Below are 72,089 nucleotides of genomic sequence, written 5' to 3'. Positions count from 1 at the left end.
ATATCGGAGATTGTTGTCCAGTATTGATATAAGGGCTTTTTAGGCTGTAGTTGGAGAGGCATATGCCGGAATGGAACTTTCGAATGTAGAAAGTGGACTAGAGGCGTTGTTCCCCATTGAGGCTTAGTCTTGAATCCATTGAGGAAAAGTGAAGCTTATTTGTCCTTTGGTTTTTCGAATGTTGAGACGATGGCCATTAATTAGTGTCTTAAACGTTTTGTACTCACTCCTAAACAGGCACTTCAAGTAATGCTATTATATATAATACTTTGAAACTTTTATAATGAAACTCTTTATTTCTAAACTGCCTCTAGTGAAAACGGCTTAGTAATAAAAACACTTACGAAGAAGAAAACTCAAATACAAAGTCTATGAAACGTAAGAAAGGACAGAAAGACTCAATCGTTACACTTCTTGTTTTGACGGTTTATGTCACAATATTCTTTTCATTTTTTATTGGGGGTGAGATAGCAAGTCACATTCGTTAAGTTACTAAGTTAGTAATATACACATCCAGTCAGTATTTGAACCAAGGTTCACAAAAGTATCCCAGTAAAGTCAGAATAATCCTCCGTCGGCAAGCAGACGTACCTGAAGGCCTCTCAAATTTACTTGCCATAAACTGATAAGAGTTGGGACTGAAACGCTAGACATGTCACGATATTCCTAATGTACTTATCATCTAATTTGATGAATTATATATTACTTTCCTAAAAACAACTGCACCAAATGAAGTAATTTACACTAGACAACTTAAAATCCACGTTATAGACCAGGAAAAACACGTGTCAAGATTCCATATGCTTGAAAAATCTAGTAGCAGTCAACTCCTCCTTGGATCTTTACAAAAACAAGTTAAAATAGTCAAGTTAATAACATCTGACCCTCCAAATTTTAATAAACGAAGCAACAGAAGCATCTTCTTGTCTTTAATAGACCTTCTCCCTTCTTTGTAATTTTGGACACACTCTTCTGGCTCTGTCTCTCTGTTCTTTTATTGGTACAGTGTTTCAATTTTCCAATGGAGTAATGGACCATCCGAAACATATACCTTATTTGATATTTTGGTAAAATATTAATGACAATATAAATTATTATCTTTCTCCTTATATAGCTTAATCCTTGTGTCACTTTCTGAAAATTCCAAAGCTCCCACTTGTTTTGAGACGACAAGAACCATGGAGAGGCTCTTCAAGCTCTAGTTCTGCACCTCTTCCCCCACCCATATGATAGACTTTCCACTTTGAGCTCAATTCTTATTCTTTTCCTAATTTGGAATTTTTTAAATTGTATTCTGGGACAAATTATTGTTGGGTTTTCAGCTTAGAACTTGTATGAAGCCAGAAAACAGAGACAACATTGAAAGAGAATGATTTTATGGTTTGGTGAAGCTTAAGCTTGGCAGAGAGAAGTGCTTGTAAGTCTCTCTCTCTCTCTCTCTCTCTCTGTTGAATTTCCAGCTAATTGTTGATTTCTAGTAGAAACTATGCTTACTTTTTCAAGTTTCTTATGAGTCATGAGTCTACAAGTTCTTTTATTTTGTGAATTTAGATAGAACCTAGTAGCCAGAATGCTGAACTGTTATATTTTACTTTAATTTCCATTTCAATCCTGGTATGTGTTCAGTTTTCAATATTGTTGCTTATATAAATTCTGCTTGCTCAAAATTTTTTAATGGTGTGAACAGTGATTTTCATTTCTCCAAAAAGTAATCACAATTCTGAGAGTCTGCGCGTTATACAATTTTGACACATTCAAAGTTTCATATCTTGGCCAAAAAATAAAAAATGAAAAGAAAGTTTCATATGGGCATTGGATTTGTTTATTTTATTGAAAAAAAAAAAACTTGGAAAAAAATGTTGTTTATTTTCTTCAGTTTAGGTTTTAAAGGAAATTAGTCACATGTTAGACCTGCATTTTGGCACCTAAGAAGGGGTAGAGTCTTTAGTCTTTACAGCTTCTTCCCCAACTAACCAACTGGAAGCCATCTTTCTTTCACACGTTCACATGATTCCTGGTGAATGGTACTATTGAGATCTTCCTTTGATCTTGTGGATTTGAGCTCATTATGGGTCATACTCACTTTGATATTTTTGATGACCCCCCATATTTACATTTTTACATTACATATAGATTGATCACAACCTCATGTTAAGTCCAATTCTTTGGTATCATTCAGTTCCAGATCATTTCTGTTTGTTGAAGACAAAGCGATAGATAGATATTCATAGAAGGTTCATGCAATGGGTTATGGAAACTCAAGATCTGTAAGGTGAATCCCCTTTCTGAATTCTCATTTGATTTCAAAGTAATTGTCTTTCTCATGATATCATAGTTTATGTTACCATAACTGCTTCTGAAAATTTTTCATTCAAACTATGAAATTTTAGATTTCAAGATGATGTTGAATTAGCAAAGCTACCTTCAGTCAATGGAGTTGGTGATGTTAAGTTCAAGTACAAGATTGATGGGACTCAAGTAATTGATAAGGAGCTGCCTGGAAAGTCTGGGAAATCTTTAAAAGCTAAAGTACTGTCCAGAGTCTTTTCTGAGGACTATGAGAGTGAGAAGAAGAAGATATTACTCATATTAGATCCTCGAGGACCAACAATTCGCCGATGGAACAAGATTTTCCTAGTAACCTGTTTGATTTCTTTGTTCGTAGACCCTTTATTCTTTTACTTGCCAGAGGTCGGAGACCAAGTCTGTATTGATATTGGAATACCACTTGAAGTTGCTCTTACCATTCTTCGATCAGTGGCCGATGTTTTTTACTTAATTCAGATTTATATTAGATTTCATAAAGCTTATATTGCACCTTCCTCTCGAGTATTTGGGAGAGGAGAGCTTGTTATAGACTCTTCAAAGATCGCATTTAAGTACCTCCGGTTTGGTTTCTGGATTGACCTCATTGCTGCCCTGCCCCTTCCTCAGGTATGTTACTTAAGTCTTGTTCTAGTTCTAGTATTTGGCCTATTGAGATGAAGCTGTTTGCAGTGAACTTAGTAGTCCTTATTTTTCATCTGCTTTTCAGGTACTAATTTGGATTGTAATCCCCAACCTTAATGGTTCAACAATGACAAACACCAAAAACGTACTTCGGTTCATCATAATCTTTCAGTACATACCAAGGCTCTTTCTTATATTTCCGCTATCGTCACAAATTGTTAAGGCCACTGGTATTGTGACAGAGACAGCATGGGCAGGGGCTGCATATAACCTGATGTTATACATGTTGGCAAGTCATGTAAGTAAATAGTAATTTTTTTCTTTTAATTTTTATTTCAACTTAACCATCTAATATGTAATACAAACTGTAAACTCATACATCTAGCTCATTTTCATGTTTTCTTTACAAAAGGTTTTAGGGGCTTGTTGGTACCTTCTTTCAATTGAGCGGCAAGAAGCATGCTGGAGACAAGTTTGTGAGGAAGACAATAAAAATTGTGATTATGGTTATTTAGATTGCAAAATGGTGCAAGACCGCCAAAGGATCTCCTGGTTCCAGTCAAGTAATGTCACACACCGATGTGATCCAGAAGAAAACTCTTATGAATTTGGTATATACGGTGATGCGGTAACATATGGTGTTACGACCTCATCATTCTTCAACAAGTACTTTTACTGTCTTTGGTGGGGTCTAAGAAACCTCAGGTAATTAATTTCTACAAATCTCGATCTGTTTATGGTTTGCAGTTCCACATATTGTAAATGAAAACTTAAGGTGGCAATCCTCTGTTCATTGCAGATTTTGACATTTTTATTTTTCAAATCTTCTGCTCCCATGGTTTAGCCTTACCAAAATTGTTTTTCACATGACAATCATTGCCTTACCAATATTAAACCAGATAAACATAAAGATTCTGATTTGATTTTCTTTGATTGTCTCTATGAGAAGGAAGGAAAATAAAATGTTCTGATCTCTCATTCCATGTCCCTCATTGAAATATCATTTGCTTTGCTCATGTTTTCTAAATAAATGTGTACAGTTCCTTGGGGCAGAATCTTTCGACCAGCACTTATGTCGGAGAAATAATCTTTGCCATTATTATTGCGACTCTTGGACTAGTTCTCTTTGCTTTGCTGATCGGTAATATGCAAGTAAGTCCACAAGTAATCTCAATACTTGAAACTGGTTTGACACTTTAACATCCACCTGAAATCTGAGCATCTAGTAGTCTAGAGAAGATTACATGAGAAAAACATCTGATGGCATAAGTTATTAGGTACATGCTAATTAGGGGTTTGTTTTATGCTTCACATGATAACCAAGTATCCGAGTCCTGCCTGCAACTGTTCTACTTTTATATAAATAGTAAAAATTCTGATCACACATTATAATGGCAGACCTACCTTCAATCTACAACTGTCCGACTAGAAGAGTGGAGGATCAAGAGAACTGATACAGAGCAATGGATGCGTCACAGGCAGCTGCCTCCAGAATTAAGACTGTCTGTAAGGAAGTATGATCAGTATAAGTGGCTGGCTACTCGAGGAGTCGATGAAGAAAGTCTTCTTAAAGGCCTACCTTTGGATCTTCGAAGAGACATCAAACGCCACCTTTGCCTTGACCTTGTTCGTCGGGTAAGTTAACGTTAGCTGTGTTGTAAGCACTAATGCACTATATATGTTGATCAATAACCAATCCAAAAGATATATCTCAGAAAGGATGAACCGGGGATAATCTGTAACTACAATTAAATTATGTTGACTACCTTATGATGCTCTAAACTTTTGGCTTGATTTATTGAATTTTATCTTTCATTAAATGATCAGGTCCCTATGTTTGATCAAATGGACGAAAGAATGCTAGATGCAATATGTGACAGGCTTAAACCTGCTTTGGGTACTGAAGGCACATTTCTAGTGCGCGAAGGTGATCCTGTCAATGAAATGCTCTTCATAGTTCGAGGCCACCTTGATTCTTACACCACCAATGGTGGCCGGACAGGATTTTTCAACTCATGCCATCTTGGCCCTGGTGACTTCTGTGGAGAAGAACTATTGACGTGGGCCTTAGACCCTCGTCCGAGTGTCATTCTCCCATCTTCAACGCGCACAGTCAAAGCGCTTTCTGAAGTAGAAGCATTTGCTCTAGTAGCAGAGGACTTGAAATTTGTTGCATCACAGTTTAGGAGACTTCATAGCAAGCAACTTAGGCACAAGTTCCGGTTCTATTCACACCAGTGGCGGTTATGGTCTGCATGTTTCATACAGGCTGCTTGGCGTCGGTATAAGAAGCGCAGGGAAGCAGCAGAGCTCAAGGCTAAAGAAAACCAAACGGCCGCAGCACCTGCGCAACCCCCACCCATCTCAGGCTTGGCTACTTATGCAGCAGCGCTTGCTGCAAGTACTAGGAGGGGTGCCAAGAAGCATCCTGGGCCAGACTCTGGGGTTGTAAGTTCACTACAGAAGCCAGCAGAGCCTGATTTCTCTGTTGATGATGAGGAATGAATGGAGAACTGATACAAGTTGGAGATAGAATATATATATTATATAGTATAGTCCTGCTTATGTTTTCTATATTGATATTGTTAATGGAAGGCTAAAACAACAAAGTCTTGTCTAGAACACCATATCAGCACACAAAAAACAAGAGCAGAAGCGCCGGCCCGGAAAGCTTATGTTGTAAATATTTTTCTTTCTCTTAGGATACAATCAGGAATGCCTTAATGTAATTGTTTGATTATTCGTTTGTAACATTAGAGAGTGATAAAAATGCATGACTGCTTGTCACACTTTGAAGACCATTTTAGCAGGACAGTGTAGCTGAGGCCAGCTATAAGCATCGATCTGAGCCAATATATACACAAGTACTAAGCTGTAGGTTCGACATCATTATTTGAACAATGTAATACTGATGTTTTGAGGATTGAGCTGGTATTGGGCCTAACTCTCCGACTCTTAACTCGAACCCTAGGCGAGAGCCCTCGATTCTCAACTCTTAAACGAAAAATTTTCCAGTATCATTACAGGAAAAAGTCTGTCGATATGGAACGAAATCGAAGAAGGATACTATAGAATTCTACTTTGTTCCTTTTGGTTGTTGATATTCAAATTCCCGACTTTGAAATTGATTCGCTTAGAAGAGTGGAGTACGACTGCAGTATCCGGTTAACATACATCAAAGATCAAACAAAGCAAAAATCATGCATGGTTGTGACTTGTGAGGAATGCAATGCTTCAGGGCTTATGGTAAGCTGGCTTTGGGCCCAACTACTGTTTTGCTTTGATGACCATAAGCCATATAGCTTTTGCCTTCTGGGCCTTTATTCACTTTTGAGTTTTTAAAACAATTTTTTGCCCAAAAAGTCGGAGATGTTTTCCATCCGACCATCTTGGATGAACCGTTTCCATCCGACCATCTTGGATGAACCAGGTGGATTTAAAGGAAAAAAAAAATTGACTGACTCGGTTAAAAAGTCACACCAAATGTGCTCATGAGTCTAAGACAACAGTCACTACAAAAAAGATTAAAGTTACTACAAAGATGATTGACATTTTATAAACTGCAAAATAGACTGGTAAAGAAAAATTGGATTGTCATTATAGTTACCAGTCCTGTACCAGTGGATGCATGTGCTATTGTTGTTCATTTTGTTGTACCAACTTCTTCAATTTTTTATTTATTTATGTTTTTTGGTTTTTCGTTTTACCATAATAACATTTTTGGATGATTTATTATGAATTTTTATTTTTTATTCTGAAGGACATTTATAGAGAAACTCATATTTTAGTGAAGTTTAAAGCTTTTGACACCAAAACTCTTTAATTTCTTGTTTTAGAGTAACAAACTCTTCCATAAACATCTTTAGTGACACATGCATAGCATGAATTTTAAATGACTCGTGACAGTCGCTTTCTTCCATGTAAAGAGATGAAAATCTTTTTCAACCTGCAAATTCTTAAGTCTGCGTACCGAAAGCAAACTAACACCATTTTTTCTTTATGTTCCAATGAATTTGAAGTCTAATTAATTATGGATAGTTATATAAGCATGTTTGACTTGACTAAACATCAGGTTTTCAATTATCCAGGATCAAAGTGCGGCAGAAAAGTTTAACAAGAATATGTACTAATACCATTAACCATGTATAAAGTTTAAGGGGAAAAAAACTCATGATGTCGATTGGAAAACATTATTGCTTTTAAGAGTTCTAGAGGGCATTTGTACCGATACATATGAATGCGTAAAAATTCAGTCCAAAAACTGTGGACTTGTCAAAGTGATTTAAGACAAACAGAATAAAGTTATCAATAATTTCATACACTTCTGTAGCCATAACATTTGACTAACCACTCCTAATAGTATGTCAACTGCAAAATCCGTTTTGCAAGGACAAGTTTTACCAATAATTTTTGTCAATTAACTTGTGCTAGAAGCTATGAGTCCGTATACCCAAGCAAGTGATCACATGGAAGTGTGGCCCATTCAAGCCATATTAGTTTTTTATTTTATTTATTTTATTTTTGTAAGAAAATAAGTATATTCAACGACTATAAAAGATTAATATCATAGTACATTACATACTCAAAGTCTAAAGTCTAAACTCCTAAAACAGCTAAACTATCTTATGAGAGAAAAATCTCTAGCAAATAATACTCATTAAAATTTAGTTACGCACTTTATTGAAGTGACTAAACTAAAAATTAAAAACTAGTACTTAAATGTTTCATCACTCAACAAAATCATTTAAGATACACTCACATAAAGTGCACAATTTTGGTACACATCGAGTCATCGACACTAGAGAATGAAATTGAGCACAACACATGAACCGTTGCCTTGCCTTTTGAGATGGAATTGGGTAGCTTAAATTAGCCAAATGAACAATATCCCAAATCCGGCACATCCGACTTGGAAAACAGACAGCAAGACTCAAGATCCTAAGATAGACCGGTTCTTCTAGACCGAAACATTACTAGCACCGCCAACGCCGACCTGGAAGCCATTTATGAACTCTGAAGAATCCCTATGCCACGGAAAAGGATAATCACCACCCGTGATCCTACCATTAGCTACCTTAGATTCATCAATTGAAAGCAACTAAGTCTTGATGACCACCAGGGAATGCATGCGCAAAGGGGTTGTGGATCCATGCACGATGGAGAGACAACGCCATGGATAAACAATGACTGATGTCACCCTTAACATCAGCACTCAATGTGCGATCCTTCAAAGAATCCATGTTGATAGTTAGATGGTGGTACTCGTTGATTGCAATCGACACAAAAATGCCAAAATTGCAATCGCCATAAAAGAACTTGACACCATTCGACATCGCAAAAATTAAGAGCATTGGCGACTGAAGTTTTGGAGATCAAGCAAAGCGCGCTTTAATCATTTCTTCTCCCTAACACTACAAGAAAAATAGTCTACGACAACATCATATCTACAACATGCTATAAATGCTCGTTGTCACTTCTAATCTTCTACAACATGCGCAGAAAGAGCATTGTATTAAATTATTTACCACTACATGCGTCATTTGCATGTTGTTAATTTAGTTATCGACAACTCACTTTGTACGTTGTTGTCTGCAAGTTGTCAATTAATGTATCAACAAGCAGGAGTGCACGTTGTTAAATATTTTTAAAACAACAACGTGCAGTGAACGTTGTCGAAACTTTGAGATAAAAGAAAAAAAATAGCAGACAATTGTGCATTTGTGCTCAACTGTCAAGGCCCTTAAAAAAAAAAAATTGACGAAAAACAAAAGGACCCGTTGACTGAAGTCAGTAAAAACACATCTCAATCTTTCTCGAAAAAAAAAAAAAAAAGGTGATGATCCATCAGAGACCCAAAACATATAAAATCCTGGGCTTGAAGAATTGAGCTCTGGAGCTCTCAACTCTCAAACCCTAAACCACCCGAAACGATCGCTTCCCTCTGTCGTCACTCTCAATTGCATCGACGACTTCTCTATGGAGCAAGACTGCTTATCCGGCGTCGCCGCCGTCGAGCACGTCCCGCTCAGCCGACGGTAGGGTCGAGTTTGCCTTTGGTTGTGCTCCTCCAATCCCTCAGTACCTCCCACGCGCCGCCCAGCGTCGGCTACGTCCTTACCAGTTCATCCTCTGCCTCGGCTCCGTCGACCGCGCCACCGACTCCACTCTAGTTGCCGACCTCGGTTGTCAATCTTTGACGCATTTCGACGGCCAAATTTCCGGTGTTACGGCTACGAAGGTACTTCTTTCTTTCTTCATATTAGCTGTTCTACTGTTTCGCACCTTCAATTTCATCATCATATTGTTTAGATTGAAAATTGTTTGAAGAACTCAGGTTTTAGTCTCGCAGATGCAAAATACTGCTATTCATTTGCTTGTTCATGTTTGCTTGTTCTTCCTGATTTGGCATTTTGTCGAACACTTGGCGTGCATTGAAAATAAAGATGATTCATGCTAGATAGTGAATTTTATGTAAAAATTCGATTAAAGGATGTGAGTATGAGACATTGCAGACTTAAAATGGATGTTCATGTGGACAATTGATTCTTGTAATGCATGTATAGCTTAGCGTAGAATTTCGACTACATATGTGTGTGTTTGTATTTGCTGCTGTTGTCAATTAATCATTGAATTTCCACGTGTTGGTAACTTAATTCGGCTAGAGTAGGTTAGGTTTTGTGAGGTTTCGGGTTATTTAGTACTTTTTACTTCCAATGGTTACCAAGTAATTTAGCAATTTGCCATCTGTGCTGTATTGAACTATTGTGTTTGGTTTCTGAAGCTTGTAGTTTGTTCTTTGTTTTCTGATAGGTGGTTTTGGTACGAGAGGATTTCTTTGCGAGGACGTTGACATTGAACAGGCCTCGGCAACTGAATGCCCTTAACTTTGAAATGGTATTGCCCAGTGACACCCATTACTGTACTACTGTACTTTCTTGAACCAATCTCTGGGTTATGGAAATTACAGTTTTTTGTTGCTTTGGTTCTTTTTGTGTCCGTTTTTATAGTTTTTATATTGTGTTCTTTTATACTTGGCTTCACATTATAACTTTCTTGAACTGTATCTATTATCTTGTTCTTGAAGTCTCTGCGTCACCTCCCTAGATGGAGCTCGGAAACTGTATCCACTAATGTCAATTGGGTTGTTGTGGGTCATTCCAGAGTCGTGACTACAGATTTAAGCTACTTTGTGATATCATAAGGCACAACGTTTCAAGTCTCTGTACACAGTGGCAGTGCCAGAATGCCATTGACAATTGCACATAAAATTGCTAGCTTGGAGTCTCTACAAGAGATCCTTATGAGGCATTATACTCGCAACTTCGTCATGAGATGTTTAAGGTACATATTAGAACTTATCTGTTAGGCTTTCTTGAGTGAGTGAGTAAAACTTATCTGCTAGGCAACTACTTCATGAGATGTACAGCATCTCACTCCAAATGTGTAATCAAATAAGTCATTGAGGTATGTAAATGGTATATCAGTTTGTGGATTAGTCTATTAGATGCAAATGTTTATTTAATTGTTTTCAATATATCGATTTCAAGGGACTCAGAGGTCTTCTTCAACCACCGATCAATGGAGTTGAGAATCATGGTCTTCCTGTTGTGCTCTAAGGTAATTTATTGCTGGGCTGCAGTAATAATAAACTAATTATCTTTGTTTCCTTTTAAATGTCACTCCACAGGTTAATCGATTTAATAACCTAAAACCCACAGATGATTGGTGTTAGTTTCCTGACTGTTGGACAATGCTTTCATGTTTTCAGTATCTATCGCGCAGGCGTAGCTTTAGATATTACAGGTTTCGTTGGCCAAACCAGCTGCTAGGATTCTTGAAGTTGCTGGAAAAACTGCACAGAGCATTAGAACCCGATAGGATCTATTGAACTTCCTCGTAATTTCTGATATTTGTAGTCATAACAATGCTTGTTTTGTCAATTACCAATGATCCACAAAGGATGCAGTACTTTGTCTTGCATTTTTTGTAAGGAATATATGTATGTCTTGCATTTTTTGTAAGGAATATATGTATTAGACAATATGGTACTCTTAATGAAATGTATATTTTTCTTTTACATGGTTAGTCTACTAATATTGGCATGGGAATGTGCTCAGTAATGGTGAATGTTTACAGAATTATCGAGAAAGGTAAAGGAAAGAACCCAGCAAATTGGGTGCAATAGTATATATTGAAACATTATAACAACGTATTCAGTAATATGACAACATACCATGTATGCTGTCGAAAACTAAAGACAACATGCTGAGAGTGTTGTTAAAACTTACAACATGTGCTTAAAACGTTGTCGAAAGTTTATGACAACGTGTAGAGCTCATTGTTGAATAATTACAACAACGTGCTTTGCCTCTTTTTGACAACGTGCAAAGCGCGATGTTAAGGACTTGTGGACTTTTAATGACTCTGGCATCTACAACATGCGCCAAACGTTGTCAAAAGTGATTGACAACGTGAATTGCAAGTTGTTAAACATGTTTTTTCTTGTAGTGTAATTTATCTGCCACATCATAAAGCAATGGACATAAAGAAAAAAGAAAAAGAAAAAGAAAGCTAACAACTGAATAAGATTGATTCATATTTATGAATACAGGATTATGATAAATTTAGAAATGTAGAATGACAAGTAATAGTGAGGAAGAGAACACAAAATTTTGATATTCTTTTAATTATTTGGATAGGTTGCAGTCTCTTCTCCTCTCTCATCACTTAGCTGTGAACCGTCCGATCGATTGAAATCGGACGGTGATTGAGCAAAAATTCCATGGTCAGTAGCTGACCATTGGAACGGGATCGTAGTCACTAGTTTATGTATTGGTATAAGAGACAGTATATCATGGAGGTCATGACATAAGTAGGTTTAGGTTCTTCATACTTGGAAGGATGGTAAACAAATTGATGAATTGAGGCGTAAATTAAGCTAAAAAGGGGGACAACATCAGTGATAGGGTCCCAATACCGACTTGGCCCTAATCCCATATTCCTCTAAAAACATCTCAAACTCTTTTCGAGGAACATTTTATGGGTACATTGTCCCAGTCAGATCACAAATCATGAGAACCTAGTCATGATCGAAAACCAATGTACCTGCTTTGACCATTCGCCTAGCGCTTGGATTCTTAAGGCAACAATGTAGGTGTTGCTTCGCGTCAAAGTACTCGTCCTAAACGCCTAAACCATGTTTAACACGTATGCAATATATGATTTAAAAATAAAAATATGTAATATTTTAGAAACAATAATATAAATAGGGTTATCTGGTTCAGTTTTGTTTGCCACAATGTAAAATTCAAAGACGGTTTTGCATTGGAATCTGAACATGACAAAAGAGTGGAGTGGACTTTAACAAATTCACTAAAGTAATTATTTATGGCTTATGTGAAGTTAAAAATAAAAAATAAAAAAATGCAACAGTTAGGATTTACCTAATAGTGTTTATGAAAGTATTATGTGTCATCTCCATTTCTAATTTACCACATGATACAGTAAAACCCTAAGGCGCCGCTCACCTTGTGTCACCGTCAAAGCTCCGGCATCGGAGCCGCCAACTGCCAGTTATGCTGCAAGGAAAGATTATAGTCTGGAACTGTAGAGGAATAGTAAACATGGAAACTCAACGCGCCTTAATCAACTTGGTACAAGCCCGCAAACCTTCCCTGATCTTCTTATAAGAAACTTTAGCCAAAAAGGATCTCATTGATCGTCTTACCAGGAGTTTGGGTTTCAAGGACAACATCTGTTTCCCACACCAATTTGAATCCCAAGGTTTGGCTCTACTCTGGAATGATGACACGCATGCTTAATTGAGATCCAAGTTTGCGCACCATATTGACGTGGTCATAGGAAAGAATGATGAACTAAGAAAGTGCAGGTTTACAGGGATTTACGGGGTTGCATCAAGAAGAGATCAGACTCAGACATGGTCTCTAATACAAACCCTAGCCGGGGAAGATTGCAACCTACCCTGGTTAATGGCAGGTGATTTCAATGAGATCTTGTCGCAAGCTGACAAGTCTGGAGGACCTCCTAGAGCCCAAGCACCAATGACAGCTTACAGACAAACAATGGCACGCTGTGGCCTCTTTGACGTAGGCTATGTGGGTAGCATATTCACTTAGTGTAATAAGTTCACCAACGAACTTTTGGATCGGGGTTTTCAGGACTCCCAATGGCACAGTTGGTTTCCATATAGTAGGGTCATAGCTCTTGATCCCTCGGAATCGGACCATTGTCCGTTACTCATTGAAGTAAATGCTGAGAAACTCAAGCCACGAAAATCCCAACGATTGTTCCGTTTTGAGGAAATATGGCATGAAGACCCTAAATGCCGAAGCATCATACAAATGAGATGGTCCTAACCACTAACCGGTAATGCCTTACAGCAATTGGATAAGAAAATAAGGGCTACTAGTCTTGAACTTATGCAGTGGCATGTTCAAGAGTTTGACAAGCAGAGAACCGAATTACGTGTTATCCAAGAAAAGCTGAATGACATCATGAGAGCTCCCTTTTCACCGGAGCAATATGAAGAGCAGAGACAACTACATATCAAGCATAGTCAACTCTTAACTCAACAGGAAAAATACTGGAGGCAACGAGCTAAAGCTACTTGGCTAAAGCTAAAGCTACTTGGCTAAAGGATGGGGATCAGAATTCAGCCTATTTTCATCGTCGGGCTAGTGACCGAAGAAGCAAAAACTTGATAAAGGGTTTGATTGATTCACAAGGGCAATGGACTACTGAACCGGCTGACGTTCAAGGCTTGCTGCAAACCTATTTTAAGAGTGTCTTCACTTCTGAGGGTTGTGATAATGAACCTGTACAAACTGTGGTAGCAGCGACATCACCAAAGGTTACGGTAGAAATGAATGACTTCTTATGCAACCATACTCCGAGGATGAGATCAAAAGAGCACTCTTCCAAATGCATCCATCCAAAAGCCCCGACCCTAATAGTATGTCTCCATTCTTTTACCAAAAATACTGGAATGTGGTTGGTTTTGATGTATGTAATGCAATGAGAAATTCCTTGGAGAAGGGAGAGTTCTGGGATCAATCCAACTTCACTTACCTGTGTCTTGTACCCAAAATAAAGGACCCAAAGGAAGCATCTCACTTCAGGTATATTGCCCTCTGCAATGTGATCTGCAGAATCAGTTCAAAAGTTGTTGCAAACCAGTTAAAACAATGCTTACCGAACATCATCTCTCCCTTACAGAGTGCATACATCCCTGGAAGATTAATTTCTGATAACACGTTAGTTGCTACAGAAGCTGCACACTTCATGCATAAGTTACGACATCAAGAGATGGGTTTCTTTTCTCTTAAGCTAGATATCAGTAAAGCTTATGATCGCCTTGAGTGGTCTTTCATCAGGGCCATGTTAACAAAATTGGGTTTTTGCAGACAATAGATTGAAATGATCATGAAATGTGTCACAAGTGTAAGCTATGCTATTCTCTTCCAAGGAGTGCCCACCTCCAGAATTATGCCTACTAGGGGAATAAGGCAAGGTGACCCATTGTCACCATATCTCTTCATCTTGTGTGCTGAGGGGCTTTCCACCCTAATTACTAGTGTCGTGCAAAATAATGTAATCATAGGTCTTACTATGTGTCCTCAGGCACCCACTCTACATCACTTATTTTTTTTTTGCAGATGATAGCCTATTATTTGGTACAGCCAACTCAACAGAATGTTACAACTTTCGTGCCATTCTGAATGTGTATGAGAAAGCTTCAGGTCAGAAAGTTAATTACCAAAAGAGTAGCGTGGTTTTTAGTAAGAATGTCCCATTGGAACAACAACATCTTTTGGCTTCTATTCTTGAAGTGCAACGAGTGGAAGAACATGACAGGTATCTTGGATTACCGCTTCGGGTTGGCAAATCCAAAACCGCAATCTTTGAGTATATCAAAGAGAAGGTAACAAAGAAATTAATTAACTGGAAGTCCAAGATTCTAAGTTGTGCAGGAAAGGAGATCTTAATCAAGGCTGTGGCACAGACAATGCCAATGTAAGCAATGAATTGCTATCTCTTGCCAAAAGATTTATGCGATGATATCCATAAGCTTTGTGCGTCTTTCTTCTGGGGTGATACAGATGACAAGAAGAAAATTCATTGGCGCAGCTGGGAAAGAATGTGTCTGACAAAACAAGAAGGAGGTATGGGTTTTAAAAACATCTATGCATATAACCTTGCCATGCTTGCAAAACAGGGCTGGAGACTTGTCTCAAACCCTCAATCGTTAATTGCTCGGTTATACAAAGCAAGATATTTCCCACATTGCTCTTTTTGGGAAGCGGAAGTGGGTGACTATCCATCCTTCTCTTGGAGGAGCATCTTGAATGGTAGGACAGTTCTAAAAGCAGGAGTGCAATGGAAAATTGGAGATGGAAAACTAGTGAATATTTAGACTGATAAGTGGCTTCTAGTAACATCACCTTTCTTGATTCACAGGCCTCCAAACATCGAGATGGAGTTTGTAGCAAACTTGATTAATGAAGATACCAAGAAATGGATTCCAGCCTCGGTAAATGCTCTCTTCCCATCACATATTGCTGCCAGGATTTTGAGTATACCTCTAAGTAGAAGAACTTACCCGGATAAACTTATTTGGAGTTTGGAGAAAAGAGGTTATTATTCCATCAAGTCTGCATATTGGATAGCTAAAGAACAAGTTCTTCCAAATGTTTTAACTTCCACTTCAAATGGTGACCCTTTCAAAGAACTTTGGAGAAAGTTGTGGAAGGCAAAGGTTCCGGGCAAAGTCCAAATTTGCATATGGCGGGCTTGCAATAACTTGCTACCAACAAGAGAGAGGCTATTACTCAAGGGTTATCAAGGAGAGGTAAACTGTCTGCTTTGCAACTCCAGAGTTGAGTCAGTCTCACACTTGTTTTGTAAGTGCCCTCTTGCAAAAAGCATTTTATTTGATCCTCCTTTTAACCTACGAGACCCTATTCTGGATTCTCTTGATTTTAAAGAATGGATGTTGGAAAGAGCTATGCAACTAAAGTCTGATGTATTTGAGAAACTCCTCATGATTATATGGGCGCTATGGAGAAACCGGAACAATAGTTTGTGGCAAAACAAAGTCCAAACTGCTCCAGACCTGATTCTTAGCAGTTTCGCTTGGCTGGAAGACTTTCAGAAAGTACATGCTGTTGACAAAAAACCATCTGCACCGAGACAGAATAGGTGGAAACCCGTTGCAGAAAAGCGCCTTACCTTAAATGTCGATGCAGCTTTTCTCCCAAATAATTCTCAGGGAGGCATTGGTGGAGTGCTGCAGGACGCCAACGGCTGTTCAACTTTCGTGAGGCCTGTACCCCATACTGCTTCCCAAAGCAATGCGAGTTGCTGGCACTAAGAGAAGGTTTGGATTTGATCCACTCCCTCCAAGAACATGATGTCATGGTATATAGTGATTGCCCTGAAGCCATTTCTGAAATACAGTGTCAGGATCATAGTCTTCTAGCAAATGGAGGAATCATAGATGATATACACCAAGTCTGGAGTCAACTGGCAGGAGTACAAATTAGACATACGTCTAGAACGTTCTAATGGGTTGCGCACAGGTTAGCAGCAATAGGTTTTGAAGCTACTCATGCTAGTGTATGGTTCGATCAACCACCGGAATGCATCGTTGATGTACTCCAACATGATTGTACAAGGCTCTTTTGAGCATTTAAATGAAAGCTGTGCTCTTAATTCAAAAAAAAAAAAAAATAGTGTTTATGAAATGAAATAACAATATACACATAAAAAGACGCATGTTCTAAAGTTACTTTGTAGATTTTGTACACCACTTTAATGTGATATTAAAAATTACATATCCATGTGTTTTATCAGAAAGTGGCAACATGACATCAAATTTGAATGAATGTAGCCTCCTTCCCTAGCCTCTAGCCTCTTGCTATCGCTTCCTCCTAAAAAACAAAAAAAACCCTAGGAGAGTATTTCTCTCAACCTAGTCTTCTACGGCACCCTAGCCTCCTTCCTTAGCCTCTTGCTCTCGCAGCGGGTGGTAGCGCCCCGGATCTGGGAAAGATTGGCGGTGGTCCTGCGTGCAGGTCCTCCCAATCTTTTCTACTCGGCAAACCTTTAATCGAGGATGACAATGATGTGCCTCTTGTCACTCTGAAGAAGAAGACGGGTAGACCGCCGGAAGTAAGAACAAGAGCCAACGTCCCAGTAACTGTAATTAGAGGTTCAGTTTCTAGCCCTAGAGATAAGGGCAAAGGAAAGCCTTTCCAGGTCTCTTGCCTACCACTTGAAATTGGGTCTTCTATTACTTTCTTCTTAGTTTACTTTAGCTGTACACCAATTGAGGTCTCTAGGCGACTATGTTTACTTTTCAAAGAGGGGTTAGTAGTGAGGACTTGATTTCTTGTTGTTTAGGCTCCATAAGTGAGCGTATGTGTTAACAGTGAGGGTCACATGTCTTTTGCTTCGCGGCTTGTGCCTTTTAGTTTTTTTTTTTGTATGAGACAGCATCCGGTGTATGTGCCTTCTGGTCATGGATAAGTAATGAAGTTATCTATTTTCTCAAAAAAAAAAAAAAAAAAAAGAGACATCAAATTTGAATGCATTTCGAGTTTCCAAGAGTTATATTCTCTCTCCTTAGATTTAGGAGTTTGTAGCGATTTTGCTATCCTAGAAGCCTAGTACGAAGGGTAGTTAGAGAAAATATTTAAATAAATAAATAAGGTTTAGGGGGGAGGATTCAAAGCACCAATGTGCACTTGCACCAACATGAATGCATAGATGGTTATATTACATCAAATTAATACACTTTATTTATGAAAAAAAAAAGATTGACTATAAATATCAAAAATTGAGATCATCTTATAAGTTGCACCGTCAATGCTAGGGCTGTCAATTCCGACACGACCCGATAACGCGACTCGAAATCCGTACGAAATAAAGCAGATCGAACCCGCACGATTAAAAAGCGGGTCGGCCGTGGGTCAACCCGCCATGACCCATTTAATAAATGGGTCGGTCACGGGTCAACCCGCCAACAGGAAGTAAACCCGTATAACCCGATTATGCTATACTTCTTCTTGAAATTTTGGACGTTGGGAGTATTTGATCATAGAATTAGATAATTTGAAATATTTTGCTTTATAATTATTGGATTTAATTATTTATGAATGTATAAAATTATTTATATTCTTCGTCTTGTGAATGTTTTAGTGAATTTAATCAGTTTATGCATTTTTTTTAGTTAAATGGGTCGCATTATTAACCCTTAAATGGGTCATTTTGTCTAACACGACACGACCTATTTGTTAAATGGGTTAAGCGGGTTGGAAACGGGTAACCCGTTTAATAAATATGTTGGGTTTGAGTTTAAATTTTTGACACGATTATTAAATGGGTTGGGTTTGGATTTGGATTTGTATCTTGTGACACGACAAATATCTTGACTCAACACGAACCCAACCCGACACGACCCATTGACAGCCCTAGTCAATGCATAGAAGAATTTCCATTAGGTTTAGAGTTTAACTTTAGTCCCTCTCCTTCTTTCTTATATTTTAATTTAAGAAGTAATTTAAAAAACTCATTAGAGATGCTCTAAACAAGTTACAAGAATTACCATAAAACGAATCATAGACAAAGCAAAAATATTTCCTTTAGTGACCGAAAGACAGCAATAACAATCACCATGACAATGTGTAAACAATGCACCGGCACAAAGTGATGGCAGTCCCTACTCCCTTGTTGTGCTCACTTTCTATTGTTCTAGTGATCGACCAGCCCACACCACTATAAATGTTTTGCGACTGATTTTGTCTGCATCTCTTCTCAAATTTTGTTTCTGATAACAAAGATAAGGAAGATTTTGTTTTGGGTTCATGGGATTCTGACTCAAATGGCAGCAGCCCACAAAATAGATTGCAATATTGCTCACCAGGACTTACACTACATATAGGAGCCATTGCTCCATCCAAACATTGCCACAAGAACTTCTTCCCCAAGGCCACAAGTCAATACCACACTTAATTACGAAGTATGATATCACTAATTAGTGATGGGTATGGTGTCTCTTTAGACATATATAAGGTGATTAGACCCTGTATCAACTACCAAAAGATGATAACTACGTTACTAGCTAGGGCGGGACACATTTTTGAGATGCAATATATCCAGAAGTCTCAAAAGTAGTTCAACATGAGGGTCAAGCCCCACAGTTTGCTTATCATTCTGCCATGTGAGTAGGCAACCAAATTCAACACCTCAAATTATAGCATCAAGAGAAAAGGAGTTACGAGTTGGAGACAAATTGCATATAACACTCGCATACACAAAGTTGAGAATCCCTTATCTAGTCTGACCGAACCATTAGTCATATATACACGTCTATATGGTTTTATCATTTCTTGTTTGATGATGTAAATCGTAATTAATTTATACCTATTTCAGGGAGTGTATGATCCTCTTTTTCTTTCTTTGAATCTCACCAATTTTCTTTAAGAAATTTTAATTTATGCAAACTAATCTGATAACGATATATAATGAAACTGAAAAATGAGTCAATCTATATGGTGCAGACTAAGACTGTCAATGAACGTATCTTGCATGTTGGGTCACATCGGGTCAATGTATTAAACGTGTCGAAATATACAAATTAAAAACCGAACCAATTAATAAAAATATTACTGATACCCAAACTCAACCCTTTTATTAAAGTGAACAAAATCTCAAAACTAAAAGGAAACAAAGTAGCAGAAAAATTTGTTCAGCCGCCACATAATTATTACATACATAGTTTTTGGCGATTGTCAAAGTTCTCACAATACATAATTGGAGAGTATCAACGAAGCTCGTGCAATTATTTAGTGGGATGATACGCTAAAAGCAAGCGCATAATTTAACCCTGAAAATGTCATCGTTAGTACATAGTAAATAGGGATCGATCTAATCCGGGGATTGAGGGTACACCTGTCAATAAAAATACAAAGACAATTATTTACAAAAATAATACAAAGTATAAACATATTTACGAAATAAGGGGGGATTTTGGATTTAGGTTTTCGAAAATTTACTAAGTAAAGAAAACAATTAAAACACAAAAACATAACTACACGAATGGAATGAGAGAAACAAAGATCAAAACCGAAATTATAATCAAATTTGATTCAACCCTAATATTGCTCATCTAAGTCATGAGAAAGGAGTTGATCATGTGAAACGTTAGAAAGCAAACGATTTCCCATATTTTACTTTTCAACGCTAATTAATCTAAGTGAAAGCACAAAGACTAATCCTATCAAACATGCATTCAAGCTCTAGAAAGCTAGACAATCATAACATGTTTAACACATGAAACACATAGAAAGGCTATCAACTCAAGTGTGCAACTTAGTATGAAAAAGTCCACCTAATTGCAATCCTCTTTAATTAAACTCGGTTTTTGCACAAAACCTTTACTACTTTTGATTCAAGTTTACACAAAACAAAAAGTTGATTCATGTTCTTAAACCTAGCATCATTCATATAAAAACCCTAAGTATTTCGAACCACATAAGATCAAAATACAAAAGATATCTATTAAGCAAATTTAATCAAACGATTCTCACAAAAGCAACTAAGAATTACAATATAGGATTCGAAATTCTCATTTAATCATAAAAATTCCAGAAATAATAACTTTGTTCAATCATGAATGTCAACTAAGCACAAACCAACGAAAATCAAAACAAGGTTACAAAGTAGAGGTCAAATTACACCGTGGATGGAAGATGAGGATGGATGATTAACGTTGTTAGTTTCTTGAATCTCGAAAGCAAGCTTCAAGGGTGGTGATGGATGATGGTTCACGGCTCCTTCTTCTCTTCTTTGACCTTGCTTGAAATCCGTGGCTTGCACTTAGAGGATGGAGAGAGGGAGAGAGGAGCTCACGGCAACAAGAGGAATTTTCTGAATTTTCTAAAGTGTGTAGTGTATGGAGAGGAACCCTAGACGTCACAATGGAGAGGGATTATATAGGGGATGGCATACTTGGTCTCCAAGCCGTGTATTTCTCCTTTATTTCCCAAGAAATTAATTTAATCATGCCACACGGCTCCAACCAATCATGTAGCGCCAACTAAGCCCTAGTGTGTCATCCAACCAATCATAAAGCTCCAAAATAATTCCCTAATATATAGTTGCCGAATTTCTATGGATATATTCTGATTTTATACTTTAAATTCGGCCAAAACTCCTCTAGGGAATTTAGGGATGAACCTAGATGCATTTTGAGCTTTTTCTTGTTGTCCACACTTCTTCTTTCCTTAAAACTCTCCCTATTTCTTCTCCCAACGTTTTCTTCTTGATTTTTCTTGATTCTCACGTTGTTCTCTCTCTCTTTGCACGGCAAAGACTCTTAAGTCTCCCAAAAATATCTCCCTTGCATCACAAAACCCTAATTTCCATGGGCTTTGTCCATTTCCGAAAATCCACAAAGGTCTTGAGAGTTCTTGGGCCTTCTTACGTCACCTCTTTGCCATGTCATCTTCTAGTGTCTTCAAGAAGCTTCTCAACATCATGTCACTTCATTATTTCGGTCACACATCTTGATGGGCTTTGGAGTCTTGCGTCACACAGTTTCCTCTTTCGAACAGGATTTCCTGGTTGGACCAGGAAAGCTTCATTTCTGCTCATTTGTGCTTCCCTTTGTATCTCATCTTGTCTCCCTCCAACGTTGGCTAGCTCCTCTTTCCATTTATGAGCTCATTTCAGCTCATTTATTCCAAGTAACTGAAAATAGAAACTGTTAAAGAAAAATAGAAACTTTCCTAAAATGAAAAACGGAAACTTTCCTAAACTAAAATGGGAAACTTTCTAAAAATGAAAAATAGAAACTACAGAATGGAAACTTTCTACAAATAGGAACTTTCCCAATCGAAGAATGGAAACTTTCCTAAACTAAGTTTTATTAAGGAAATAACGCAGGAAATGTAGGGAAATAGCAGTTAAAACGTCGCATTAAAATGCTCCTATCATGGGATTGCGTGTGTTTAGTAGAGTGGTAAGACAATAGCTTTTATTTTGCGTGTGTTTAGTGTTCGAGCCTCATCATGGGTGGGGATGGGGTGAAATTTCAAAAAAAAAAAAAGGAATTATTTAGTGGGATTTTTTATGGGTCCTTGATCCAAAACACCAAAATGAGCCAAAATCATTTCACTTACCCTAGCAACAGATTTTTATTCACACTAACTCAATTTAACAGTTAAATGATTATTTTGCCTTCAGCCTAATTAAATAACTACTATCATGCCACTCTCTCTCTCTCATGCCTCCAATCTGCACTCTCTCTCTCTGCCATGGCAGCTCCGGAACCGGAGGACGAATCTGATTGCCTCGCTAGGAAGAAGGCTACTGAGGTCGGCGCTAGAGTCGATGCGGTCGAGAAAGCCATCCGGCACCACAGGGCGGTGGGGGCGGGTGGTCCGATGGAGGAGATAATACAGTGTATGGCGGCGGCGGCGGAGGAGAGTAGGCTCATGGATCGGGTCGACTTGAACAATTAAGATGCCCGACCCGGAGGAAACGGATGATGGAGTTTGCGATTGGGGGACGCTAGTGCTCTCTTCTTTTTCTTCTTTCTTGTTCTCAACGCCATCATCGTAGTTGAGACTCTTTCTCCGGCGGTGCTCTCTTACTACTACTTCATTCATACACAGACTTGTTTGGATTGCAATTCGAATGGGTGCGACCGTGTGAATCATCAGAAATGGAGTATCTAGTCAAGGCAATGTTCGAACGCGTACAACTTGTCACTCAGGTTCTTCACGGCTATCTCGGAAAAATTTAGTTATCTGAGCTTGATTGATTTCGTGTTTTCTTGAAAATTCATTAAATTGAATTTGCAGAGGAAGTGTTCTTGGAAAACATTGAGCTTAGTCTCGAAGCCTTTGATTATCTCAAGTTACCTTTTGATGAGAAATTTTGGTAATATAAAATGAAAATTATGGGAGTAACAAGCTTATTTTCTGCATCCTCTGTAATATTCTTGTCCTTGTTGTTGGTGTATGTTTTATTTTATTTTATCTTTTAATTTGGATGGAGCTTCTTTGCTGCAAGTCAAAATGGTGCTACTTTTGTTGCAAGGAAAGAAAAAAGAAAAAAAAATGTTTTATTGTCTCCTAGTAGAATATTTATTGGGGGGGGGGGGGGGGGAATAAGTGTTTATTAGGAGGCAATAAAACATTTTCCAACATATATTGGCCCCCAAAAAAAGTTTTGGATTGATGTAATCTCCTTATCTTTTTCTTTAATCAAAGTTTTATTTGTCTAATTTTAGGGAGATTAGTTCTCATTCTAGCGACCCAAAGGTTTATTGGGAGCCAATAAAATTTTATTGGGGGGCAATAAATGTCTCCAGTGACCTATGAGATCTCCGATGACCTCTTTGGGGACGTCCGGCGAGGTTTCATAAGCTTTTATTGCCCCCTAATAAACCTCTTTGGGGCAATAAACATTTATTAGGGGTAATAAATGTTTATTAGGGGGTAATAAACCTCTCCGGTGACCTATGAGATCTCCGATGACCTCTTTGGGACCTCCGGTGAGGTTTTCAGAGAAGTCCGGCGGCCGGTTACTGGAGTCCGACGAAGTCACCCATAGCTTCTCTCTTTTCCATTTTCTCTCTCTATGTGACAAAGGAGTGAGGGCAAAATAGTCTTAAAAAAAAAACTTATTTGGGTATTAGGAAAGAACTTAAAAATAAGTGAGTGGTGTAAGGGGGAAAAAAATCCCTAGAATTAAGGTAAATGGTCAAAACCCCATTTCTAAAATGAAAAAAAACTGTATTTGTGCATAAGTTTTTGTATACAAATACACTAAAATGTTAAAAGTACGAGTAGAACTGTGTATGAATACGTTTGCTTTGCCGAATTAGTTATGAATAAAGAGGACTTGTAACACATTTTTATTTGCTGAGCCTGCTTCCACTCGCACACTAGCCAACTGGTATGGCCGGAATTTTGTTACGTGTATAGCTTGTGCTCTTCCGGCCAATCTAATCAGTTTCTTTCCCAATTCCATTTGAAGATAATTCGAATACGTACTTCTGAAGCTTTCTTTCTGATGTCGACCAGCCAAGAAAAGCATGTTATGTTATGCAGTAGTACGTACTACTACTAATTATAATCTGCAGTCTCAGTCCTGCATGCTGGGGACAAATCATGACAAAGTCGGTGGCCGATCGATCACTTTTGGTCCCGACTGGAATAATTGTTCCATCGATCGATCAGTATCTTAATATTGTCAAAAAAGTTGATAAACACTTGACCTCCGTGCCCATGATTCTTGGTACGTACACTCTGCATGTGTTCTTTCGGAGAAAAGTTGACTTCGATTCTTTGTTTTACTTTTAATCGGACTTAACCCTAAACCCTAATTGCCCTAGCTCAAAAGTGAATAGTACAGAATGAAGAATCGTTTTTGATTAGTCCAAAAGAGTATTGTCCCCATGTTAATACTACTTTTATTGTTTTTGAGTGCTAGGAACTCAAATCAGTCATCGAATTATCAAAAAAAAAAAAAAATCAGTCATCGAAATTATATATATATATATATATATATATATATATATATATATATATATATATATATATACAGATCCTATCTAGAGCGAGGCCTCGCTCTGAAATTAAAGTGTGAGGTTGGAGTTTAGGGTCACTTTTCGGTCTCATATCCACATCTCGACCGTTCAGCTTTTAGGTACTAATGTATAGATCATCTCTGCAAAATTTCAGTTAAATTGATAGTCGTTACGGTATCTAACTCACTTAAACCAATAGACGAACTGAATCTGTCAAACCTGAACCGTACTAGCTTTAAGGCAATTATCAATGCCTTAACAACTATCAATTTAGCTGAAATTTTACAGAGATGATCTATACATTAGTACCTAAAAACTGAACGGTCGAGATGTAGATATGCGATCGAAAAGTGACCCTAAACTCCAACCTCGCACTTTAATTTCAGAGCGAGGCCTCGCTCTGGATAGGATCTATATATATATATATATATATATATATATATATATATATTCACATGACAATGTTCAAAGCTATATTTGAAAATTGGAGCTTGCTATGTGTTTGTATTAAAATTATAAGATCAATTATTTTAAAATTGAGAATTGTTGAAGCGCATGAGTTGAAAGATTTAGCTCTACAATGTTAAGCTACTAGGAATGAGTTTTGGACCGCATGAAATTAATGTTAAGCTACTCATTCCAGTTTAATTTGAAAGGCGAGGGACTAAACTGTTTTTCAGGTAAAAGTTTGAGGAGTAACAATTATTTAATCCTAAATATATATTAGACTAATCATTTTATGGAGTAGACTTATTAGGAATGAGTTTCTATTAAGCTCTCGAATGTTAAGCCTAAACAATAAGTGAGGAATGAGATAAAGGGAATTTGTTTGAACTAAATATTTGAAAACCTGGAACGTATGTATACAAAATTAAAGATCTGAATTATTTTCCAAAGAATTTGTATCACATAGCTAATGAACCTCTCTGAACTGATAATTGAGGGGTAGATTCAGTCGGCTCAACCGCCCAAGAGAATATTCCCCATTGATTCTCTTTTGCTTTGTCTTGGATAGGTGCAAGAATCCACACATTATCCATCCACCGACGTCAAATTTATACTTATATGGCAACCGAAGACATCATAGAGGAATGAAGAACTTGTACACGTAGGGAGGTACAATCCATTCATTCTGTTCGTTATTTTTTTTTCCTCACTAGAATGTTATAACTATTTTACATAAATTCTGTTACCAATGCTGTTATGTCTATAGTTTAAGTATGGGTGGTGTTTTTGGCACAAAATATTGCTCACCTCCCAATACACACCGACCGTGTTGGTTCGATTTGGCGATCAGGTTGGCCTTCGGCCTGTTTGTAATCGGCAACACCAACCTCGATCCTCTGGTATTGTTTTGACCTCTTACAGCACTCTAATTATGTAATAATGCCGATCAAATTCAGTTTTTTCGTTGGTCAAAGAAAAACTAATCAGTTAGAATGCTGTGCATAGAAAAATACTTCATAAATTAAGTAAGAAGGAAAAACAAAAAGGGTCAATTCTGAAAAAGATTGGGAGTAGATGGATAGTTTGAATTGCAAGTAACTGGATGAACACTTGTGATCATTTGCACCCACAAAAATGATGGCCTCTTAGCTAGAAAAACACGCATAGTCAAGAAAGCAACAAGAGATTCCTACATGTGGTTTTGAATGGCGGTGCAAAGAATGAAAGAGAGAGCTAGCTTTGTGCGAAAATATTAATGAAACTAGTATTGTAGGCGGTTTGTCTCTAAAAGGAATATCCCTTTCAGAAAATTCAGCTTAGTTTTGGAATGCTGTTGATTATGTATGTTCATAATCAAACATGAATAAAGGTGGTCTGCAACTGAAAACTTGGTCCAAAAGGTGCAAATTAAAGGATTGTAGGCCTGTTATTTTATAGTTCCAATATTCTCATAGAAATGTTCTTCCTTTAAGAGATCCTATATATTTCTAAAGAAAGTGGTCCTGCAAATATGCATATAGTTGTACCATGTTCTAATTGAAATGTGAAGCACAGATCAATTGGTTAATCTTGATTATTATACAGTGTGCAAGGAGATGTATCTTTCTTATCTAAAATGGTGGGTCTTCATTTGACAATTATGCCAATGTATATAATATATATCAAGAGAGGATCTCGATCTCTTTAATTTCCTCTTGGGGAGTTTCTCTGTAGGGCATTCTGTGATTTATAAGATGATCGAAAACATTTATCTTTTTAGCCCAGTTAGAGAATATTTATATTAAATATTACTTGCATTGAAGTTCTAGGCACTCAATATCAATACTATTATTATTTTTATTTTGCTAATTAGATAAGTGATATCCCCCTATACACTCCACTCATCCCACCCATTTTACGATGGCAATTAAATTTAAATTTGTGATGCCTACAATGTTAGTTATACCAGATAACATCATAACAAACACGCCATTGCACACTAACAAGTGAGCTTATTTACATATATACCTAATAATTCGTTTTTATTTTTGTTTCGCAGGACAATATATAGTTGCAAATGTACTTAAACTCTTAAAAATCTCTCATGCTTACCAACATGTACCAAAGATGCATGAGTTGTTCAGATGTGTTTTATATGTTTGAACAATATGATAATTTTTCATATGTGTTGAGAATGTGTAAAAATATAACTCCCACATTAGAAAAATATAACCTTGCCTATAAGCTTATGAGGGTTTGGATCACTCTATTTATTGCCAGTTAATTTTGAATGTAAACTCCGAATTACTTTACCAATGTGTGCGATCTCTAAAATTCGCTAAATACGTGTGTGTGTGTGTGTGTGTGTGATACATAGATTTGGGAGCTAAAATATAGGTGCAATTAGTTCCATGTCCTCTTTGAATATCCTTACCTTGGTGACGAACACTTCCATGAAAAATTGCATGCTAGCTAGATGGCTCATATATCGGTATACCAATGTAAAGAAAACAATACACAGAATTGAAAAGGATGTTTCTGAGAGTAGGGACAGGACATGATCATGGGTTAATTGATGTTTTGCAAGTGGAACAAGAAATTGGCCATATCTAATACCTCTTCTTCCTTTTGTAAGAGGCTTTTGATAATGAGATTAGGTAGCTATAACTAGAATGGGTAGTGAGTGGGAATTCCACCATATCTCAAAGTGGGAGTCAATCATAGTTTGTTAGTCTTAAATAATGAATCATCATATTAATATTTAACAACAATTCCAACAAACAAGGGCATATCCCGTATTCGACCGATCTTAAAGCGCAAAGGGGTTAAAGTGAAAGTGGATTGAAACCATGCATCTTCGATCAAGCTTCTACCAAACAGATGCATATAATCATATAGAAAGTTATATGTACGTAGCAACCATATTTGACTAACCATTTTATATTTTGTCTCTCATTTGGTACCCTAGACTAATGCTCTAGTTAACTCAGGTTACTTTGTTAAAACCAAACTGCCGCCATGAACTGAAATCTCAAAAAGTGAAATCTTAAAGATATGGTTCAGTTCTGTTTTTCGATCCAGTATCTGATTTTCTGGTAACGAGAAATACTTAACGATTTTCTGATATGGAGCAGAAGCAGGCTTAAATATATATACGTATGTATGAAGTAAAGTCGTATGATTCTGCATTCATAAAAGCATAGGCTTTGATTGTATGTTGTATTTAAAACTTTGACAAAAAATTTACATACACCCTTTGACATATCTCTTTACAATTTCAACAATCAAGTGAATCAACTCATTAATCAAGATGTAATTCAAAGGCTCCACACATATACAACATTAAAGGTGAAGGGGGGGAGGATTAGTTGCTAGATTATGAGTATACGAAACTGAATTCTTTTTTGCTCATTCTTCTGTGCTTATAGTCTAGAGAGTTTAGTTTGAAAGCCAAAATTCAAGAACTAAATTCGAAATTCTATGGTCCAGCAATTTTTTTTTTTTGAATAAAGGACTGGTGCGGCTGCTCACAAGCCTTGATTAACTAAATTTAAAATTCTATGGTCCAGCAATTTTATCTCTTGTTAAAATTTCTAACGTGAGAGTATATAAATCAAAGTAGCAATTTAGTTGAAGCTACATTCTCACTGTATCAGTCGTACGACAGATCTTTTGAATTAATTGACCAATACTCTCATTCCACATGTCAAATAGCGTACCCTAACTTCAATACGTGCATGTGAGATCCCTCTAATTACAAAATCGAACAAAATAATTATTGATAACGTAACTTACTTACCAGAAAATGCACTGATAGGAACACATGCAATACGGTTTTGAAGTCTTCATCTTGAAAAATAAGTGTGTGGAAGCAAATTGAAGGCCGGAGACTTGCCATTCCTTGGCGGAGAAGAGTAATCATATTTCTAGATAAGGAAAATCCCAATTTGGTCACGAAACGCACTAACTCGCAGGTAGCAGCCTTTCCTCAGTGCTAGACGCACTGGCTTCACTTTGAACCTGATACGTGTCGATCGAAGAATCGATGTACACAGCTCGATTAGGTTTAATCTTCTGTTTAACGCATCATGAAATGGATAAGTTAACTATATTCATTAGTAACACTAATCAAAATGCGTGAACCAGTAAAATCCATGCCGAATTAAGTTAGTATAACGATAAGATCGAAGAAGAGCTTTGTTTGATTCTTTACGTATGACTGGTTTGTGTTAGAGAGAGAGTTCGTCAGTAAAATAAACTAGGCTAGGGCTACCGTGCTTAAGCGGTTTTACGATAAGCCGGCCGGCCAGTGCATGGTATAGCCTGCATTTTGTTATGCTTGCTAGCTTACTCTTCTTTTTCCTGCTTCCTTTTTTTAACTGTTTTAAATCCAGGAAGTTAATTTGATAGGGGTGCGTGAGAGAAGCTCCAGTGCTGCATTCAGAAAAAGATAGTGATAAAGGTAATGTCGGGTGTTGGTAAGACTAGAACCATCTTTCCTAACCCTACATCCCAACTTTTAAGAGACAAAACTGCATCAAAAACATAGAACTCTTATCTCCAAATCATGTGTCTTTTTTCATTTGTATCGCAAACATATCATCATCTATACGCATCATTCAGGAATGAACTAAGAAAAGAATTATTCTTTTAATTTGGATAAATTAATTAGTGGAATGAAGGTTTGATGATGCTATATAAACACATGCGTGAGAAAACATGAGACGTCGTTAATATGAAACAAGAAAAGTTGAGCCATGTAATTACACACTCACACATCCACTAATGTGCAAGTCTCTGTCTTTGTTTGGCATGTAATAGGTCACCTTATTTACTATATACGAAGGTCTGGTTAACTGTTCATATGGAAAAGTCATTTTTGCCCTTCCTTTCTTTTTTCCCTCAATTACAGGCTGCCATTCTTGTAGGACCTTCTCATTCGATTGCTACCCGTCAGTATCCCTATTTTCTAGCAATTTACAACTTGCCATTCAACCTCAGGATATAGTCAAAACCACAAAGTCTCCACTTTCTTCGGGAAGCATATGTGAAAGCTAACTTCAACTGGGTAAGTTTTGAGTCTGTATTTCATTAAACATGATAAAAGCCTTTCTGTTTTCAGATTTCAGTGATCTTATCATGTCTCTCAAAATCAGTTGATTTCAGATTGGTTCTTGCCATTTATAGTCTTTCTTTGAAATTGACCTAAGAGTTTGTAATCTTATTTTGTCTCTGAAAATTAGTCGATTTCAAAGTGTGTTTTTGCAGTTTGTACTCTTTCATTCATATTGCTATAGAGATTTGTAATTTCTTGCAGAAAGTTATAAACTCATGTTCACATTGGTCATGTTACCCTGTTTTGAAACATTGGTCGAGTTTATAGACATGTTCACATTGGTTGAGTTACCCTGTTTTGGAACGTTATCTCCAACATTCTTTCTAGAGCTAAAATCATTTTACTACCCTGAATTTTACACCTAAAATCATAATCATTTTACTACCCTGAATTTTACACCTAAACTCATTTGTGTCCCAAACTTCTAATTTAATCACATATGCCGTTATACTCTCCAATATGATCAACCAAAGCCATTAATTAATAAACTAATTCATCAATTTCTTCATAAATTGGTGATGATGAGAGTCCACTCAGGGTTAGTTTTTAGCTTTGGACATGTAAATGGTGTGTTTCTTGCATGATTGAAGGCCAAAATCTAGTTTGAGTAGGCAACACTATATGAAGAAATTGATGGATTAGTTAAGGATTGACTATAATCATTCACATTGGAGAGTACAAGGGCATAAGCGATCATATTAGAAGTTTAGGGGCACAAATGATTTAGGTATAAAGTTCAGGATGGTAAAATGATTTTAGCTCTTCTTTCTATTTTGGTCTTCACTTAATTGAATTATTTCAGTAAATCCATTATAGAGTGTTTAAGAATGTAAATTTGGTATCATTATTTAGTCAACAATCTCTAGGCATTTGAAATCAAGTCTCATAGAATATGTAATTGTTCATGATTAAAATTCATTCCATTTATGGCTTAATTTGGTTTTTTTGTTTTTTTACTCTATGATTTCATATAAGCTGTCAATTATAGACATAGAAGAATCTATATGCTATTCTGCATACTTTGGTAATTGCTATAAACATGGAAATTTACTAAAGTCCCACTTTTATGATCAAGTATTTAGGGCTAAATATTGTTGGATTAAATTCTGCTTACTACCTTGTACTTTCAAAGGTTCATCAGTTCAGTCCCTACACTTCTAATTTAATTAGAAAAGTCATTGCCCTCTCCAATTTCATCAAATCGATCCAATCCATCACTATTCCGTCAATTTTCGCTGTTAAAATGATGACGTGGGACATTCTCACAGGAAAAATTCCCAAACTACCCATCGCTAGGCAGCCCGCCGACACGTCAGTGTTGTGAATGCAGATGGGTAGTTTGGAAATTTTCCCCAAAAATTGACAGAGTGGTGACAGATTGGATCGATTTGATGAAATTAGAGAGTGCAAGGATTTTTCTGATTAAATTAGAAATGCAGGGACTGTACTGATGAACCCTTGAAAGTACAGGGTAGTAAGCAGAATTTAGTCCAATATTGTTTACTATCCTCTAATTTAGGTCTGAAATCAATTCAGTCCTTCAACTTTCAATTTCATCCAAAACACCCCTGCATTATCAATTCTCATCTAATAAGTCCTTCCGTTAATCATCCGTCAATTTCAGCCGTTAACTCGCTGACGAGGCATGCCATGTCAGATCATGTGGGCCCCACCTATCAGGCAAAATTCCAAAATTGCCCCTGCCTCTATTCAAAGCTGTTGATCACAGAAAACTGAAAAATTGACTATTATCCAGAGCTTTGGCCTCCATTTCCAACCGGAGGAGGCTCGGCAAAAACTGAAGGAGGGAGCCAGGCTTGGCAAAAACTCAAAGTCTTCACCTCTCTCTCTCTCTCTCTCTCTCTCTCTCTCCCCCTCTCCTGTTTCGTCTTCAGCACCAATGACCTGAGAGATCACCCACTAATCGACCCCCATTTCCGTCAATCCTCGCCGCCGCAACCATTCTAACTCTACTCTCCGCCGTTTTCCAGATCGAAGAAAAAGCATTTTGCTTGCATTCCATGTGGCGGCTCTGAATCGGAAGGTTAACGTTTGCGTGGCATGATGGCTCAAGCTAGATCGTCGTCTACGCGACTGAGGTTAGCGTTTACGTGGCAAGCGCTGGGCACATGTGAGCTGGCGGCAGAGAGAAAAAAAAATTCGAAGCTAGGGTTTTTTTTCTTGGCTATTAGCTCTGAGCGTGCTGATAACGTGTAAAAGTAAATGAGAATTGTCTACTCATTTCATTTCATAGTTCCTTTATATAGGGGTAGAATTACAATGGAAATATCAATTACAATAATGATACTAAATGCTAATTGAGCTGTAATTGCAATTCCTTGATTCCCTCTTCGTCAGTCACTTTGACGAAGGCAGATAATGTGTTTTTCCTTTAACATTATTATTATTTTTCATTTTTCTCTCTTTGTCCTTATTTATCTTTTCATATAACTTGACAAAGTCTATTAATAATTGAAAAAAGTTGGAGGTCCAAATATCAAATTTGGAGGTCTAACCCTTACTAATATTACTAAAACTTACTCCACTTGTGCTTTGATTTATTTCTTTTAGTCTATATTCATATAAACTCTCATTATAGGCATTTAACAATCTATAAAACTATTCAGCATGCTTTGATAATTGCTATAAGCATAGAAATTTACTACAGTTAATTGACTATAAAAAAGATTTGGTTGAACTACAACACAGTCATCGACTACCAGAAGAGTCGCATGTCTTTTTCTAGGAATGTTGATCTACAGTTTCAAGAAGAGCTTGCTGCAGTGTTTGGTGTCTTGAGAGTTGATAAGCATGATAAGTACTTGGGACTTCCCACAGAGGTGAGCTATTCAAAAAATGAGGCCTTCCAATTCATTATGGAGAAAACAAGAAACAAGATGAAAAGTTGGAAGGACAAAGCCCTAAGTGCAGTAGGAAAAGAGGAGCTATTTAAATCAATGGTGCAGTTGGTGCCCATTTATGTCATGAGTTGTTTCAAATTGCCAAAGCACTTGTGTTCTGAAATGCATAGATGTATGGTGGATTTCTGGTGGGGGGACTCTGAGAAGGGTAAGAAAATACACTGGATGGCTTGGGAAAAGATGTGCACACCCAAGGAGGAGGGTGGACTAGGGTTCCAAAATATGATAGCTTTCAACCATGTTCTCTTGGCAAAACAAGGATGGAGGCTCATGAGGTATCCCTTAACTAGAACACTCAAAGCTAAATATTTTCCTAGTTCAGATTTTATGCATGCTTCTGCGAGCCCTGAGGATTCCTACTCTTAGAAGAGCCTGACGAAAGGCAAAGAGGTGTTACAGTGGGGGATTAGGTATCAAGTTGGGATGGGGAGTGCTATTTCAGTATGGAATGATGCATGGCTTCCAATACCTTATACATTCTACCCAATTGCACCAGTAATGGAGGGTTAGAAGAATTGAAAGTTGCAGACCTCATAGTTCAAGATACTTATGAGTGGATGCCAGATTTACTAGAGGAGTTGTTCTCACCTGATGAGGTCTAAATGATATGTAAGATTCCATTGAGTGTGCGCAATCCAGTGGATAGAGTGGTATGGCACTTTGACAGGCACAGTCTGTACACGGTGAATAGTGGATACCATGTGGCCAGACAAATGTCTACCCAGGTACCACATGCTTCTACTTCTTCTAGTTCTAATGACATGAGACCACTGTGGAAGAAGGTGTGGAAGGCCCGTGTCTAGCCTAAGGTCAGAAGCTTTGTTTGGAGGCTCTTGAGAGGTATCATCCCAACGAAGGAGGCTTTGAGCAAAAAGATAGTGAACCTGCCAGATTAGGTGTGTGTTTTCTGTAAGTCCGAAACTGAAACTGATTTACATCTTTTTAAGAACTGCCATGTTGTTGCTTGCTTTTGGCTATTCAGTTCGCTTGGCCTAAGAGATCGAAACCATCAAGCGACGTCATTGGCTGGGTGGATTTGGGACATGATTGAAATGCTTCCTCCTCAACAGTTAGATGTTTTCGTCATGGCTCTCTGGACACTATAGGTTGAACGAAATAACATAGTCTAGAATATGTTAACTTTGAATTAGTAAAAAAGGAATATGAGGAAGAACTCTAGTCTGTTAGCTCATTCAAATCAGCTAAAGCATTGTGCAGTTTTGTTCCATGCCTGAGATTTTGCACATCCATGGTTAGCAAGTTGCTTAATATACAATCATCTATACTTTGTTTCTTCACTTTCTTTTTGCATTTAGCTGCCTTCTTCCCTGCCTAGCAGTAAGATCACTCATTGCTAGGTTTTTGACTTTTCAACATTCTTTCCATTTGCTTTCCTTGCTTATGTTTTCAGCTTTAGTTTTATTACCGATGCCTTCATGCACTTTGGCATGCGTTGTTGGTTAGCTTTGCATAGGGCTGGCCTCGGGTCAGTTCTGCAGTTTCAAATACTGAACCCGGACCCGGAACTGACAAGTGCTTATCGGTTCGGGTTCGCTGTTTTTTTTTTATCAAGAACCAATATAGAACCGAACCGACCATTCTCGGGTCGGTTTCTCGGTTCCAATATCAGTTCGGTTCCCCGCTCGGTTTCTCGATTTTTCGGTTCCAATCTCAGATCGGTTCCAATCTCAGATCGGTTCCAAAATCGGTTCCTTAGTTTTTCCATATAGAAACACTACTTTTTAGCAGTTTCTAGTTTCTAGTTTCCAGTTTTCCTGATTTCCATACATACAATCAAATGATTCAATATTGCACAATCTATTCACTCATTCAAACTCAACATTATCTACAATCTACATATTCAACAATCAACTTCAACATAGCAAATAAGCAATTTCCTGCAAACTCCCAAACTGTCAAAGCATGAAAGATGAAACTGATAAAAGCATTAAACCATCAAACACTCAAAACTCTCAAACTGTCAAACACTCAACACTCAAGCAATTTCCAGCAATACAACTACAAACTGAAATAAGCAATTTCCTGCAAACTGTCAAAGCATGAAAGATGAAACATCTTCACCATTACACCATCAAACACTCAAAACTCTAAAACTGTCAAAGCAAGTCTTCAATAATACACATTCCGAGTGAGTGAGAATTTGAGGGAAGAGATAATTTTTTAGGGTTTTGATCGAATGGATAGGAGATTATGAGATAAAATGGAAGGTTCTGATCGCATACAAGTTACTAAGCTCGGCCTGATCACATGAGAAAGGGTCTATTTTATAGAAATAAGCTCGGCCTTATTATCCAATTATACACTGACATCTGTATTTCGGTTCCAAGGAGGTTTTAAAATCAAGCACCGGAACCGAACCGAGTAGACAACGCCATGAACCGAACCGAGAAAAATGCAAACACATATGTCGTAGAACCGAACCGAACCGAGACTTTCGGTGTGGTTCGGTGCGGTTCCTCCGGTTTTAAGGTTCCAAATCCTAGCCCTAGCTTTGCATTTGTAGTTGTGGCAGTTTCCCATAACATGATCTCTCCTTCAAAAGACAAGAAAAGAGTAAAACTAATCCATGTTAATAGTCTGTGAACTCTATGTAGCGTGTTTCAATGAAATGATGAATTTCAATAAAACATTAAAACTAATATACATTAATAATCATTTTGCATCTCCAATACTAATTACAAATTTAGACTATTTGTTTTTGTATCTAGAACTAATTAAAATTATGGTTCATCTACTGCTTAGCTCACTTTGAAGAATCAATTTTGATGAGATAACTCTATTTTCTTCGTTTTAAAGTGACAGGCAAACATCATCATCATCATCAATACCATCATCAGTAGCCGAGACACAGCCTCACATCAGAAAAGTGACTGAATGTAAATAGATATGTTGTACAGCTTTTGCTAGACTAACCAATTTTGTGCAGCTGCAACTACAACTGCAACTGGATCAGTCACTTTTTTGAACCAACTCCAGCATTTTACAAAGCTGCAGCTGAAACAACCAACTGGAGCACTTTGTACAACGACAACTGGAGCAATCACTTTTTTGAACGAACTCTAGTAACTTATAAGTAGACCAACTAACTCCTTAAATACATTCCAGCAGCTGCTTTTGATAGGTTAACCTATCTCTTATACTCTTTTTGTAAAGCTGCAACTAGAGTAGCTAGCCTTTTTGTGCAGCTAGCATTTTTACGCCAGCTCCAGTAAAATAGACTTCAGCTAAAATCTAAGATGTATGAAAACTCTTTCATTATTTGAATGAAATGTAATAATTTTCCTTTTGTATGTCATTCTTCTAATTTGTTCACAAGAACAAATCCCGCAGCAAAGCGCGGGTAGTATTTCTAGTCTTCTTTCTAGTGATCAGAAAAAGAAAAAAAAAATTATTTATTTGGAATGGAAAAAGTCATGAATCGGAGATAACTGAAATAGAAAAAGTCATAAATAAAAAACAACTGGAATGAGAGAAGTAAAAATCGGTATGAGAATCATTCCTAAACCCATACCCCCTTGGTTATCAAACTAAGTGTTATTTAGAAATCGATTCCTAGTAAGGACCGACACATATTCCAATACCTATATATGTTAGTAAATGCATGAATATCATATATTAGAATCATTCGCATCCCTGTATGTGTTAGTAAACGTAGAAAATCTCATACACTGAAATCATTTCCTTCATTTTCATTTCCATTCTAGCTAAGTAAATGTTATTCCAAATCATATTTGAAAACACTATATGCAATATATTTGTCAAATACTAGAGCATCAATAGCATAGTTTTAACTTTAAGGGTTGCATTTCCTCATGTATATGATATTTCTTAATTTAAAAAGATTATCTTTTCTCAAAAAAAAAAAAATTAAAAAGATTATCTTAACGCAGGGGTTGCAGTTCCAATAGTCCAGGCAATGGAAAATAAAATATAAATATCTCATAGCAGATGAGTAAACAAGATGTTCATAAAAGTTTCGCAGTAATAGGCAGAGATATAATATATGAAAAAAGTAAAAAACAATTGGTAGGGCAGGGATGGGTCTAGATGAGAATGTGAGGAAATGGATGGATCTTGTTCCTTTTTGCAAGTAAAATATAAGTGTTTCCTATGCATACAACACCTTTGTCTGGGCAATTAGAGTGGTTGAGGGTACATCCAGTATGGGTCATGCACTCATGCCCACCTAAACGTAGACCTTGATAATTACATATTTATCAATAGATGTACATCTCTAGAAAACATATCATGTTCGTTATTTTCAGCAACAATCAAGGAGATCATAAACTGTTACAAGATTTTGACTTGAAGGAATAGTCATCTGACTGAGTTATACTTTATGGTCTCTGATTGCTCTTTATATACAAAAATTAAGAATAATCCACTTCAAAAAAAAAAAAAAACGCAATTTAAAACAATTAACTCCATCAAAAATGGTATTACCATTATTCTATTTATTTTTGTCCCTATAACTACTTTGTTGTCACTTTAGAGTTCACATTTGAACATAAGTTAAAGTTAATGTATCAGGTGTTTGACCAAAAAAAGGTGTTGGGTCTGAATTTTTTTTTTCTTTATATTTTTTAAATAAAAACGTCGTAATTTATTACAAACTATGGTACATGGGTTATCAAGTTGCATAACCATAGCCATTAGGGACATCAGCTATTGTCTTCCTTCTCATGCTAATATTGCCAGTCCCAATCAAGCGCAGTTGCGCCCTCCATCTTGTCAGTTCTTTGAGGAAGAGGCCATATGATCGCTGCTCACTTATCCCATCGAAAAATCTCACTTTCTCTGAGATTATTATTAAAAAAGAAGAAAGGGTGGCCGATACACTAGCCCAGAATATATACCAAAGTCCGAAGAAAAGAAACTGCACTCAAACCTCTCATCGTCGGGGCACCAGTGGACGACGATGGAGCCGTCAGGGCAAGCACCACATGGCAGCGAGCTCCAACATAATTGAGGTAGGCACTAGTATACTTGAAGGAGAGGCTGTTAACATCCAAAGGTGAAATTCCTGCACATGATCATTGACAGACAGTTCAATATGCACCTGCACCATAATTGTTTCTAATCACAAGTCAATTAGAGAAAAATTAGCTTAAAACAAGTCAATAATAAAAACTCCTTACATTGAACTTAGTAGTGCAATAATTTTCATTGGAATATTAAATATTTATTTACTGTAGTGAATTGAGTGTAGTAAAGTGGCCGTATGAATAAAATGGAGAAGAAAATTCACACTCTCCATTTTGCAATCCACACTCCATGTTTCATTTCTTTTGTAATTTAAATTTCTCTTTTTGTAATTTATTTAATTACTAGAGTGCATTGAGTACAGTAAAATGACCATATGAAAAAGATGGAAAGTGAAATTCACACTTTATGTTTTCTTTTTTGGTAACTTAAATTTTATATTTTTGTAAGGATTTTAACCAAAAAACCTTGACTGTAAATTAAGGAGTGTAAATTTCATTCCCTAAGCAAGCATGTTTGTTTTGATTGAGAATTACATAAATTTCCTCATTATTAATAATTTTACAGTGGTCATTACTTGGGGTTAAACATCTAATATGACTATATGAGTGACTTGGGGTCGAAGTCACTACCCGGTTAGTACGCTGACATTCCCTTACATATTGTTTCTCTGATTGAGAGTCTTTATGGTCAACATGACTATCATTCTAGTCTCACGGTGGACAAGAGATTTTTTTTTTGAGAGAACGGTGTACAAGAGATGTAGTAGTTCGATCTATTATTGTCCATTTAGACTTAAGAAATTATGTCCACTTGTTGGTCTGGCGTATGTTATGAGTGGGTCGTTAGTGGTTTCTGATTATATCATTCCTGTCACTTGTACCAATTTTTACCATATAATTACACTTATTTGATCAAAAATAATAGAAGTGTTTTAGGGAATCAAAAATTGAGAGAAAATCGCTGTGTATTCTCATTGATAATAGGGGCCTCTTTATATGGAGGATTACAATGCATAGAGTCTGAATCATACAAGGAAATATAATCTCTAGATTCTTCTAATTAAACCCTATTACCACTAGGTCAAGTAACCTAGAGTTTGAGCCAAACACAAATTAGGGTTTACTTGAACACTCCCCCTTGTGTTGCCCAAACGCGGTGCTTCTCTCGTTGCCTCGCTAAAAACCTTGCCGAGTAAGAAAAACCCAGTGGGACAAAAATAACCTCGGTCGAAGGGGAAAAAGAGCACAACACACCCTTCATGTTTCGAGACGAACATGTAGACATCTCCCTCTGATGTCTGCGCCTCCCCCTGATGACTACGATCATGGGAGTTCAGATACTTTCCGCAAGCCAATTCTTGCCACATGTTTCTCGAACATGGATCTAGGCAATGACTTAGTAAACAAGTCTGCCACATTGTCCTCAGATCGAACCTGGTTCACTTTGATCTTGAGGAGCTTCTGTTGTTGCTGATTGTAGAAGAATTTAGGCGATATGTGCTTGGTGTTGTCGCCTTTGATGTAGCCTTGCTTCATTTGTTCAATGCAAGCAACATTATCCTCATAAATGCTTGTTGGCTCATCTGTGGTAGACTTCAAACCACAATTTCTTCGAATATGCGTAACTATGGATCGAAGCCATATACATTCACGAACTGCTTCGTGAAGAGCAATAATCTCTGCATGATTCAAAGAGGACTAAGGTCTGCTTTGTAGACCTCCAAGATATTGCGGTCTTTCCCATGGTGAAAACATAACCAGTTTGGGAGCGACCTTTGTGTGGGTCAGAGAGGTACCCAACATCAGCAAAACCTTCCAAAACACTTATATCGTTTTGGGATGGGGAGAGGGAACGCAGTCCACCATGTGTGGTGTCCCTGGCACTTGATGAGTCCGAATCCATCTTCTTTCTGTAGGGATAGAACAAGCTCATATCAATCGTACCACTTAGGTATCGAAAGATATCTTTGACACCAGTCCAATGGCGTCGTGTTGGCGCAGAGCTATATCTAGCTAGCAAGTTCACAGCGAATGAGATGTCCGGTCTTGTGCATTGTGCTAAGTACAATAATGTGCCTATTGCACTTAGGTATGACACTTCTGCCTCTAGCACTTCTTCATCATCATCTTTTGGACGAAATGGATCCTTCTTTGGATCAAGACTACGGACGACCATTGGGGTACTTAAAAGCTTAATTTTGTTAGTGTTGAAACGCCTAAGCATCTTTTGGGTATAAGTTGATTGATGAATTAGGATACCATCTCTACGGTGCTCAAGTTCCAAACCGAGACAAAACCGTGTTTTCCCAAGATCTTTCATCTCAAACTCGAATTTCAAGTGTTCAGCGGTTTCCCTTAACTCTTTAAGGGTGCCAATTATATTCATGTCATCGACATAAACCGCTACTATTGCAAATCCGGAACTTGTCCTTTTTATGAACACACATGGACATAGTTCATTGTTGACATATCCCTTACCAATCAAGTAGTCACTTGGACGGTTATACCACATCCGTCCAGATTGTTTTAATCCATATAGTGAGCGTTTCAACCTTATAGCAAACACGCTCTGTGGTTTAGAGCCACTTGATTTGGGTAGCTGAATTCCATCTGGAATCTTCATGTATATCTCTGTATCTAGATCCCCATATAGATACGCAGTAACCACATCCATAAGCTGCATGTTCAGTTTTTCGGAAACTACCAAACTGACAAGGTAGCGGAACGTAATGACGTCCATTACGGGAGAATATGTCTCCTCGTAGTCGATTTCAGGGCGTTGTTAGAAGCCTTGCGCCACAAGGTGAGCTTTGTACCTTACAATCTCGTTTCTCTCATTACGCTTTCTAACGAATACCCATTTGTGACCAACTGGTTTTGAGTTGGGCAGTATTGGTACAACTTTGCCAAATACCTTTCTTTTCGCTAGAGAATCAAGTTCTGCCTGGATCGCATCTTTCCATTTGGCCAGTCAGCTCTACGTTAGCATTCATCAACAGAGCGTGGTTCGATGTCATCGGTCTCAATAATCTCACGCGCCACTGAATACGCGAATACATCATCAATGATGATGGAGCTTCTTTCCCACGTCCCATGTACACTAGTGTAATTTACAGAGATCTCTACGTTCTCAGGGATAGGTTCTGACATTAAGGCGTCCCCCAAAGATGTCTCTTGGACATAACCATAATCCGGAACATTCTCATGGGCTCTGGGCTGCTTCTTGGCTTCTGGGCCTGGGCTGGTCCTTCTGCTTCTGGGCTAGCTTCTTGGCTTCTGGGCCTAGGGTTTTTCTTTCTTCTGGGCCGAAGCTAACGTTTGTGTGCTGGGCTGGGTTGATTGAAGCAAGGATGAGGATGCAGGCGGCGGTTCGGTGGTGCAGTATCTTCAGGCGGCCGGTTCGGATGTTTCTAGGCCGGTTCCGGTGGTGAATTTTCTGGTTCCCAGAATCTGGGGACAAGGTTCTGCAGTTGGTGGAGGATGGCTGCAGGAGGCGTTGAGGAAACCTTTGAACCGGGCAGAGAGATTTGCGTCACTTCCGGTGGCCGGTTTGGTGTTTTCCGGTAGGTTCTGGTGGTGGCGCCGCCGGTTCTGGACTCCTAGAGTTGAGAGCTTCAAGGTGGGCGGCGGTGGTTTCTGGGATTTGAAGGCTACGAATTTAGGATTTTAGGGTTAGGGCTTCGTGCTGATAACGTGTTTTAAGGAATTAGAAATTGAGAGAAAATCGCTGTGTATTCTCATTGATAATAGGGGCCTCTTTATATAGAGGATTACAATGCATAGAGTCTGAATCATACAAGGAAAGATAATCTTTAGATTCTTCTAATTAAACTCTATTACAACTAGGTCAAGTAACCTAGAGTTTGGGCCAAACACAAATTAGAGTTTACTTGAAACAAGTCACTTGTATTCAGTCATATTCAAATTAAATAAGGCACCCTAAAAAAAAAGAAGAAGAACTCTTGACTAAGACAAGTCTTATTCTGATTGGAGGGTACGATAGAGTTGCATACAACCGGGTGATGAATTAATCTTCTCTGGTCCGTAAAGGTATGGACAATCGAGTATGCAAACTGCGCGTGCTAATATACGCCTATGCTCGAACCCTTATAAATATGCATACATATCCCTAAACACAACCAAACCACACTGAGATAGCTAGCCAGTCAGTCATATCAGACAATTCTTAGTCACTTCTCTTCCCTGCCAGCAAGTTAAAGAGATGGAGATGCAAATGATGCAATCCAGATTCAAGAGGATTTGTGTCTTCTGTGGGAGTAGTCCGGGAAAGAAGAGCAGTTACCAGGATGCAGCTATCGAGCTTGGGGAAGAATTGGTAACTTCTTTATTTATGTTCATGATTTGCTTACTTATTATTTCAGCTTTTCAACTTGGTTTTTTCCCTGAACTAGCTATACAAGTTTAAACCCGTTTAAAAGTTGGATTCAATTAGGACTTGGGAAATGGGTTTTAGGTTCTATTTAAAATTGAACTCCTTTGACATAACTATGTTATCTTGTCGACCATGTTCAACTTCAAGCCTCTGCTTCATATATCCTGCTCTGTTTCCAGTATAGGAGTTCTCTCTGTTTCTATTACTTTGAATTTGTGTACATATATAAGAAGTTTGGAATCAACAATATGAAACCATTCATTTTCCTTCCCACTTTCATAGACTACCCAAAAGTGGGCACTTGCTAAATTATGGGAATACAATTTGATTTTTCCTTGAAATATTTTCCTTTACTGAATAGCATGCTATCTGATTGTTGTTTATTTTTATAGGTTTCAAAGGATATTGATTTGGTTTATGGAGGAGGTAGTATTGGCTTGATGGGTTTGATTTCCCAAGCTGTTTATGATGGTGGAAGACATGTCATTGGGTATGAGCATCTTGATCACTTCCTCTTTGCTCATACTTCTGGTTTATAATTTCATTGATACCATAGGCTTTAGTAATTTTCACTCAAAACTGATTTTTGTCATGTTATTGTCTTTGTAGAGTTATCCCCAAGACCCTCATGCCTAGAGAGGTACGTATGCTGTTCTTCTGTAATTATAAACTTTCGTAACAGAAGATGATGATAGTGACTGAACAGAGAGCATTATCTTGTTTTTCTTTGTTTCTGATTTTCATGAATGGTGAATTTCCACCTCACCTTTGTTATCTTAAAAATTTCGGGTTTGTCTTCTCACACGTCTCTTTGAAGATTCTAGGCCCTCCAAATTTTGAGCTTTCACATGTGGAACTTGTTTGAAAAATTTATCCTCAAATCCGCCTGGCTAATCTTGGGACTTCAACATTTTTTGTCCTTCTCTTCTTGCTTTATCAAGTTTTTTATATTTCCCTTCTCTTTCTTTTTGCCTGGTGGAATTGGATTGAACCCACCATCCTGTATTACTCATGATTGCTTCTCAGGCACTATGAAAACTCTCTCTCTCTCTCTCTCTCTCTCAAATTTGCTGTCTTTTTGTGCTTGTTTTTGTGTTGTTCTGATTTTGGACCAATTTTATCCGGTGAGTTTTCAGATTACTGGAGAAACAGTGGGAGAAGTGAAAGCAGTAGCAGACATGCACTCACGGAAAGCAGAAATGTCTAAGCACTCTGATGCCTTCATTGCCTTACCTGGTTGGTGTAAACCCTATGTATATACCTATATACTAATTAATAATTAATACGGTGAGATTCTAATGAGAATCTTAAAATGAGAATTTCATGAGAACTTTAAATTAACTGTTGGATGACATGTGAGCTGTAGAATTAATATTTCAACTAAAATTGAGATCCCTCATCCAACCGTTGATTTAAAAGTCTTCATTGAATCCTCATTTTAAAGTCCTTACTAGAGCCTTTCCCCACCTATCATATAATAAATTTCCTAAGAATTATATATATATATATATATATATAGCTTCTCCACTGCACACGTCCGCAATTTTTCTTAGGTACGGATTTCCAGTTTTTACCCACTTTTCGTTCATATTTTCACATCTTAACCGTTCAATTTTTAGGTCCTAATGTATAGATCATCTCTATAAATTTTCAGCCAAATTGATGATCGTTAAGGCATTCAAAACTGCAATTTACTATTATAAACACGAACGGTTCCGGTTCAACAGATTCAGTTCGTTCGCGTAAATTGCAGTTTTGAATGCCTTAACGATCATCAATTTGGCTGAAAATTTGTAGAGATAATCTATACATTAGGACTTAAAAACTGAACGGTTAAGATGTGAAAATATGATCGAAAAGTTGGTCAAATATGGAAATCCATACATTTTTACTTAGGTGCGGATATGCTCACCTGAGCAAGGTTATATATATATATATATATATATATATATATATAGGGAGGATCAAGAGATGATGTCCTTAAATTCTTAAAGTGAAGATGTTTTTATTTTTAACATGTATTTTAATAATCACACCATTCATTCTCTAGTTACCTACATATATATGAATCCTACAAAAAATTAGTCAAATCAGAAAACGTTTAATCATTTGATTAGCACAATGTTCGTTTTAATTTTATCTAACGGATTACATTTGTTTACAAACTTTTGAGTGATTAAATGATTATTGATTTGGTTGATTTTTTGTAGACACAATTCTTACATAGGAATCTAAAGGATCAACGGTTGAAATCATTGAATTAGGTCATATACTAATGTAAAATAGTAAAAATCCCCAAATACTAAAAGTAAGAATGTCCTCTCTTGATCCTCTATATATATATATATAGACACACACACACACTCAGCAGACTTTTTTGTTTGTTTTTTTAATCGAAGTGTTTAATTTGAGGATCTGACTTAAATTCTTATTCATTATGTATCTGGGACAGTTGAGATGCTACACCGCTCTTTATCCTATAGAAAGCTAATTTCAGTAAAGCATATCATATCTTTACGAATAAATCTTTACCATCAGCAAAGAAAAAATTCTACAGAGCTTTACCATCAGTAAATTTGATAGTGGGTTAGTTATGGATAAGAAAATGATATCTGGTGTTGGAAATTTACAATCCAAACCCTTCATTCTAAATTATCATGATGGTGAAGATTAGGTTTGTTTCTATGGTCACTGGTAGTTCGTTACCCTGTAGTTTCAATATCACTGTTCCACGTCTATCCCTTCGCTAGCTAACACAAGAAAAACGAAGAAATATAATCAACTCTTTACCAAATGGTCCCTAACATATAAGCCACTGGTGTCTGGTGACCACCTGCAGTTGAGATAGACATAAGACTGCCTACCCTTGACCCTTCTAAGTTTTAACCAACTTGTGATCCTTCTTTTTCTGTTGTGTTTTTTTCCATTCTATCAATGAAAAGTGAAAATTACAATTTTTATTTCCTTATTGTATGAAGGTGGATATGGGACACTTGAAGAGCTTCTTGAAGTAATAACTTGGGCTCAGCTGGGCATCCATGATAAACCAGTAATGCCTGTTTATATGTTCAACACCCCTTATTTCAAGTTAAATAAAGTAATTAATGAACTATGGCATCATTGGATAAATAATGTGATTCCTTATTTTACAGGTGGGATTGTTGAATGTGGATGGGTACTACAACTCCTTATTGTCCTTCATCGACACTGCTGTGGAAGAAGGTTTCATTAGTCCAAAAGCGCGTCACATAATTGTTTCTGCTCCTACTGCCAAGGAGTTAGTGAAGAAAATGGAGGTAACTAGAAAGCTTCTTCCATAATATTTGAACTTCCGTATATTTTTTCATGCTACTGACACTCATTTTTAGACTCAGACGCTCCAATGAGTGTATCATAATCATGTAATTAACACTCAGTTTGGAGTGTTAGAAGCTAAATAAGTTTGGATTAGGGACTGATAGAAAAATTTGGTCTTGGATAATTTTTCTATTTAGGAATATGTCCCCCGTCATGAAAGAGTTGCTTCCAAGTTAAGCTGGGAAATGGAGCAGTTTGGCTACTCCCCAATCTCTGATATTTCAAGGTGAACAAACTCATGGGCACAGAGAGGGTGTTCATGGCCTTCATTGGTGAAAGGAACTAATTTTAGATGACTGAAATGAACCTACTTGAAATGGGATTTCAATTATTGCATTTCCCTTTCGATCTGGTAGTGTAAGCTGAAAAGAAAAAAATTGACCTCAGAAAATTAAGTAGCTACTTTAGTTACTCTCTTTATCAAATGAACTTGGCTTGTACGTAATTTATTTATTTTTCATTATAATTTCAAAATTGGGTTTTATTGTAAAATTAAAAGTTCATTTTATTATCTTGGGTCTTGCCAATGACTGAAAGGATGGTTCATGGTCTTTGATGGGTAGCTCTATAGCTAAGAACAGAGATTAGCGTTATTTAACTAGCTAGGTGGGCAAAGCAATAACCGTCCCTAATCTGCATCAAGTTTATAAAGGTAGTTGTGAACATGACTTCAACAAATAATTAATAAACTTGGGTGGTATTGTGTAGCAGCCACATTCAAATAAGATTTGAGACCCAGGTGAGATTTCAAGTGTCATGTCCATTTGGGGTGCCCAAGTACTAAGGACACCAGCCAAAAAAACAGCAGCAACAATTCTTTTTCAAGTACGTTGAAAAGCTTTTGTCTCATAACGATCCCGAAGAACCCAACAAGAAGGAAAAAGAGCAGTACATAGCAACTAGGTGAACTGAAGCTATGAACTAGGGAAATTTCGAGTAATAATGCTAACGTGGAAACGTCATAGCAACTAATAAAATCAAAAGCAGCTGCAATGTATACACCAAAGTCACTCTTCCGGTATCCTTGGCAAAACAACTACACAGATGACAGAACTGATCCTTGAGCATAAAATAGAAAAGCTCAATCACTATATATTCTGTAGTCTGAGATTATTTCCATGTAGTGAAATCAGAGGATCAGTGATAAACACGACATTGATCCCTTATTACAATATTACATAAATTAATTACTGGAGTAGTACTAGATCACGATCATTTCGATGATCAAACTTCTCAGTCTCAAGTTGACCTCACAGCTTCAAATATTCTAGTCCACACACCCCATTGATCAAACCTTTTATGTAGTGGCCCTTTATGTAATCTGCCAAAGTTGTTCCATGGTAAATTGGGGAATTTTCTGAAGTCAACTCCTTGATCGGCTCAGAGAGTCTCCCTGCAGAATTTTCTAGTGGAATATGCCTGAAAAAACATCCCACAGAAACTCTTGGACCTTCCTTCTTGGCAAGGACTCTATGCATGCTGCTTTTGTATCTATAGTTTGAGATCAGCTGCATCAACACGTATAGTGTAGGTACAAGTTTTGATCAACTTGGTGTGTTGGCATTTCCATACAAAACGGGAAAATATCTTTGAGGTTTAACTTTCTTTATTTAAAGATATTTTTCTGTTTATGAAATTGTGTAATTGATTCCCTAGGGTTTTTAGGATTTGTCTACTCCTAATTGATTTCCTTTAAGATTTATTGTATTTCTTATATGGAAAGTCTCTTTCTCAATTAAAGAGGAATTATGTCAGAATCTTGGGATAGAGGTTTTGCCGTTGGTCTACAACATATACACACACACATACACAGTCAAGATGGACCTCTTCTTAATGCAAGAATAGTGTAGGTGTCTTGCAGCGCTAAGTATTGAGAGTTCACAAGAGTCAAAACACTTGATCCATGTATAAGTGTTTGTGATCATAGTTTCATATGCATAATACACTCTCGAGATCAGTAGAGAGACTGTGAAGAAAGAAGAACAAGATTTGAAGATCATTCAAGCGAAGGAGTTCAAGAAGGAAGACAAACTTAGAGTTAGCTTTTGTCTAAATCTTATAGCCGAGCAAGTGCTATACAAGTTTGTACAAGAACATATCATTTTGAATAAGATGATCATTATTTTGGGTTCTCAAGAGTAAGAGCCCCGCAGTGTTTTTAATCTCATATTTGAGATTTTCACTGCGTAGCCAAAATCTGGTGTCTAGTTTGTTATTTTGGTTTCTGCTGCCCAGTAAGGATTGATCAGTGCACTACAATCCCCATTTTCCAGAAAAACGTTTTATCCTTGTATTTTCACTTTGCATCAGAGCGGGTTCTAAAGTTTTTTTAGTTGATCCGTGGTAAAGGATGAAACGTGAATATAACAGAGCCTCTAGTTCTATAAATTGTCCGCCTTTGTTTGATGGTGAAGACTATTCACAATGGAAGATTATGATGAGGGTTTTTCTCTACTCTCAGGATGAAAACATGTGGAATGTTGTTGAGAATGGATGGGAACACCCAACAAAGGCAGAGAATCAAAGAAAGTGGAAGGGTCATCTGCAAGAATTCTTAAACCTAGGAAGGAGTGGACTGAAGTGGAAGTTCGTGACCGAAATTGTGATTTTAAGGCTAAAAATTCACTATTCACAGCTTTGTCCAAGAAGGAAAGGATGAGAATTAGCCACTGTGATACAGCCAAAGAAGCTTGGGATTTGCTTCAGGTTACTTATGAGGGAAATAAGAAGGTTAGAGGTCAGAAGCTTCAAAGACTTGTACTAGAATTTGAGAACATGACCATGGGGGAAGATGAATCAGTGGATGATTTTTATGCTCGACTTCTCAATGTTACAAGCCAATGCCGCAGCCTTGATGACCCATTTGAGGAGCACCGAATTGTCAAAAAATTCCTCAAGGCTCTCTCTCCAAAATTTCAAGCCAAGCAGATTGCTGTAGAGGAGACTCAAGACCTGGACACCTATTCTCTTGACGAACTGATAGGTAATCTCATATAGCCATTGTTATTAGAAATTGTAGAACAGGTCTTCGCAATTGAAAAGGCAATATGATAAACAATGAAGAGCTAACTTCTATTTAGTCCCTGAAGTATGACTTCGTCCTCGTTTCAGTCCCTGTCTTTCTAATTTAATCCCAAAAGTTCCTGAACTCAAAATTTTCAGTCCAACTGATCCATTCCCTCCATTTCATCATGTTGCTTGCTGACATGTCGGTTTTCGACTTGCCAGCTCAGCGCCACGTAAGACGCCAATTTTGTAAACTAACGAATTTGCCCCTGTTTTAGTTTCTTACAAAATTCCCTCCAAAATGGTTAAATACCTCACCACAAATCCTCAAATATATTCATTGACAACAAAAACACATTTCATCTTGCTCCTCACTTCATCAACCACCACAATTTATCAACAAAAGCATTCACTCATAAAAATCCATGAACTGAAAATAAGAATACTTTCATTCATAATAGGCATAGTATTTGCAGCAACCTAACGAAAAAGCTCTAACGTAACAAAAACCAAAATTAGAGCATTACATCCCTCATAAATTGTTCAGATGTGTTTGACATTTAGCTCTAATCATCTTAACAAAAGATTAGAGCTAGCAACTAAGTGACATAGCACATAGTTGCACAAAAAAGGATGTCAAGAATGAAATTGCTGCCTATGCTAGACATTGAGTCATACTTCCTATTTTCCATCTCTTGTAACTGACCTTTCTCTTATCCTCTGAGATGTCCTTGTTGAAGTTGCAGCCTACTTGCTTGATGCTGTTGAAGGTTGTGGAGGCCTTCAACTCGTAGGTCTGGTTGAGGCGGATGTAGTTTGGGCTAGCCTGGAGCTTGTAGGTCTGGTTGTAGATTGTGCAGGCCTTGATGTGGAAGGGGCAGACCTATTTGCTGCCAGCTTTGCACTTTGGCAGCAGCAAACTTTTTCTACACAAATAACCATTAAATCAAGTCAGCAACTGGTCAAACAAATAACAGCTAAACATTATAACTCAAGACAATCCTACCCTTTGATACTCTGCTCTCTCCCTTGCTTTCTTCCTCAATTCATTTGCAGACATATGACCTTTCTTCCCTCTCCTGGCCTGCAGCAAGCAATAACAGTTTCATTGTGTTATAAATTGACCTTTCTTTGTCATATCAAATCAGTTCAAAGCATCCTAAAATCAAAAATACCTAATCAGAACCTTGACCTTCTTCATTCCTGACCTTCCTCTTTTTGTTTTCCTTTGGTGGCAAGTGCGTTTGACAGGTTTTAACAGTATGCGCCCTCCATGGAATATCTTCACTGTAAAATAGTCTGGATGAGTTGCATAGGTCAATGAAAAGCATTAGTTACTTAACCTAACAGCTAATAAAGACTCACAACCACTACTCTTTGCCTCTTAAAAGTGGTACAACACAAAATAGAAAGGGGACAAATATGAAACTCAACAAGCAGACAACAAAACCACACACAGCCAAACCATTCACATGGGACTAAACAATTCAATCTTTGCTAGGACCACATACAGCATTACTAGGACCCAATATTAAAAGGCAAAATCAGTTCAACAACAACTTGGCCTATATTAAAAGCATATGCACACGGTTTCAACAACCCATCAGCTTCACAAACTATATCAAACACTCATTTTCATACTTTACACCTCACACCAACCCTCAATCTCAGCTATAAACATACATCCCCAAACTCAGAAACTCGAAAAGCTAAAAAGCCACTAACTTTTTGGAAACCCTGCAAATCGACTCCAGCAAACCATACCAAAACCCTTTAAATCCAACACCAATCATTCGAAATGAATATTTCGACCAAAAACAGTTACATAGTCATCCACAAACCCTGTAAATTTAAAACCCCCAATTTTTTTTTTTTCAAAAACCCTAGAAACGAAGACCATCAATCTGTACACACAAATCGCAATAAATTGGACGCAGTCGAAACTCACCATAATTAGGGAGATCATCATTCTCGCCTCCTTCATCTCGAGGAACCCAAACATCGACGTCCTTCACCACCATGTCGCCACCTCTATTTATCGGGTTCCAACTCGGATAAGTTTCCTTCTGTGGCGACCCGGAGACCGGATTACCACAGCGCCGCCTCCCCAAAGAACCCACACCCGCGACACCTGGAGTAAGTGTTTTGGGCCTAGAATTCCTCAAAGAGACAAGGCCTTTAGGTTGGAAGACAAGAAATCTATAAGCCCGAAATTTTTGGGCTTGTATAGTGGGCTTGGCTCATAATCACAAGATTACGAACTAGGCAAGGAAGAGGAAATGAAGGTGGTGTTGTGTTGAGTTTTCGAACCTATGTCAATTTTTAGTTCTTAGCCCCAAGTTTGCATTAAGTTCATTGAATGGTAAGTTACGTGAGTCTTCTAGGTCTAGCTCACTAGGACCTAAACTCAAATGGAGGTTCTAACCCTAGGGTTCCACTTTGGTGGTAAGCAATCACACACACATCATCAACCATACATAACGTTACAAAAATTTAACGAAATCAAACAAGCCAAATAAAATAAACTTTAAACAAAACAAATTTTGGCCTCCAATGATTATCCTCCGTACCCAAGCTTCGACAACAACAGCCTGCAAAACAAACTAAAGTAGGGGTTAGGCTCCTACATCCAGTCATTGCCCATGCCCGCCCCCATATCTAAGTTTAAAAATATGATTTATAGTTTTGAGAAAAAGTAATAGATAAAAACCGGTTTGCGCTTCCACGTGATCGTCACCACGTAATTACAATCCCACGGCAATTGATCTTCTTTCACACTTCCATCACAACTGTCCATCTAGCCAATCACTTTCTGGAATTCAATAATCACAAGGCTAGAGACAAAGGGATAATTCAATAACAAGGGCATGGTGCACACTGCCCACCACCGGTGGCTCAAGGAGGAACTGACCTCTCCTTACATCCCCATCAATTGCCAACACATCAATCCAAACCACGCAAACCATTTCAATTGTAAAACAGATAATTTCCAAAAACCATGCAAGAGGCCTCATATAAAAATTGTATATGCAAGAAAAGCATAGATAGAGTTAAAGGCATCCCCTACCTGGAACTCGAGCTTTCTCTTGCAGCACTTGGCCTCAATGCAATCTTGTAGCAACCACCAACTTCACAAGATTCCACCACAGTATCGAGCCTAGATCAATAAGCGACGTTAATAACGATAAACTAGGCTAGCTATTCACTCTCAATATTCTCCGAAGAAAACCTCTCCTTTAACCTAATTTACTAACTAATAACCAGACCATTTGGGTTCCAATAAGGAGTTTGTTGTTAGGAAGAGGGGGTAAGAACACTTTTTAAAAGACAAGTTGCTGAAAACTGAAAACAGGGTTTTAAAGGAGTTGTCAAGGGTCACGGAGTTGTTCAAAATACTTGAGGTAAATTCTTGAGAAATTTTGAAAGAAGGATGGCTTGACAACCAACTCAGTAAGATTGAAATGGTTATTGAATTTCAAGTGAAACCAAACAAAGAGTAAAGGTTTTAAAGGCTAAAGTAAAACAATGTGCAGATTCTTTCCAGAAATACCAGCTTCGGTACACCTTTTTCAAAAATTCATAACTAATTCTAGAAAAATTCTTTTGAAGTGATTAAAAATCCAGAATGTTCATCTATGTGTCTACTATATTTCTCTAGAAGAAACTGATCCCAAATTCCGAGCGGTTTAGCACCAATTTTGAAATAAATGCAACTGGGTCAGAATGTACCGAAAAGTGAAAAACTGCAGAAAGTTGCTCTTTTGCTCAAAGTTCTTTTGGTACCCAATATGGCCAGTCGAAGCTAACCCAACACACTTAAGAGGCATGTCTAATGCTCCTAATGATATATAGCTCAAGTTACTTTCTTATACTATATGGGCAGGTGCTGTAGCTCGATGACATAATGCATTGAAACATGATATTTGGACAGCTACAAACAACAAATAACCTTTGAACCAAATACAATTCTAATACTCAAGGTGTAGCCATGACCTAGCAGAATCCCTAGACATTAGAATAGATGAGGAATCAAAATTAAGGCAGCAAGATACCAACAACAGCAGTGACAAGTTCATAATCTTCAAGAATTCGTAATAACAACCAAAAATATATAGAGTTTTATGGAAAAGATGATACTCACCAAAGATTAATAAAAAAGGTGAGTTTTTCTTGAGGGTTTCAATAGGAAAGAGAGCTGAGGGAGCTGATTGGATCGAGTCCACCCGCAGGCCAAGAAGTTCGCTCAATCTCGAACATGCAAAGTGAAACAGAGACTGCTCAATATGTAGATGGGTTGTTTTGAACGTATTGAGCCTAAAAATTGAGGAATGAATTAGGAACTTGATAGTTTAAGAATCTTATCAACTGTTGGTATCAGTCTCAAGCAAGGTGTTGGGGATTCGGGTAGAGCAAGAGAGGGAGTTTAAGCAGAAATCCGGAACAGGCTCGCTTCCGAACAGCTTCTTCTTCGAGGGATATACAGGTCCCAAAACGTCTCCGATGAAGCTGAAATTTGGAGACTAGATAAAGGAGACGTAGACGAACAACTTTGATGAAGAAAGTTTTTTGATCGGAGGTCTCTAACTAGGAGTTTCGAGGCATGCAAACACACTGATATGCCCAGCAAAGAGAGAAAGGGCGAGAAGAGGAGGGTGGACGACAGTCTCTGGTTTGGGACTCTCCCTTTTGAAGGTCTGGAGTGATGTTCTTGGAGGAGTTGCCATTGGCAACGTGGAAGGGAGGAGCTGAACGAGGTTTACTTTCCCTCTGCCCAATTTGACAAAAACGTGAAAGTGAAGGAAAGACTTGGGCTTTGTATAGGTAGAAGCAAGCTCAATGTGTGGGCAGAAAAGGGTTTGGATCAGCTAAGGCATGTGATAGGAAAAATAGGGTGTAAAAACTAATATGATGGGGAAATAAAAGTTGAACAAATAAATAAAAGAAAACTCAAAAATTAAAAATGTTGGCAAGACTAAATAAGAATTGGGCCTTACCAAACTTGTATGTAGATAGAGAAATGACAAGGTAAATTTGGTCGGAATTTTGTTTGAGTTTGAAAAATATAAGGAGTAAATAAATTATGCTTTTGAAAGTCGGTGAGATGGTTGACGAGTAAGTGTCGGGTAAGGCGAGTAGGAATTCAACCAACGGGTAAGGAATAAGGTAAATCTAGAAATCGTAAACGCACGCACAAGTATATTTCAAAATTATGCAAAGATGTCATTTTGAGCTACAAGGACCATGTTGGATCAAGGGAGATGTTCGGGTCAAAGGTTGACTAACTTATTGGGCTAGGTTCACTAGCATACCCGTTTGTTAGGTGTCCAGAGTAAATTTTGGACTCTAACCTTATGCTATTGTTGGGCCCAAGGCCCAAGCCCAAACTATTTCCAAAAGTCTTTGGCCGAACAAAGGTCACGAAAAATTATTCCGTCAAAAAGTGATGTTCGGAATTTCACGGGGTCTACACCTTCACTATTCTAGCTGAATTTCACCTTCAGTTGTACCGGTTTCGAATTTGAACGGGATCGAAATCAGAATTATGGATTTGGGGATTACGGGTTTAGGGATTGCAGGTTTGGCGGTTATGAGTTTGGGAGAGAGTCGAGGTTTTCAAATTTTAGGGTTTGAGGGGAATTACTGGTTCTTGCTATGTCTCAAACTACCATAATAGAGGCCAAGGGCAAGTTCATCAATTTACAAAATTGGCGTCTTACGTGGCGCTGAGCTGGCAAGTAGAAAACTGACATGTTCGCAAGCAACCGGATGAAATGGAGGGAATGGACCCGTTGGATTGAATATTTTGAGTTCAGGGACTTTTGGGATTAAATTAGAAAGGCAGAGACTGAAACGAGGACGAAGTCATACTTCAGGGACTAAACATAATTTTATCGAACAATGAATATATACAAACAATGCTTGCCTGCAATATATCTCCTATATTCACCACAACAGCTCCCGGCATAGGAAGGGACATCAATCCACTGGTTTTGATACAAAACCTGGAGCGCGTTGACGTTGTCTTGAAGTAGCATGGTGAAAAAAGTATTATCTGTGTGTTTGCCAACACCGGTAGTCAATTCAGGCTCAGGGCATGGTCGATAGTAATTACCAACAATAAGATGTCCCTTTGCACAATGCAAGCCTATAAGATGGTCGGGTTTCAGGCCAAGTCCCTCCAATAGCAACTCAAACAAAGTGACACCTAATTCGTAAGTATGCTTAGAGTACTCCATAACTATGATTCTGCAAAATTTTAACTTTTCACAAATCAACATCTTCTTGATGATGCGACTAAATGATAGCAAATTGCCTAAAATAAAACTTAAGATAGCAAAATGGCTAGTCTTGAAAACGTATGGTAGCAAATTGGTTGAAATAAAATCTAGGTTATCAAATTGACACTAAAATGAAATCTAGGATAGCAAACAGGCAATTATGCTAATAAACAAGCTCAAAACCCTAGAAAATCAACCACATATGAAGTATGGCAGGAGAAATAGCCGATCCATTCAGCCATTTAATTTGTCGTAAATTTCTCGCTACAACTCCGTTTAATATGCCGTTATCCACTACACCCTCCTATTGTCATGCTTTATCATTCAAAGCCAAGAAAAAAAATTTAGAAATTCCTCATAAATAATATTCCCTTAAGGAAGCCTAATTTTAATGACGTGAAATAATGTGATCTAAATGCAATATAAAAATTTAAGTATGAACATTTTCAAGTATGGGATGTTACAAGTCACCAGGGGAAACATCCAAGTCTGAACTAGGCCTGGGCACGGTCCCAGCCTAAGGGTCAATATCTTGAGCCCGGGATCGAGCCCGAAGTTTTTAGGTCTGTCTCAGATCAATTTTTCCGGAAGTCAGGACCGGATAGAGCCTAGACCGAAGTTTCCGGGCCGGGTTTCTCGGGTTTTCAGGCCTTTTGCACCATCTCTAGATTTGGAATATCCGGTTAAGATCTATCACCGATCCGGTTAGAAACATATCTGGCAATGAAGGAATTTGAGAAATTTTAGGAGGTAGAGGTTTTCGTCCAGGAATTTGACGAAGAAATCTAGCCAGAAACATATTCATCGGGGTTTAGGTTGAGGAATTTGAGGAGGTCAAGGCTGTTGTCGTACTGGCAGTGGTAGCTGTGCTTCGGAGAAAGGCAATAGTTGATGAAGAGACCTCGTTGAAGGAGTCGGAGCTGAGGAAGCAAGAAGAAGAATAAGACGACGGCAAGGAGAAGGTCGATCTCTAGCTCTTGCAGGAAGAGCAAAGTTAGGGTTGATTGGCTGAGGAAGAAGAAGAAGAAGACGAAGAACTGAAGAAGAGAGAAGAAGAAGAGAGAAGGAGAGAAGAATCGTGCGGCTGAGGTAGAGGAATATTTATATTGGGGTGAGGAATTGCATGTGGTAAAGTGTATAATTCTTGTTCAGACAGCCATTACCTGAACAACAAGTGGAATATATATATATATATATATATATATATATATATATATATATATTCGGGTTTTCAAGGTTTTCTAATTGGTGGAATCTCAGGCTCGGGATCGACCCTTTTTTTCATAAACGGTCTAGGCCTCTTATTTATTTTTTATTTTTTAAAAGCATGGCCCGAACCCGGCGGTTTGGATCGATCCGGTGCGGGTTTTCGGGTTAAAATGCCCAGGCCTAGTCTGAACAAATATCTATGATTGGAATGACTATATTACCCTTACCCTTATATAAGGGTATAGGGCTGTTGGGTTTTTTTCTTGTTAAGAAGTTAAGCGCATGGAAAAACGGAAAGTAAAGGTGGGAAGTTAAAATTTGGGTCCACTTTTGAAAATAAAACGTCATTTAGAGAGCACCAAAGAGTTAGGCAAGCTATAAAGGACTAGTACCACAAATACAAGTCATTCACGACATGCATTATACGTAATAAATTTTACGGCGTGCATTTATGACCAATATCATATATTTTTTTAAAGCGCATTTCAGAGTGGACCAAAAATGGCTGTCAATTATGGTACACATCAAAGGCATGCCGTAAACTAAGATTCGTAGAAGAGTAGTTTTCAAGTAGTGTGCTATATATATAGATTAGGGCTGGGTCCAATAGCATTGTCTTTACACAAGTTTTGAACCATTAGATTTTAAGACTTTCTATAGTATAGATAAAGAGTAGTGGCGGCGATAGGGTTGTACTATGAAGGTGTCACGCCTCTGATTTTTAACACAAATAAAAATCGATATATAATCTCATAATTACATATGCGTGATCGTTCAACCATCAATACCAAGCACCTGGAAATTTTTTCCCTTTTAAACTACATATGTATTGATGCCTTGAACCCACTATGTCAATATTGACCCCCCACAGAGTCATATATTCCATAAGCTTACGAATTAAATTGTCAACAACAAAATAAAACGTAAATGCTCCTCAGAGTTTACTACATAGCGGAAGTCATAACAATGGTAAAGCCAACCAAAATTGCTTCCTACCTGTTCTGCTGCCAACAATCTACCTCAGCTTCAGCCACCTACAGGATTAACCCCTACACCGTTTAAATAGTGCACCGGGTTGTCACACAGCAAACCCGGTAAGCTTTTGCAAGCCCGTATGAGTAATCAAAACAACTCACACAAAATCACGGGATAAAACCCACATGTTTCAATCAAGAAGCCAAATCACGTTTTGATCCTTAAAAACACGAAATAAAGGAGAACAACCCACCCTTAATTTCCTTTCAAATCGAAATAAAAGAAAGCCTTGTTTTCTTTTAAAACGAAACATAGAAAGCAACTCACACTTGATTTCTATCAATTGTACTAAAATCGTACCATAGAAAACAACCCACACTTGAATTCTATCAATTTAACATAGAAAGCAACTCACTCTTTGATATTTCTATCAATTGTACCAAAATCGTACCACAGAAAACAACCCACACTTGAATTCTATCAAATATAACATAGAAGACAACTCACACCTTGAATTCTATCAAACGTACCATAGAAAGCAACTCACACCTTGATTTCTATCAATATATCATAGAAAACAACTCACACCTTGAATTCTATCAATCGTACCATAGAAAACAACTCACACCTTGATTTCTATCAATATAACATAGAAAACAACTCACACCTTGAATTCTATCAATCGTACCATAATCGTACCATAGAAAGCAACTCACACCTTGATTTCTATCAATTGTTAATAAGGAAAACAACTTGCACCTTGTCCCCTTAAAAACCGTTAATAAGGAAGCAACTCACACCTTGTTCCCTAAAAACACGTAATGTCATGAGTTATCAATAACCAATTCCCGTTACCCCATGAATTACCTATATGGCAGACAGACTAGAGCTCTAACCGAAACGTAAGCACTCATCTGGCCAAAGACGTGATTACCTGATATTCTGCCCAAGGTCATAGACCTTCATTCCTCGAACTTTTCAGTCCCTTGGAATAAAACATTAATGGAGTCACACTGGACCCAAAATGTTACACAAATCGCAACGCTATTCAAAACAATCGAAATCAACATTTCCATAATCATTGTTTTCCGAAAAGCCAAAACCCAAAACAATAAAAAGCATCAATCCATGCATATTGTTTTCATACCCAAATCTCAACGCCTTTCAAAACAAATCGAATCAACAATTCCACAATCATTTGTTTTCATAAATCCACAAAACCCACAATTACATATATATATGTCACGTAAATATATATATACGTAGTCATCCACTCAGGAATGCCTACTAATACCAACTATAGTTTGCAGTTAATAAATAACTCTCAAAACGATACGGGTATTACGTTCATAAATGAACCTTGTGAGATTACTCACCTCGAAACTCCTGCTGCGTCTTCAATATAGAACAAAGCAGCCAATCCACAAAATAACCGTCCAAATACTTCGTCAAGTACCTAATCACATACTGTTTCAACTTAGTAACAATTCACAAACGATTTAAGTCCGAAACCCCTGTTTTGAACTAAAATCCCCAAAGTGGCGCCAATCAAGGCGAAACCACATCCGAGACCTCCCAAAGTCTCCGGAACACTTTCACGATCGATATGTCCAAACCACAAGTCGATAGAACGCTCAGATCCTCACGGATCGAATAAATCAACCGGTATGAAACCGTAAAAATCATAACAAATCCATACGAACTCCAAAATTTGCATATTATATATCGAAACACTCTTATCGACGAGTAGAAGATATATAATATCAGAAACAGTTCCTAATATGGTCGGAACGCCACCAGAACGCCGCCACAGACGGTGGTGCACCGCCGCCGGCAAAAACTCAATATTTCACAAAACTTACAACATCAAAGATGTTCATCTAAGCATGCTTGTGAATTTTCATAAGTAGCTCGAAGTCAGAAAACAAGCATAAATGGTCGAAAACTACCTCACAAGCTTTGAATTTTTGCTCAATCCGAGTTGAACCGATTTCCACGTAAATCAATAAAAAAAAAACACCATAGATCGATCCAGAAGGCTACCATAAAGCCAAAGAAGGAAACTTGAAGCTGTGCCGTCGCAGGAGCTACGTTTTCCAACCGGGTCAGAAAACACCAAACTTCGCCGCCTTCTAGCGTCACCACCATAGAGAATCGCTGCTAGAGGATGCTAGAGGAACGACCAGAACAAGGAGACGATCTGATCTGAAGAGTTTCACCGCCGGAGACCGCTGGATCTCGCCGGAAAAGCCGGATCGGATCTCCGAGTTCGGGTCGGGTCAGACGCGGGTGAGGAGAGAGAACGGAGAGTTTCTGAGTTTCCGGTTTTGGAAACTTCCGAAAATAAAAATGGAAATTTCCGAAAATGGAAACCCCTATATATATAACTTTCCAAATTTTCAAACGCTTATAACTTTCTCATACGAACTCCGATTGACGCATTCCACATGTCCACGAACTCGTATCGATGCACTCTACAACTTTCGTGAAGGAAGTTTTTTGAGAATCCCAACGAATAAAAATTCAACCTTTGCAACCCCCCTAAAACCACACTTTTCGAAAAATTATTCGTCCGAAACACTTCCGTTCCGTCCACGAGCCACGAAACCGTCCAATAACCACAAATTAGATTCCGGAAAATCCTCAGAAAATAAATACGAATTTCCGGGGCATCACAGAAGGTAGTGGGTGAGGTTTTATTTGGGTAATATAACATATGAATGGGAATGAGATTTTTTTTTTTGAAAGACGGAGAATGAGATGTTTACCAAAACTATGTTTTGGCTTTAATTTGTTAATAGTTATGTTTTTTTTTCTCGACTATATTATTTTAGTCCCTCGACTTCTAATTTCATCAAAATAATCATTGCACTATGAATTCTCATCCAATAGGTCCATCTGTCAGACCTCCGTCGAATTTGGACGTTAACTCGCTAAAGTGGTAAAAACATTCACGCCAAATTAGCTCGATGGGGACCTATTTGAAATATAAAATTTCTTTTCCAACCCTGTGTCTTTACTTCCTTCCCAGCTATTAATACCCAATTCCAGTCAATTTTTCCTCTTTATAGGTTTTAAATCCAAAGCTTCAATCTTTCAATCAAACCTCTCAACTTTGAAACCAGCTATTAGTTCCCGATTCTACTCAGTGGGTAGTGGAGAAGAAGGTGTGGAAAAAGAAAAAGAGAAAAAAAAAGGAATAAAAGATTAAAAAGAAAACAGAAAGGGAGAAAGGAAACAAGGCTGGAATGGTAATTTTATCCTTCAAATAGGCCCTGATCGAGCCAATTTGGCGTGAATGTCTTTGCCACGTCAACGAGTTAACATCTAAATTGGACGAAGGTCTGACGGATGAACCTATTAGATAGGAATTAAGAGTGCAAGGATCACATTGATGATATTAGAAGTCGAGGGACTGGACTGATTAAACCCCAAAAGTACAGGCAGTAAGCAAAATTTAGTACTTTTTTTTATTCAGTACTTTACCATCATAATCTTTAGATAATTTTATTTTGGATTAATTCTTGTTTACCTACTTGAACTTTCACTCATAATTCATGATGAGAGAAATATCCTTGTATATATCATGTGCAGTTCCTTCCTATCCGGCACATGCAAAAATGAATTGCATGTCAAAATTACACACCGCCATTATATTTTGAGTCGATATGCCTTTCCTTCCAATATATGGTATTTGATAGTCTACTTCCAACAATATCAATATCTAATCTATTTACAATATCTTTAATGTGCTGATCTCTAAAGCTAAAGCAATTTATGATACTAAGGCATTAATATAATTCTAGTGTGATGTTTAAGTTGTTCTCTAAACACACAGACATAGTAAACATTCACATCACTCCACAAACACTGAACCCATATTTCAAAGTATTACAAGACTGAGCAAATGCAATTAACAACATGCATATCGTACTTACCTTTGCTAGGTTACAAGGAAGTATATACAACCTTCTTCTAATTGCAACAGAGTAGTCCCTCTTCTTCGAATCAGTTACCTATGTGATCATAGCTTACATCAAAACTTCTAAACAAAACCTCTATTTTGCAAGTTTTAATCTAAATTTGGAGAACCCATAATAATTTATTCATCATGCATGTAGACAAGAAACCACATAGGAAATACTTAACAGGACCCGCCCCCGATTTCAGGGTGAAAAATCCTAAGTGGCTCTGCTGGGCTCACCTTAGAAGAAATTCTACCAAAAATTTGTCGAAACTTCCCCTAAAAGTAGACTACCCAAGACCTGTAGAAAAATAATTACACTTCGAATACCAAACACTATCCTCAACTTCTGGAGTCACCCTGCTCCCTGAATAACAACAAACTACACAACACAACCCAAACTCAACTTAAGAACATTTAGCCCACAAGTAATTAGAGCAATCTAGTACACAAGATATACAAGAAAATAAAATAGAAAGGTAAAGGATGGATAAATCATACAATGCGGAAGCAGTGACAACTATGCCTTGACTCTATGTATGCTCGACCTCAATTAATCTATCCTGCAAACTGGGCATTTGAAACTGAAGGGCTCATAGAGAAGCATTTAAAACGTTAGAGTGAGTGGACGAAAAATAAGTTAATTTTAAAAGAAATAAGTAAAACTTAAGGCTTCCCCAATTTATTCTCTTAAAACCGACCATGCAGTAAAGTCTTGAAAATATTCTTAATCATTCTCTAAAATAGAATCTCAACTCCTACTCTAGATCGTATAGAAAACTATCTCAAAATCTCATTAAAATACTCATACAATTAAGTATCTCAAAATCCTTTCATAAATCTCGTATCTCTCGAGTCATAATGTAAATCTCATCTCAAAACTCTTGAAAACTCATAAAATGCTCGTATCGTAAATTAGGCGATGACTACAGGGGACTGCCGACTAGTTATCTTATGCCACTTGGAGGGGACTGCCGACCAGGGACGCATCGGAGGGTACTGCTGATCGGAATACTAGGAGGTGGTGGTTAGAGGGTATTGCCGACTAACTACCTCATACCATCTAGAGGGGACTGTCCACCAGATGACGCATCGGAGGGTACTGCCAACTGAAATATTCTGGAGGGTACTGCCGATCAAAATATTGTCAGGAGGGTACTGCCTACCAGACTATCACTTGGAGAGGACTGCCGACCAGCTAATGCATGCATGCACTAACATATTTACCTCCTCGAATAAGCTGAACTCAATCTCGTTAAAATATTATACTCAAGAAATCTCGATAACTCGTTTATACTCAAAGTATTTAAATCTCCACGTTTCTCCCAATAACTCGATATTAACATAACTCAAAAATAGCAAATGCTTTCAGAAGGAAAACTCAATATTAATTCCGTAAATCCTCAATAATAAATCGTCGAAAGCATATTTCGTGAACTCTCAAGAAATCGATCATACTCAAGTACTTCAATATCATACTCATACTATTTAAATATCCAATTTACTTCACAATGATTCGGTATTCAAAATCTCGATAGAAAGTTACCATGAATAGTTGCTTTTACTTTTTTGTCCATAACTTCTTGATACGAACTCTGATTTACGCTTACCACATGTCCACAGACTCGATTTAACATCCTCTACAACTTTTATGAAGAAAATTTTCTCAAATGAAGAACGAAACAAAAAGTCAACTTTTAGGGCCCCACTAAAAGATCGAAATGGAGTCAAGAGTAAAAGTAAAAGGCGTTTACCGTCCGAATGACTAGTAAACAGGTAACTTGAGATTCGGGATGTATCAATACTACAGAAGATAAACAAGAATCAAACATACAACCCTAAATCAAAATGTCAGAAACATTCACTCCCAATTAAACTAACTACAATGATCAATTCAAACCATGAATTAAAATAGAGATAAGGGGGAACGAAATATGTATGATGAAGTTAACAATCATTAACACGAAAACAAGTAATCTAAACATAAACCATGGATTAATATGTGAATGAAAAAATCAATCAAGAACAGAGATGAATGCATACAAAGTTCTTTTTACCTTCCTTAGTTAAATTAACTAGAGGAACACACCATAGTTAACCCTATTAAACATGCAATGCTAGTGAGAGATCAAGTCATCAACAAAACATATTTAACGCATTAAACACTTAGAAAGTTTGATCGATCTAAGCCAAGAACACAAGTTGGAACGTCATACAAGCATGCAAGACTCTTCATTGATTTACCTAAGGAATTATAGGTTTTCCACTTAGCAATTAAGACCTAGAACACTAGCATATCTTAATTTGGATTTAATTACATGCTCAATATTCTAAGTTTGCCACCAAAGAACACAAAACACATAAAAGGTGGGTTATTCGCACAAAATCAATGAACTTAAATCATCACATATAGAAATCGCAATTTATGTATTCTAGAAACCTAAAATGTTTTCATGCTTCATGATTATTGGAAACTAAACATCAAAACATAAACGCAATCATATCAAAGCATCGAAAATTCCAATAGAATAAACAAAACTTGCAAATTGTTTTATACAAACTAGAAACCGAAAACAAAGAGTTTATGGTCATGGTTACACTTTTAAAGGAGCTTCAAGAACGCAAGAAGATCTTCAAAGGTGGTGGATGATGATGAGGCTCACGGCCAGGATGGATGGAGGATGATGGAACTTGCTTCGTGGCTTCAAGGCTTGCACAAAGGAAGAAGGCTGAAACTTTGAGAGAGAGAGAGAGAGAGAGAGAAGGTATACGAATTTAATTCTGGGTTTTGATTGATGATTTTCATGTCTCAACTCCCTTGTATAAATAGAGGACGACATAGCTTGGTGTCAAAGTCTTTCTCTACTTGTTCTGCATCATCTAACCAATAGAAATATTCCAAAGGAAGTAGCTAGAGGTCGACCTTGAATCTAGAAAGTAGGAGTCATTACCGAAATTCCCATGTATTTAGTCCATATTTCGGCCAACTTGCATGCAGAATGTAATCAGGAAACCTAAATTGATAATTATTCTCTTTTATTTTCTTTTCCTGATTCCACACAAAGTATATTTTCCTAGAAACTCTCCCTTTTTGTGTCATGCTGAAATCTTCTTGTATTCTCCTTTATTTTTCACAGCAAAACCAAATAATGTGCAACTAGGACTCCTTCAAGACGTTAAGGACATTTCTAAAAGGTCACATGGAGGTCACATGGAGGTCACATGCTTCAATCTTTGGGCTAGGTTTTTCCACTTGGACATTTCAAAGCCCATCTATGTGTATGACGCCAAATTTTGGTCTTCTAGAACATTCTTGTACAACCTTGAGTCATCTTGAAGCCACAACATCTCCTAACGTTCTCAGGTATCCTAGTATCATCAGGACTCCTAATGCCAACAGGTTTCCTAATCCATTTAGAACTCTTCATTTCCGAGATGTTCTAGAACCTTCTTGAGCTCTCCTTCTTCAACAGGGACTTCTAGTCATTTTAGGTTTCCTTTTTCTGGTATTAATGTGTGTAGATACCTCTACTAGCAAGCTAGTTTGCTATCTCACCAAGCATAAGTAACACCCTCTTTGGGATACCCACAAGGCATGGAGAGGCCCAACCGCTACTTGCATCTTGTAGCCCTATGTTCAAGCTACGCTACGGTATCCGGAAGTGGCAAATACGTCGCCTGGAAGCCACATTTCCGGCCTTGCAAAGTTGCCTTCACAACATGGCTTCAAGACTAGAATAGTGGGTTCTTGTCCCACATCTAAGAAAATGTAAAGGAGATGACTTCCTTCACCTATAAAAGGAACTCTCCTCCCACTTAGAAAGACATTCCATATCCAACACTCCATTACACACTTTGTAATCCCAAACACACATACTACAACATTCAAGTGGACGTAGTTTCCCGCTAAGGCGGAAAACGAACCACTATACTTCGCTTGTGTCGTTCTCTCTCTCTCTCTCTTTATTTATAGTTAATTAGACTCTTCGGTCACTAACATTAACATTGGCGCCGTCTGTGGGAAGCCAACACAAAGGCTTCGTCACGTACCATGAACTTCAGTAAACATCAAATTAAGGTTGGTCAACGCCCATCATGGTTGGTCAACGCCCATCAGTGGCCGGTCAATGATGGTCAACGCCCAAAGGGCTGGTCAACTCCGGTAAACGCCCATCTAAAAAGTCAACGCTGGCAAACCAAAAAAAAAACAAAATTTGGTGCCAATTCTCTCTGGACACCCAGAGATCTCCTTTGGCCACCCTCCTTCTTCTTCGTTCCATCCTCCGCCAGCAAGGCTCTTCCGCTAGCAATTCCCAGTAGTCATCTCCCGCTAGCTACTCTCAGCGGTCAGCAGCCTCTTCTCCGCTCCACCAACCGGCAGCCACAGCTAGTAAAGCTCCGTTCCGCCGACCTCTAAGTGAGAACCAGCTCTGCTCCGCCAACCTGCAGCAGTCTCCTCTGGCATACGCCGCTGGCATCAGTCGGCGGACACCACTGGCCAACCACAGCACAAGCCTCTACACTGCTGGCCAGGCACCGCCGGACTGTCCGCTAGCAAGTCAAGCCTCTGAGCACGAGGCCTCAGCTGAGCTCTAGGCCTCCGCCGAGCCTCCGCTAGTAAGACAAGCCTCCACTGAGCATCGAGACATAGCTCCTCGGCCAAGGGCCCTCCGCTGACCGTCCTCCGCTCCGCTGGACAAAAGCTCCACTCCTCCATCCAAGAGCTCCGCTAACCATGCTCCGCTAGCCCGCCAACCGCTGTGAGGCGGCGTTCGCCAGGCGTCGTTCGCTAATAATACCGCAATCACCGCTAGCTCCAGCACTCCGAGTCACTGCTGAGCACCAGGTCCCTACCAACCCGCTGACCAAGGCTCTCACCAAGACACCCAGAATTACTCTGGACACCCAGAGCTCGCTGAACAACACCGGCCATCTCTATTTCACCGAGCACAAGCAAATTTGTGCACCAGTCATCATCCGGCGAAGCTTCCCAAACTGCTCTCACCAATCTTGTCGAAGGACTCTGCTCAAATGGTAGACCCAGGCACCCACCTGTAACTATGAATTAAGGTGTTGGGTTTCTACGGTGATGGAGCGGCCAACAAAGCTGAGTTTCTCTTCCTTCTCTCTTTATCTATTTATTGAGTTTTATATGGACACCACGTACCCATGGCTTTGCACAAGTCAACAATAATAATCTGTCCATACATAAAACCCGTGACCTACTGCCACAGCATGTTGTGCTTGTTCATATACATACATGCGACACATAGCCACAGACTTGGTTTTATATGTTCATAACTCAAAGTCGCACCGTCGTAGGCCTTTTGATTAAATGACTTTGGACACGTGCTCATGTACACTTGCAGCTTCTCCCATGTATAGTCCGCCTATGCATAAACATGGTGTGTATGCCTCAACATGCATATGATATAAGCATTTATCTATAATATAAATATGTAGTTGTCTGCCATGAAATGCTTGTAGTATATGTACATACCTGCATATAAAGACAAAGTTTCTAACTGCCACGTTAAGCTCATTTGCTGCTGTGTACATGCTAGCTCTGTTATGCATGAATATATTCTACTTTTAGTACTTGTTCAATGTCGGCATCGATATATATATATAGGCTCCAGGGCCTAGTACTTACAGGATGACTTATTCAAACTGTTTCTTCAACATTTCATTGTCACTTTGAAATTCATATTCATCGCACACAATCAAATATGCCATTGGTTGTCAACTACAACATTAACTTATACACTTCGCTTAAAATTATTATCGAAGTACATGTGTAAGCTATTAGTGTTCATTTTACAAACTCATGTACTAATCATCTATTTTGTTTCAAGGAGACATAATCACCGATCACCTCTCCAATTAATGAAATCATCATCCTTCTACTAAGGTGTTGCTCCGGAGCGATGGAGCGTCATGCTTGGACAACTCCAACATGATTTGGGTACTTATATAAAATCCAATTCCAACTCGCTCCAAATCGACATAAGATAAGTCACTACATCTTATCTTTTACGCTCTTGCAATTAGAGCTATTGCCATGAATATACATGTCTCCATGACCCTTAAGCATTCCTACAAAATGTTATTAGCATCTTTACTACAAGTACACGCTACACACATACATGCTTAGATTCACTTTCATGTGACATTCATCTAGAAGCTTGTGACATTTACGACTTAATTAAACATGCTCGGACAAACGACTTGCTCGGGTTACGACTCGCTTGGGTATCGAGTATGGCCACGACTTGTGCTTGGGCCACGGCCCGCATGCTCGCACAGCGCCTACACACTCAACTACACCCAACTTGCTCAATCATGTCCAACATGCTTTACTTAAGCCCCAAGTTCACAAACGCTTCATACGATGTCACCGGGACTACTCCTACAAATTTATATGGACACCCATTACACTTGCCACTATCTATTGTGCGTGTCATATGGCCATAAGATCCACATATACAAATACCAATATTTTACATGTTCATACACATTAATGGAATATTGAATTCTTCTACCATTTGTTGTTCGCTACAAATCGAATTCTTTTCGCATTCCATTAATACGAACGGTAACCAATACAACAAGCATTCTACATATGAGCGTTTTTGTCTCTTTGTGTAGGTTAAAAGAGTCTCTTCTTGCTTACGGAGTTCGGGGACTTGTAGGGGCTAGACGCCTCTCGGACATTGTTTATGCTTGATGACTTCATGTTTATAACTACCCAACCAAGAAGTTCCTCTTACTTGGGGACTTCGGGGACTTGCAGATACCTCTACTAGCAAGCTAGTTTGCTATCTCACTAAGCATAAGTAACACCCTCTTTGAGACACCCACAAGCCATGGAGAGGCCCAACCGCTACTTGCATCTTGTAGCCCTATGTTCAAGCTACGCTACGGTATCCGGAAGTGGCAAATACGTCGCCGGGAAGCCACCTTTCCAGCCTTGCAAAGTTGCCTTCACAACATGGCTTCAAGACTAGAATAGTGAGTTCTTGTCCCACATCTAAGAAAATGTAAAGGAGATGGCTTCCTTTACCTATAAAAAGAACTCTCCTCCCACTTAGAAAGACATTCCATATCCAACACTCCATTACACACTTTGTAATCCCAAACACACATACTACAACATTCAAGTGGACGTAGTTTCCCGCTAAGGCGGGAAACGAACCACTATACTTCGCTTGTGTCGTTCTCTCTCTCTCTCTCTCTCTCTCTTTATTTATCGTTAATTAGACCCTTCGGTCACTAACATTAACAATGTGTTTCCTTGTCTAACTGGAATTTTGTTATTTCTCATTTCTGTCATCATTTCCAGGAGCACATTCGTAGTTGACTCAGGATTCCTTCTCCGAGTAGGATTGGAAAAACTTCATTTCTCCATTTCTTTGTCATTTATGCGCCTCATTTCTTCGTTGCCTTCATTTCTAGCTCTTGATAGCTTATTTCCTGCTTTTGGTGCTCAAATGTACCTAATTAAGTAAAATGTAGAGAGAATGTCATCAAAAACGCCGCAAATATTGCTCCTATCATATAGGTAAAGTCAACAAAAGATCTCAACTTTTGGATCTCTTAATCTAGAAGCATCAATTTAGCAGCTTGTGAATTATAAATTGGGAAGTGGGAGATTGAATTATAATCAACATCCTATTGTTTTACCAAACAGCTAATCTGACTTACATTAATTTAAAACACTAGGTGGAACTACTCTTGATGAAAAGATTAACAAACGCACAACACGAAGGATTGCTAACGTAGTGTAAACCTCACCACTGAGGAAACTTCACTGTGAGGCTTACAACGTAGCCTACACGTGAATCAAATCCACTCTTGAAGAAAATGATTACAGTTTACAAGTAGTGATATCAAACTCAATCACTTTACTAGCAACAATGCTAACTTGCTTACAATTTGAAAAGCCTATCCTATACACACAGATGAAACAATATCTGGTAAGCTAGTTGAACCGAACTTTCACTTCAACTTTGTATCAAGGTCTCACTGATCTCAAGAATGATGTATGAGATGAATTCAGTGAGCAAGTAAAAGTTAATAATATTCAAAGAGAGTTTTGCAGAAAACAGTTTGTGAAGACTACGCAACACACAATAAAACACTTCGATCAAAAAACTCTATCTCTCAGAATGCAGTAAAAAACTCTATCTCTCAGAATGCAGTTTGAAAGCCTTTTATGGAGGAGCAAGACTCCCCCTCAATTTGATCATCTTAATCACCAATTAGGTTTTCAAAACTAATTTTAAGATTTCAACAGTATTTCCAAAACAATTGATAGGAATGCATAACAGTTTAGATCCACGAATTATGCAACTATTACATGCTAATTGATATGATATGCATACTGCCTTTTATCTTCAGATCTGTGAGCTTGATTTCCGCATTATTACTTGATCCTTCAATCTCCTAGGACCACCAGAAAAGTAGGAGAGAAAGACTCTCCAAATCCTTTAGAAACTCTAGTCTCCTAGTAGCATTAGGAGAATATGTGTTGAATGGAAATAACCCAAAATACTAACATTAATAAATAAGCAGCTTAAGCTACCTAAGCCTCGGGGCCAAACTGGGCCTTACAGTGGTGTCAATAACCCCAAATCGGTAAATAAGCTAACATATAACACTGAAAAGCTAGGTGGGCAAAGCAATAACCGTCCCAAATCTGCATCAAGTTTAGAAAGGTAGTTGTGAACATGACTTCAAATAATTAATAAACTTGGGTGGTGTTGTGTAGCAGCCACATTCAAATAAGATTTGAGAGCCAGGTGAAATTTCAAGTGTCATGTCCATTTGGGGTGCCCAAGTACTAGGGACGCCAGCCAAAACAACCAGCAGCAACAATTCTTCCTCTTCAAGTTGAAAAGCTTTTGTCTCATAACGATCCTGAAGAACCCAATAAGAAGGAAAAAGAGCAGTACATAGCAACTAGGTGAACTGAAACTATGAACTAGAGAAATTTCGAGTAGTAATGCGAACATGGAAACGTATAGCAACTAATAAAATCAAAAGCAGCTGCAATGCATACACCAAAGTTGCTCTTCGGTATCCTTGGCAAAACTTTAACTTTTCACAAATCAACATCTTCTTGATGATGCGACTTCAAATCTATTTGAGGGAGAAATAAACTTATTATTTTCTGATGAAAGTTAATTAACGGTAGAAAACTCCTAGGATTTCTTGTTTGTATGTATTTGTAACTACAGCCGTAGAAAGAGAGACTAAAATCCTGAGGGCTTAAATAAAAATCCCAACGTAATACCAAATTCTGTTTAGCATATATACCTGCAAACCTCAGGCAATTCCTGAGGATCCAAAGGCTCAGAACTCATGTCACAAACGAAGGAGTCCCTCCAATATTTTAGAGAACCTGATCGATCTACCCGACTTATGGCTACCAACAAAACTGACCTTCCTCTTGGGGTCCGTACTGTAGTACTCAGCTTTCACTTCCTTGGGTAGCTCATGAAACCCACGCATCACCTGCAGCATCTCCTCTAATACTTTCTTAGGTATCTCATGGTTCACGACCTTAGACAACCCCACGCTGTCCGCAGCCCGTCGGACTCCATCAATCACCTCTTACATGCCAGCTCAAGCCAACCGCTGCGTCAGCGAGGTCCACCACTGCAATACTGAATTCGGTTTGGGTTACTTTGGCCGTGATCTATTGGGGGATGGATGAAAATTTGTGGGATTTTCGTGATTCCAGCATCGACTATTCCTTTCACACCAGCTTTGGATTCATCTAAGGCCTTCAACCATTTGAGAAGAAGGTCTTGGTCGCTTGAACTCTCGGCCAACATTTTGTAGTATCTTGTGTTTGTACTCAAATTTGGATAAGGAATACTCTGGAGGGGATAATATTGAAATGATGGCCAAAGCCAGCGTGCAATTATATTGAATCAAGCACTATTGATCAACTGCCCAGAGAGGAATGAGATGTAAGCCACCTTCTAACTCCTAATTCGATCTGTAAATGATTTAATTTCTTCATATGTGCATTGCGTTTGTGTTAATTAACTATGCATGATATACTGATTTAAGCTATGTAATCAAGTGCACCCAAATAGGAATGAGAAGTGAGCCACCATCTAACCATGATTTGAAACAAACAAAATCATTTTAACAAACCTCGCTTTGGTTTTGAATTAATTTCCACCACCTACTTTGTGTACCAAAGTTAATTAAGAATTTAAGATTACACCTGACATTTTTTTTTATCTTCTCTATAGTGTGTACAGTCACTACTAGAATTTTGCTCTTAGACATCACGACAATTACATCGGTGAGGAATTCACGCGATGTAAAAAAATATCATTAACATCGATTCCTCAAATTCCGATTTATATGTATATAATTGACATCGTTTATTACTGTTGACCGATGTCTACACTTTGATTCAAAAATTTTCAGAAACGCGGAAAGACTAAGTTATAAACTTTTTTTTTTTTTAAGGGGTTTGGAACCCAGCCAAGCTGGGAGGCTCATCCCCACGCCTGACTTATTTCATTAGAATTGAAAACTTGCAACAAGGGGGACATAGGACCTTCACCTTGTGCAAAATTACAAGAATCTTCGTAGAGGACATCCTGAATAATAGCAGGTGCCTCATCTAACCAAATATCATCTAGAAAACTATAACTAGCAAGGTGAGCAAGTCTATTAGCTACACCATTTGCTTCACGGAAGACATGAGTGACCTGAATTGAGTGTAAAGATGTCAAATAGGACTTACAATCATCGATAATGCGCCCAACATCAGACCGGTCCTCCATATTTTGATTTAGGGCAGCAACCATCAGTGAGCAATCACTTACAAGTTGGAAACCATCCC

At 38.0% G+C, this 72,089-nt stretch overlaps 2 protein-coding genes, 2 long non-coding RNA genes and 1 pseudogene across 7 annotated transcripts; 3 read left to right on the top strand and 2 right to left on the bottom strand.

Annotated features, from left to right (window-relative positions):
* Positions 1 to 988: 988 nt before the first annotated feature.
* Positions 989 to 5,750, top strand: LOC133731806 (protein CNGC15b). The gene is made up of 8 exons (XM_062159224.1): positions 989 to 1,417; positions 2,180 to 2,272; positions 2,391 to 2,934; positions 3,035 to 3,247; positions 3,362 to 3,654; positions 3,990 to 4,101; positions 4,348 to 4,584; positions 4,777 to 5,750. The coding sequence occupies exons 2-8, from the start codon at positions 2,244 to 2,246 to the stop codon at positions 5,452 to 5,454; spliced, it is 2,106 nt and encodes a 701-aa protein (XP_062015208.1). The 5' UTR covers positions 989 to 1,417; positions 2,180 to 2,243; the 3' UTR covers positions 5,455 to 5,750.
* A 2,614-nt stretch (positions 5,751 to 8,364) lies between these two features.
* On the top strand, positions 8,365 to 11,026 carry LOC133732734 (uncharacterized). Of its 3 annotated transcripts, none has more exons than XR_009857300.1 (5): positions 8,365 to 9,187; positions 9,760 to 9,843; positions 10,111 to 10,290; positions 10,497 to 10,566; positions 10,718 to 11,026. It is a non-coding gene; the product is annotated as an uncharacterized LOC133732734 (long non-coding RNA). The 3 variants fall into 3 exon arrangements; XR_009857299.1 differs by having other exon boundaries at positions 10,034 to 10,290; XR_009857298.1 differs by having other exon boundaries at positions 9,760 to 10,290.
* A 31,067-nt stretch (positions 11,027 to 42,093) lies between these two features.
* Positions 42,094 to 46,253, top strand: LOC133734544 (cytokinin riboside 5'-monophosphate phosphoribohydrolase LOG1). The gene is made up of 7 exons (XM_062162173.1): positions 42,094 to 42,373; positions 42,823 to 42,920; positions 43,040 to 43,070; positions 43,567 to 43,666; positions 45,409 to 45,479; positions 45,583 to 45,726; positions 45,925 to 46,253. Exons 1-7 carry the CDS (start codon positions 42,260 to 42,262, stop codon positions 46,015 to 46,017), a joined length of 651 nt encoding a protein of 216 aa, XP_062018157.1. The 5' UTR covers positions 42,094 to 42,259; the 3' UTR covers positions 46,018 to 46,253.
* A 784-nt stretch (positions 46,254 to 47,037) lies between these two features.
* On the bottom strand, positions 47,038 to 71,058 carry LOC133730524 (1-aminocyclopropane-1-carboxylate oxidase homolog 1-like; annotated as a pseudogene).
* On the bottom strand, positions 49,283 to 53,468 carry LOC133733155 (uncharacterized). Of its 2 annotated transcripts, none has more exons than XR_009857518.1 (4): positions 52,935 to 53,468; positions 49,969 to 50,080; positions 49,800 to 49,877; positions 49,283 to 49,719 (listed from the first exon to the last, which is right to left on the bottom strand). It is a non-coding gene; the product is annotated as an uncharacterized LOC133733155 (long non-coding RNA). The 2 variants fall into 2 exon arrangements; XR_009857517.1 differs by having other exon boundaries at positions 49,285 to 49,719; positions 49,969 to 50,092; positions 52,935 to 53,467.
* Positions 71,059 to 72,089: the final 1,031 nt, after the last annotated feature.

Source organism: Rosa rugosa, chromosome 2 (genome assembly GCF_958449725.1).
Source record: "Rosa rugosa chromosome 2, drRosRugo1.1, whole genome shotgun sequence".
Lineage (NCBI taxonomy): Eukaryota > Viridiplantae > Streptophyta > Magnoliopsida > Rosales > Rosaceae > Rosa > Rosa rugosa.
The sequence above is the reverse complement of the archived record's forward strand: the minus strand, read 5'-3'. Positions and strand labels throughout refer to the sequence as shown.

Excerpts from the sequence above, each read along its gene's own strand:
- LOC133731806 (XM_062159224.1), top strand. The coding sequence starts at position 2,244 with ATGGGTTATGGAAACTCAAGATCTGTAAG. Across the intron at positions 2,273-2,390 it reads GGAAACTCAAGATCTGTAAG|ATTTCAAGATGATGTTGAAT; the intron begins GTGAATCCCCTT and ends ATGAAATTTTAG. Across the intron at positions 3,248-3,361 it reads TATACATGTTGGCAAGTCAT|GTTTTAGGGGCTTGTTGGTA; the intron begins GTAAGTAAATAG and ends TCTTTACAAAAG.
- LOC133734544 (XM_062162173.1), top strand. The coding sequence starts at position 42,260 with ATGGAGATGCAAATGATGCAATCCAGATTCAAGAGGATTTGTGTCTTC. Across the intron at positions 43,667-45,408 it reads TGCCTTCATTGCCTTACCTG|GTGGATATGGGACACTTGAA; the intron begins GTTGGTGTAAAC and ends TATTGTATGAAG. Across the intron at positions 45,727-45,924 it reads AGTTAGTGAAGAAAATGGAG|GAATATGTCCCCCGTCATGA; the intron begins GTAACTAGAAAG and ends TTTTCTATTTAG.